This window comes from Prionailurus bengalensis, chromosome B3 (genome assembly GCF_016509475.1).
Source record: "Prionailurus bengalensis isolate Pbe53 chromosome B3, Fcat_Pben_1.1_paternal_pri, whole genome shotgun sequence".
Lineage (NCBI taxonomy): Eukaryota > Metazoa > Chordata > Mammalia > Carnivora > Felidae > Prionailurus > Prionailurus bengalensis.
The window spans coordinates 73,859,427-73,929,640 of NC_057355.1; the positions used below are offsets into that span (position 1 = coordinate 73,859,427).

Here is a 70,214-nt window from a genome sequence, read left to right on the forward strand (position 1 = left end):
TTTCATATGACCAGTGTCCTTATAAGAATTATGGGCTGTTGTTTTTTAAGTTTATTTATTTATTTTGAGAGAAAGAACCAGTGAGGGAGAGGAAGAGAGAGAGGGGGACAGAAGATCTAAAGCAGTCTCTGTGCTGACAGCAGAGAGCCTAATGTGGGCTCCAGGGCTCGAACTCACAAGCAGTGGGATCGTGACCCGAGCCAAAGTCAGATGCTTAACTGACTGAGTCACCCAGGCACCCCACTAGTGCCAATTTTTAAGTTAATGAATTCCTAGAGATTTCTCTTTTAAAAGATTTTCTGATTAAGCATAGCAGCATTCTTCATAGGGAGAAATCATCCATACATAATTAAAGGTGACAGAAAATTTACATACAGGTGTGTTTGATATAAAGCCCTGATATAGCAAACAGTGAAATGCAGACTTGAAGTCTCTCCAAACAGTGTATTTTTGCAAAAAACAAGATGTCTTGGCGTTATGGTCCATTCTGCCTGGAATGTCATATCATTTTCTTCATTTCTCTTTCTCTGTTTCTATTAACTAAAGCCAAGATTAAAAATGGTTTCCTCCATGAAGCCATTCCTGGTGCCCTCTTAGTTAGAAATAATCTCTCTCGGGGCACCTGGGTGGCTCAGTCAGTTAAGTGTCTGACTTCGGCCCGGGTCATGATCTCATGGTTTGTGGGTTCAACCCCCGCATTGGGCTCTGTGCTGACAGCTCAGAGCCTGGAGCCTGCTTCAGATCCTGTGTCTCCCTCTCTCTCTGCCCCTCCCTTCCTCATGCTTTGTTTCTCTCTGTCTCTCAAAATTAAATCAACATTAAAAAAAATTTTTTTTAAATAAAAGAAAGAAAGAATCTCTCTTTCCTCAGAACTGCCAAAGCAACTTGTGAATCTCTCAAAAGCACCAAATATCTCAAAGACACCAAAGAATGAGCATCCATGCTGGGTGAAAAAGTAAAATAATTATCCAGGGAATTAAGTTTTTTATATTTTTACTTGAAATTTATGGATAATTGAGGCAAATATATTATTTTGACAGAGCAATGACTTTTTCTATAATTTTTTTCACTTATTAATCAAATGTATTGATGTATAACATGTAAAATGTGCCCATTTAAGTGAATTGTTTGTTTTTTTAAGATTAAAAAAAATTTTAATGTTTATTTATTTTTGAGAGAGAGAGACACACACACAGCATGAGCAGGGGAGGGGCAGAGAGAGAGAGGAAGACACAGAATCCAAAGCAGGCTCCAGGATCTGAGCTGTCAGCACCGAGCCCAACGCAGGGCTCAAACTCATGAACCGCGAGATCATGACCAGAGCTGAAGTCAGATGCTTAAGGACTGAGGCACCCAGGTGCCCCAAGATTTTTATTTTTAAAGATCTCTACACCCAATGTGTGGCTCAAACTTACAACCTCGATTTCAAGAGTACACACTCTACCGTCTGAGCCAGCCACATGCCCCCTAAGTGAATCATTTGTTGAGGGTTGTTGTTGTTGTTGTTGTAGTTATTTATTTTTTGAGAGAGAGAGCACGAGAGCAAGCAGGGAGGGGCAGAGAGAGAGGGAGAGAGAGAATCCCAAGCAAGTTCCACATTGCTAGCACAGACCTCATTGTGGGGCTCAAACCCATGATATGAGACCATGACGTTAGCGTCTGACACTTAACCAACTGAGCCATCCAGGCGCCCCATTTGTTGAGTTTTTAATAAATGTTATTCACCTATATAACCACCAACATAATCAAGATGTGCAGTATTTCTATCATCACAAAATTTTCCCTCTTGCCTCTCTGCAGTCAGTTCCACCCTCACCCACCCAGAGTTCCAGGCAAACACTGATCTGCTCTCTGTCACATTAGATTCATTTTACAGTTCTGGAACTTCAGATAATGAAACTGAATTATGTATTCTTTTGTGTCTGGCTTCTTTCAGTCAGCATGGTGTCTTTGAAATTCACCCATGTTGTTGCGTGTATCAGTAGTCCATTCCTTTTTATTGTTGAGTAGCATTCCATTGTATGAATATAATGGAATTTATCTATTCACACACTGATGAATATTTGACTTGCTTCCAGTTTGGTGTTATTGTGAATAAAACTGCTGTGAATACTCACGTACAAGTCTTTTTTGTGAACATATATTCTCATTTCTCTTGAAAAAATAACTAGGAGTGGAATTGCTTGGTCATATAGTAAATGTACATTTAATTTTATAGGAGTCTGCCAAGTGATTGTACTATTCTGCATTCCTACCAGCAATTTATGGAAGTTTTACTTGGTTCATATATCCAATCAACACCTGGTATTGTCCATCAATTAATTTCAGGGATTCTAGTAGGTATGTAGTGGTATGTCATTGTGGTTTTATTTTGCATTTTCTTGATGACTAATGATTTTGAGTGTCTCTTTGTGTGATTTTTGGCTATTCTTTCTGGTATCTTCTTTTGTGAAATGTCTGTTCAAAACATTTGCCTGTTTTCATTGGGTTGTTTTGATTTTAATTAAGTCATAAAAAGAGTCATTTACATATCCTAGATACAAATCTTTTGTCATATATTGTGATTATTTTTCAAGTCTATGTTTGCCTTTTAATTTTTCTAATAGTGCCTTCCAAAGGGCAAGCATTTTAAACTTTGATGAAGTCCTATTTATCAAATTTTTCTTTTATGACTAGTGTTTTTGTGTCCTGTCTAGGAAATCTCTGGCTACTCCAAGGTTTTCTTTTGTGCTTTCTTCTAGAAAAATTATAGTTTTAGCTTTGAAGCCTAGGACTCTGACCCATTTTAATTTTTATATACAGTAGAAGGTAAGAGTAGAGGATCAAATTTTTTCTATAGGAATACCTAGCTATTCCATTTGTTGAAAAGAATTTCCTTTTCCTTTTGAATTCCCTTGGAAGTTTTATTGAAATAAATTGATCATGTGTGAACTTATTTCTGGAAATTATTCTGTTCTTTTAATCAAAAGGTCTATTTTTATGCCAGTACCACACTGTCTTGATTACTATTGCTTTATAGTAAGGCTTGAAATCTTGTACTGTAAGTCCTCCAACTTTATTCTTCTTTTTCAAAAAGTATTTTGTCTATTCCAGGTCTTTTACATTTTTCATATAAATGTATTAATTATTTGTCAATTTCTACAACATTCTAGGATTTTGACTGAGATTGCTGTAAATCACTTTAAGAAGAATCAACATCTAAACAATATTGAGTCTTACAATCCATCAACATGGTATATCTCTCCATTTAATTAGGCCCTTTAAATTTTCTCTCAGTAATGTTCTGTAGCTGTCACTATATAAGTCACACACATATTTTGTTAAATGTACTCATAAATGTTTCTTGATTTTGATGGTCTTATAAATGGTATTTTTTATTTCTAGTTGTTCGTTATTAATGTATAAAAATGCAATTGATTTTTGTACATTGACCTTGTATGCAGCAACCTTGCCTAATTCACCTATCAGTTCCAGTAAAATTTTTTTATATATTCCTTAGAACCTTCTTTTTTCCCAGCTTTATTGACATATAATTGACATATAATATTGTGTAAGTTTACAATGTCATAATGTAATATACGTTTACATTGCAAAACAATTACCACAATAAGTTTAGTTAACATCCATCATCTCATACAAAAAAAAAAAGAAAGAAAATGGTTTTTATCTTGTGAGAACTCCTAAGATCTACTCTTTTAACAACTTCCAAATACACCATACATCAGTGTTAACTATAGTCATCATGTTGTATATTACAACCCCAGTACTTATTTATCTTGTAACTGGAAGTTGTACCTTTTGACCATCTTCATCCAATTCCCCTACCTCCCCACCCCTGCCTCTGGTGACCACAAATCTGATCTCTTTTTCTATAAGTTTGTTTTTTGGGGGTTTTGATGTGTTTTTTTAATTCCACATAAAAATGAGATCATACAGTATTTGTCTTTCTCTGTCTGACTTATTTCACTTAGCATAATGCCCTCAAGATCCACCCATGTTGTCACACATGGCAGGATTTCCTTCTTTTTTGTGGTGAATAAGTTTCCATTGTATATTTATACCATAATTTTTTTTAATTTTTTAATGTTTATTTATTATTAAGAGAGAGACAGAGCATGAGCAGGGAGGAGCAGAGAAAGAGAGGGAGACACAGAATCTGAAACAGGCTCCAGGCTTCCAGCTGTCCACACAGAGCCTGACATAGGGACCAAACCCACGGACCCCAAGATCATGACCTGAGCCAAAGTTGGACGCTCAACCGACTGAGCCACCCAGGTGCCCTTATACCACTATTTCTTTATCCATGTATCCTTCCACAGATATCTGGGTTGTTTCCATATCTTGGCTATTATACCTAATGCTACTATGAACACGAAGGTGCAGATATGTCTTTGATGTAGTGTTTCTGTTTCCTTCAGATATATTCCCAAACATGGAAATGCTGGATTCTATGGTAGTTCTTAATTTTTTGAGGAACTTCCACACTATTTTCCATAGTGGTTGTACAAGACTATACAAGGATGCAAATACTGTGACAGATGGTTCATTTGGGGCCACCAAAGTATCAGTTTGGGTTTTTATTTCCCCAAGTGTCCTGTAGTTGTATATTTGTCATCACCTCTAGCTGTATTTTTTAAAGTAACCTTTAAAATCTTATTTACAATAGTACCCAACATATGTGATTGATAGGGCATAACCCCTACTTATTACTAAATCTGGATTGTACTTTTTTCTTTTTGCCTATTTTTACCATTTCTGTACGGTGCATTCATAATCATCCCCAAATAACAGTGACTGAAATAATATCTGGCTACTGTATCTTTCCAAACTATGTTATTCAAAAAGCACTCTTGTAATTTGAAAGAAGTTATAAACGTTCAACTGTAACCAACTTCCACCTTTCTGAGCAGAACTTTTTTTCCTTAGGGAGAGAATTTCACCTCATATAACTTTAGGAATGCTTTCAGCTTTAAGAAGCAAACACCCAAGCAACAGAGATTTAGAGTCTGGACAATAAAGACCTTTAATTATCTTATACAGCAGTCTAGATACAGGTGGTACCAAGCTTGGTACCTGAATGACATCACCAAGTATTCAGGGTTTTTCTCTCTTTCCATACCATCATCTTCAACACGTTAGTTTCTCATCTTTAGATTTGTCCCCTCATGGTCATCAGATGATCCGCACGCAACCCCACTTAAGGAAGGGAAAGGTGAAAGGTAGAGTCCCCTCTTGAAGCTTTGTCTTTTTATCTGGGAGGAAAATATTTCCTTCCTATAAGTTGCCTTCCCTCCATTTTTGTCAGACGCCAGACTATCCTCACATTTTACTTAATCTGCAATTACAATATTATCTAGCAATAAAAGTCGAACATCACTGGGCAGGAAAAATCTACGCCAAGCACAGCCAAGACTGTCTCGAAGCTATTTTTTAACTCTACAAATCAGAGGTGAATCGCGGATTTACGAGACGGAGGAAAAGAGCCCAAGCCCCAAAGTTTGCAGTCACTACCAGACCGCCTCTCCCGGGGCTCTTAATTTAAATCTTTCAAAGTCCTGAAAACACTGCACGATCTTGTTAAAAGGACCCTTAGCGTCTTCGTACCCACTTCAAATATGGCCGCCAGGTTTCAGTCCCATTTGCCACCTGATCGTGGCAATAGCTCTGGCTTCAAGCCCATTTCCAAAAGGGCCTCTTCCCGCGAGGCTAAAGGTCTGAGTGCGCAGGCGCGAGCGCAAGGCTTCTTCCCGGTAAAATGGCGATGGGATTGATGTGCGGACGCCGGGAGCTTCTTCGCCTATTACGGCCACAGCGTCAGGTAAGGATGCCCCAGGGCTGAGCGCCCGAATGCTACCCTGTCCCTGTGGCCCGAGCCCGAGACAGCTTGTGCCAGGGACAGCATGACCTGCCCACCAGGACCTGTCTCTCTTGACCTCGGCTCGCCTGAGGACGCGGGAGGGTTACGGCCCCGGCCGTGCGGCCTCAGCGGCCGCGTATAGTTAACTATTCACGGGTCCCGTTGTCACCCCTGCCACGGAAACCTTAGCCTCGACCTCTGTGCTCCCGGGTGGGTCTGTGGTAACTGAGAGCCAGGACTGAACAAGTTGCATGCCTTCGGGCCAGCCATCTGCGCGCGGAGAGTTGCAGTGCCCTCACCTGTGGTGGCGGGCTGCCTGCTTCGTGGCAAATGAGCATGATGAACGACATCTGCTCCGGTAAGAGGGCCCCATCCTCCTTTTACCCTCTCAGTTCCACAGCGTCGCAGGGCCCTCACATTGGCCCCGAAAACCGCTGACCGCGGGGCACCTCTTCCCAGCCAGCCGGTGCTGCGAGCGCCCGCACTATGTCCTTCTTGCGGCCCCTGGCCCACGGGGCCTCAGTACCTCTGTGATCTTGTTCTCAGAAGCCCAGGTAAGAGGCGATTAGTCCCTGCGACGTTAGGAGTGGGGTTTGTTGGTTGATTTGTTTCTATCTTAACTACATGGAGAGGGAATGTGGCAAAGAGTTCTTGGCCACACTCCACACAGCTCCCCAAAATGGTAGTATCTCTGCCTGGGATAGATTTTCAAGTCAGTGGGGAAATGACTGACAGTACAGCAGGAGAGATTTAAGTGCTATACAAGGCATTGTTTGCCATAATGGTGGCAAGCTACTGATGGTTTAGATGTGATTCCAGGTGTGCGTGTGTATTAGAAAAGTTATAACTTGCAAATCAAGGACTTCATGGCTATTAATATTTCTGATGGTGAGACCAAGTAAATATTTTGGTCTTAAAAACTAAATTGTTTTAAGTAAAAATTTTGATAGTTTCAGTATCTGCAAAATCATGCCAGTGATGCTCAAATGACTGAAGTTTGGAAAACACTGATAGAAGAAATAACTTCCTAATAGGAAGAGAAGTCATGAAATCTTACTCTAAGTAACTTATCTTCCTGCCTAGAGGAGAAAGTAAAATGTCCTTTTTAAGCTTTGAATTCCGTGTACACTGTAGACTAACCTGGGAGAATGAGAAATAGAAAGTCAATAGAACAACCTGATTTGATATTAGTTATTATTTTAGGGGACCTGTGATTTCTTATGTCCCCCCTACTGAGTATTACACATGGCTTCCTTTTGCACAGGTTCAGGCCCCTCCTGTCATTCCTGCAACTCCCCCACCCACAGCTATAACGGAGGTGGCTTCTGGAGAGACTGCAGATGTAATCCAAACTGCTGCAGAACAGAGCTTCGCTGAACTGGGGCTGGGGTCATACACCCCAGTGGGACTAATTCAGAACTTACTGGAATTTATGCATGTTAACCTGGGCCTACCTTGGTGGGGGGCCATTGCTGCATGTAAGGGGAATACATCCTGGTCAAGGGTAGAGAAAATGGGAACTTAGAAGTAGAACTTTAAAGATAGCAGTTCTATACGTGGATGGGAGGGATTACAGCTGACCCTTGAATAACCTGGGGGTTAGGGGTGCCAGCCCCACTCAACAGTTGAAAATCCATGTATAACTTTTCACTTCTCAAAACTTAACTGCTAAAAGCCAACTGTTAGAAGCCTTACTGATAGCATAAACAACTAATACATATTTTGTGTGTTATATGTATTCTATATTATATTCTTACAATAAAGTAAGGTAGAGAAAATACAGTGCTATAAAAAAAAAAAAAAAAAATCCCTGTATGAGGGGGCGCATGCGGTTCAAACCCCTGTTGTTCAAAGGTCAACTGTAGTTGCAGAAGTTTAGGGGTCAGAAAAGGAGATGACTCAGGTGACGGAGATTCTTGATACTTAGATACACTCTACTTATCTTTCCCTAACAGGTATTATCAAATCACTAGATCATCTGAGATTCAAGAAATGTGGATATTTGAATGTGAGCATGGGGTTAGATTAAGGAGACCTTGTTAACAGTGATGAAGCTGCCCTGGTTTAGGTGAATAGAAGGTCAGGCCAGGCACTTAAAACCCCCCAAAGTGGAAGATGCCCACATTGTTCCTCCTGTAGGCGAAGACTATAAATTCTGTTTCTTCCTACACCGTGCGCCAGAGATCATCCTGTCTCTTGTGTCTTTTTACTGCCCTATTCTGAAAATATAAACATGTTCAAACATACCATGTATTTCTTGAGGAAAAAGTCCCTTCATCCTTTGTTCTTTCTCCTTTCATAGCTGTTATTTTAAAAGACTATCCTGCATGCACTGGACTTCTTTCCACTCTTTGACACTCAACAATCTGACTTATTAATAACACCTCATTTTAACTGTCTGTGACATCAGCTAAGCCCATATTTCTTTTCATATTCAGCCTTTCTGTGTTAGACTTTCTCCCCCAGTTTATTCTATTGGAGTGTAGTTGGTACACAATATTATGTTAGTTTCAGGTGTACAACAGTGATTCAACATTTATACCTTATGAAGTAACCACAATGTCACCATATAAAGTTGTTAACAGTGTTATTAACTATATTCCCTGTGCTGTACATTGCATACCTGTGTCTTCTTTATTTATAACTGGAAGTTTGTACCTTTGTTTTTTATTTATTTAAGCAATACCTGGCTCAGTCGGTATAGCATGCAGCTCTTGATCTCAGGGCTCAAACTCAACAACCCCGAGATCAAGAGTCGCATGCTCTACCAGCTGAGCCAACCTAGCACCCCTGGAAGTTTGTACCATTTAATTAATTAATTTACTTATTTTGAGAGCAAGTAGGGGGCGGGAGGGGGGAACACAAGCAAGCTCCTCGCTGTCAGCACAGAGCCTATTGTGGGGCTCAAACTCAGAAGCCATGAGATCATGACCTGAGGCAAATGCAAGATGCTTAGGGGCACCTGGGTGTCTCAGTCGGTTAAGTATCTGACTTCGGTTCAGGTCATGATCTGCTGGTTCATGGGTTTGAACCCTGCATCAGGCTTTCTGCTATCAGTGAGGAGCCCGCTTTGGATCCTCTGTCCCCCTCTCTTTTGCTTGTCCCCAACTTGTGCTCTGTCTCTCTCAAAATAAATAAACTTAAAAAAAAAAAAAAAAGAGTTGGACACTTAACCGACTGAGCCACCCAGGTGCCCCAAGTTTGTGCCTTTTCATCTCCTATTCTACCCATCTCTGCCAACCCCCTCCCTTTTGACATCCAGATTGTTCTCTATATCTACGGTCTGTTTGGTTTTCTAGATTCCACTTATAAGTGAAATTATACTGTATTTGTCTTTCTCCTTCTGACTATACATAGCATAATACCCTGTAGGTCCATCCATGTCACAAATGGCAAGATCTCATTCTTTTTTATGGCTGCATAATATTCTGCTGTGTGTGTATACACTACACCTTTTTTAGCCATTCACCTATGAATGGACAGTTGCTTCCATATCTTAGCTCTTGTAGATAATGCTGCAATGAACTTAGGGGTGTATATATATTTTCGAAGTACTGTTTTCATTTTCTTTGGGTAAATCCCCAGCAGTGGGATGATTAGATCATATGGTATTTCTATTATTAGTTTTTTAAGGAACTGCCATGCTGTTTTCCACAGTGGCTGTACTATTTTACATTCTCACCAGCAGTGCACAATGAGTTTCTTTTCTCCACATCCTTATCAACACTTACTTCTTTTTTATTCTAGCCATTCTGACAGATGTTGAGGTGATAACTCATTTTGGCTCTGATTTGCATTTCCCTGATGATTAGTGATGTTTAGCATGTTTTCTTTTTTTTTTTTTTTTATGTTTGTATATTTTATTTTTGAGAGGGGGGAGGGGCAGAGAGAGACTCCCAAGCAGGCTCTGCACTATCAGCACAGAGCCCAATACAGGTCTCAAATTTATAAACCCATGAGATCATGACCTGAGCTGAAACCAAGTCAGCCACTTAATCAACTGAGCCACCTAGGCACCCCTCTGTCTCTTTTTTGTTGTTGTTTTTTTAATACTTATTTATTTTTGAGAGGGAGAGAGAAAAAGAGCAAGCAGGGGAAGGGCAGAGAGAGAGAGGGAGACAGAATCCCAAGCAGGCTCTGCGCTGTCAGGGTAGAGCCCGACAAGGGGCTCAAACTCATGAATCTTGATTTCATGACCTGAGCCGAAATCAAGAGTCAGATGCCTAACCCACTGAGCCACTCAGACACCCCTAGCACGTTTTCATTTGTCTGTTGGCCATCTGCATGTGTTTGTAGAAATGCCTATTCAGGGCCTCTACCCATTTTTTAATTGTACTGTTTTTTGGATATTGAGTTGTAGAAGTTCTTTATTTTGGATATTAACCCCTTATTGATTATATCATTTGCGAATATCTTCTCCCATTCAGTAGTTAACCTTTTTGGTTTGTTGATGGTTTCATTCACTGTGCAAAAACTTTTTGTTTTGGTGTAGTTTCAATAGTTTATTTTGCTTTTATTTCTCTTGCCTGGGAAGACATACCCAGAAAAATATTGCTAAAGCTGATGTCCAAAAATTTACTGCCTATATTTTCTTCTAGGAATTTTATGGCTTCTGGTCTCCCATTGAAGTCTTTAATCTAGTTTTGTTTATTTTTGTATATGGTGTCGGAAAGTGATTCCAGTTTCATTCTTTTGCATGTGGCTGTCCAATTTTAACAACACCGTTTATTAAAGAGGCTGTCTCTTCTCCATTGTATATTTTTGCCACCTTTGTCAAAGATTAATTGACCATGTAAATGTAGGTTTATTTCTGGATTCTATTGTGTTCGCATTAGTTTATGTGTCTGTTTTTGTGCCAGTACCTACTGTTTTATAACGTTGTAATAGATCTTGAAATCTGGGATTGTGATACTTTCATTTTTGTTCTTATGATTGTTTTGGCTATTTAAGGTCTTATGTGGTTCCATACAAATTTTAGAATTCTTCTAGTTGTGTGAAAAATGTAATTGGTATTTTATTTGATAGGGATTGCATTGAATCTGTAGATTGCTTTGGGTGTATGGACATTTTAGCAGTTTTCTTCCAATCCATGAGCATGGTGTATCTTTTCAGTTATTTGTGTTGTCTTCAGTTTCTTTCATCAGTCTTCTACAGTTTTCAGACAGGTCTTTCACTTGCTTAGTTAAATTTATCCCTAGATATTTTATTCTTTTTGGTGCAGTTGTAAATGGAGTTGTTTCTTAATTTCTCTTTCTGCTACTTCATAATTAGTCTGTAGAAATGCAAGACATTTTTGTATGTTAATTTTGTATCTTGCAGCTTTATTTTCATTTATTAATTTTCATATATTACTTGTAATCATTTTTTTTAGTGGAGTTCTAAGGTTTTTCTATGTATGTCATTTGAAAATAGTGACAGTTTTACTTCTTCCTTACTGATTTAGATGCCTTTTATTTCTTTTTTTTTATCTGATTGCTGTGGCTAGAATGTCCAGTGCTGTGTTGAATACAAGTGGCAAGAGGGGACATACTTGGCATGTTCCTGATCTTAAAGCAAAAGTTCTTGGGGTGCCTGGGTGGCTCAGTTGGGGAAATATCTGACTCTTGATTTCGGCTCAGATCATAATCTCACATTTTGTGAGTTTGAGCCCTGCGTTGACAGCACAGAGCCTGCTTGGGATGCTCTGTCTCCCTCTCCTGCCCCTCCCCTACTCACTGGCTGTCTTTCATAAATGAGTAAATAAACTTTTTTTTTTTAATGTATTCTTGAATGCGATTCGGTAATATTTTGTTGAGGTTTTTTTGCATCTGCGTTCATCACAGATATCGGCCAGGTAGTTTTTTTTTGGTAGTGTCTTTGGTTTTGGTATCAGGGTAATACTGGCCTTATAGAATGAGTTTGGAACACTTCCCTTCGTCTTCAGTTTTTTGAATAGTTTAAGAAGGATAGGTTAAGAAGGATAAGATTAGCTCTTCTTTAAATGTTTGGTAAAATTCACCTATGAAGTTCTCTGGTCTTGGACTTTTGTTTTTTGGGAGTTTGATTGCCAGTTTCATTACTAGTAATCAGTCTGTTCAGATTTTCTGTTTCTTCCTGATTCAGTATTGGAAGATTGTATGTTTCTAGGAATTTATTTCTTCCAGGTTGTCCCATATAATGTTGGCATGTAATTATTTATAGTAATGTCTTACAATCCTTTGTGTTTCTGTGGTATTATTCTCTTTCTTTTTTTTTTTTTTTTTTTTTTTTTTTTTTTTTAATTTACATCCAAATTAGTATATAGTGCAACAATGATTTCAGGAGTAGATTCCTTAATGCCCCTTACCCATTTAGCCCATTCCCCTCCCTCAACCCCTTCAGTAGCCCCCTGTTTGTTCTTCATATTAAAGAGTCTCTTATGTTTTGTCCCCCTCCCTGTTTTTATATATTATTTTTGCTTCCCTTCCCTTATGTTCATCTGTTTTGTCTCTTAAAGTCCTCATATGAATGGAGTCATATATTTGTCTTTCTCTAATTTCACTCAGCATGATACCCTCTAGTTCCATCCACGTAGTTGCAAATGGCAAGGTTTCATTCTTTTTCATTGCCAAGTAATACTCCAGGGTGTGTGTGTGTGTGTGTGTGTGTGTGTGTGTGTGTGTGTGTATAGTATTATTCTCTTTCATTTCTGATTTTATTTATTTAGATCCTCTTTGTGATGAGTCCGGCTAAAGGTTTATTAATTTGGTTTATCTTTTCAAGGAACCAATTCTTGATTTCACTGATCTTTTTTTTTTTTTTAATTTTTTTTTTTTTAATGTTTTATTTATATTTGAGAAAGAAACAGAGCATGAGTGGGGAAGGGGCAGAGAGAGACGGAGACAGAATCTGAAGCAGGCTTCAGGCTCTGAGCTGTCAGCACAGAGCCCAGTGTGGGGCTTGAACTCATGAACCACGAGATCATGACCTGAGCCGAAGTCAGACGCTTAACCGACTGAGCCACCCAGGCGCCCCTCACTGATCTTTTCTGTCATTTTTATTCAGTCTCCATTTCATTTATTTCTGCTCTGATCTTTATTATTTCCTTCCTTCTACTAATTTTGGTCTCTTTTTTTCTGGTTCACTTAGGTGTAAGGTTAGATCATATGAAATTTTTCTTTTTTCTTGTATCGCTGTAAGTTTCCCTCTTAGAACTACTTTTGCTTCTAAAGATATTTGTTCCAAAGATTTTGAACCATTATGTTTTCATTTTCACTAATCTCAAGGTATTTTTCATATCCTCTTTGATTTCATTGGTTGTTCAGTAGCATGTTTTAGCCCCCACGTGTTTGTGGGGGTTTTGGGGTTTAGTTTCATACTCTTGTGGTCAGAAAAGATGATCTCAATCTTCTTAAAGTTCTTCACACAGAGGGTGTCCCAGCAGGACAGCTGAAGCTAAAGTGGATTTAGGCTGGGGGAGGGAAGGTGTTTTGGGGAGTTCCACACAGGGAGCACCCTGGCAGGATGGGTGGAGGCAAAGCAAGCATGTGCTGGGAGGTCCCAGAGCACTCTGCACCAGGGATGCCCTAGGAAGTCCTCTGAAGCTGAAGTGTTGCAGGTCTGGGATGTTTCAGGCTACTTTGTGCCTATGGCACCTTGGCCAGACAACTGGAATTATAGTAAGCACTAACTAGCATGTGCCACACAAGGGCTGCTTTGGTGGGATGGCTTGGACTGTTATGGGCTAAGATCCTGGGGCTCACTGAAGAGGTAGGCTGGCTAGGGTACTCAGACCTGGCTCCTGTCCATGCGATCAAGGTGGAAGGGGAACATAAATTGTGGCACTCGCAAGCCCCACTGACCTGAAGAGAGTTCCAGCAGCTGCCCTGTCATTTGGCGGAGTTCTACAACTGGAACCTCTTTAAACCACAGCTTTTATTTTTTCTGTAACCTAGTTTATCCAGGGTTGGTATGGGTTAGTGTCCTGGGGCTCGTGCGGCAGCAGGCCAGCTATGGCACCTAGACCCTGCCTCCCATCAGTGCTATCAAGGTGGAAGGACAGTGTAAACTCTGACATTCTCCAGCCCCTCAGTGCTAGAGAGAGTTCCAGCAGCTCTCCACTGTTTGGCAGGGTTCTAAAACCAGTTGCTTTGTAATTTAGTTGCTGATTGATTAATCGATTGTAATTTACCCCCAGTGTAGGGCTCAAACTCACCACCCGAGATCAAGAGTCTCATGCTCTACTGACTGAGCCAGCCAGTTGCTCTTTCATACTGCTGCTTTTTTTGTGTGCCCAGGGTAGAAGAAACTGCTTGTGATCCCTCAATGCAGTCCCTCCCCACTGCGGTTCACAGTGCTGGGGCGTGGAGGTTCCCTTCATTAGTGTGTGTCCATCTCTCTTGCCTTTCTCTATGTGATCTATCTTCCATTGTGCAGAAGCTGTTCAGTCAGCCCTCAGTTCTTCAGGAGGAATTGCTTTGTAAATAGGTGTAGATTTGGTGTGTCCATGTAGGAGGTGAGTTCAGTGTATTCCTACATTGCCACCTTAGACAGGAAGCCCGGTAGTATGGACATTTTAATAGTATTAATTCAGTCCATAAACACAGTATATCTTTCCATTATTTGTATTGCCTTCAGTTTCTATAATCAGTGTCTTATAGTTTTCAGAGTACCATTGTTTCACCTCCTTGGTTAAATTTGTTCCTCAGTATTAATTTTGTATCCTGCAGATTTACTGAATTCATTTATTCTGATCATTTTTTGATAAAGTCTTTAGAGTTTTCTGTATATAGTAATGTGTCATCTGCAAATACTAATGGTTTTGCTTCTTTTCCAGTTTGGATGGCTTTTATTTCTTTTTCTCATCTATTGCTGTGGTAGGACTTCCAGTACAGGTATAACTTACTTTATTGCACTTTGTGGATAATGCATTTTTTACATATTGAAGGTTTGTGGCAACCCTGCATCTTGCAAGTCTTATCAGTGCCATTTTTACAACAGCATTTGCTCATTTCCTGTCTCTGTGTCACATTTTGGTAATTCTCACAATACTTAAAACTTTTTTATTATATTTGTTACAGTGTTTTGTGATGCTACCATTGTAATTGGTTTTTTTTAATTTTTTTTTTAACGTTTATTTATTTTTGAGACAGAGACAGAGCATGAACGGGGGAGGGGCAGAGAGAGAGGGAGACACAGAATCAGAAGCAGGCTCCAGGCTCTGAGCCATCAGCCCAGAGCCCGACGCAGGGTTCAAACTCACGGACCGCGAGATCGTGACCTGAGCTGAAGTCGGACGCTTAACCGACTGAGCCACGCAGGCGCCCCACCATTGTAATTGTTTTGGAGTGTCACAAACTGTACCCATATATGACAGAGAATGTAATCAATAAATGTGTGTGGTCTGACTGTTCTACCAACCAGCCGTTCCCCCATCTCTCTCCCTTTCTTCAGGCCTTCCCAGGGCACAACAATATTGAAATTAGGCCTGAAATTAGGGTTAATAACCCTACCGTGACCTCTCATTGTTCAAGTGAAAGGAATAGTCACATGTCTCACCATAAAAGCTAGAAATGATTAAATTTAGTGAGGAAGGCAAAAGTCATCACACTAACCAACAGATTCTCAACATGGATGAGAAGCCTTATATTGGAAGAAGATGTCATCTAGGACTTTCACAGCTAGAGGGAAGTCAATGTCTATCTTCAAAGGACAGGCAGACTCTTGTTAGGAACTAATACAACTGATGGCTTTAAGTTGAGCTGTCCTTGTTAGTATAGTGGTGAGTATCCCCACCTGTCATGTAGGAGACCTGGTTCGATTTCCCAACCGGGAGGCAAGACACCCTTTGGTGGCTGGGTGGCTCAGTCAGTTAGGCTTCCGACTTGGGCTCAGGTGATGATCTCATGGTTTGAGCCCTGCGTCAGCTCTGTGCTGACAGCTTGGAGGCTGGAGCCTGCTTCAGATTCTGTGTCCTCCCTCTCTCTCTGCCCCTCCCCCACTCACACTCTTTTCTCTTTTTTTTTTATTATGTATATTTTTAAATCTTTTATTTATTTATTTTTTTTTTTTTTAATTTTTTTGTTTCAACGTTTATTTATTTTTGGGACAGAGACAGAGCATGAACGGGGGAGGGGCAGAGAGAGAGGGAGACACAGAATCGGAAACAGGCTCCAGGCTCCGAGCCATCAGCCCAGAGCCCGACGCGGGGCTCGAACTCACGGACCGCGAGATCGTGACCTGGCTGAAGTCGGACGCTTAACCGACTGCGCCACCCAGGCGCCCCTAAATCTTTTATTTATTTTTGAGAGAGAGAGAGTCCAAGCTGGGGAGGAGCAGAGACAGAGACACAGAATCCGAAGCAGGCTCCAAGCTCTGAGCTGTCGGCACAGAGCCTGACGCATGGCTGGAACTCACAGACCATGAGATCATGACCTGAGCCCAAGTCGGATGCTAAACCAACTGAGCCACCCAGGCGCCCCTCTCTCTTTTTCAAAAATAAACATTTAAAAAATTGTTTTAATCCTTTTAAGTTGAAGCCAGTGCTCATTTCCCATTTTGAAAATTGCAAGGCCCTGAAGAATTATGCTAAATCTACCCTGCCTGTGCTCTATAAATAGAACAACAAAGCCTGGGTGACAGCACATCAGTTTACAACATGGACTGAATATTTTAAGCCTACCATTAAGACCTAGTCCTTAGGAAAAAAAGATGCGTTTCAAAATATTGCTCATTGACAATGGACTTGGTCACCTAAGAGCTCTGATGGAGGTATACAAGACTGATGTTATCATGCCTGCTAACGCAACATCCATTCTGCAGCCCATGGATTAAGGAGTAATTTTAAGTCATAATTTTTAAGAAATACATTTTGTAAGGCTAAAGCTTCCATAGATTGTGGTTCCTCTGATAAATCTGGGCAAAGTAAATTGATAACCTTTTGGAAAGGAATCACCATCCTAGATGCCATAAAAAACATTCACGATTCATGAGAAAAGGTCAAAATACCAACATTAATAAAAGTATGATATAAGTTCCAATTCCAATCCTCATGGATGACTTTGAGGGGGTCAAGACTTCAATGGAGGAAGTAACTGCAGATAAGATAGAAATAGCAAAAAAACTAAAAGGGAGCCTCAAGATGTGACTGAATTGCTGCAGTCACATGATAAAACTTGAATAGATAAGGAGTTGCTTCTTATGAAGAGCAAAGAAAGTGGTTTCTTGAGATGGATTTATTCCTGGTGCAGATACTATGAAGACTGTTAAATGATAAAGGATTTGGAATATTACACAGACTTAGGTGATAAAGCAGTAGCAGGGATTGACTCCAATTTTGAAAGTTCTAATGTGGATAAAATGCTATCAAACAGCATTGCGTTCTACAGAGAAATTCATAAAAGGAAGAGTCAGTTGGTGCAGCAGACCTCACTGCCGTCTTTTTAAAGAAATTGCCACGGCCACCTCCAGCTTTCAGCAACCACCTGGTCAGCAGCCATCTATCAGTATCAAGGCAAGACCCTCCAGGAGCCAAAAGATAACTTGCTGAAAGCTCAGATGATAGCATTTTTTAGCAATAAAGTACCTTTTTTTTTTTTTAATGTTTATGTATTTTTTTTTTCAACGTTTATTTATTTTTGGGACAGAGAGAGACAGAGCATGAACGGGGGAGGGGCAGAGAGAGAGGGAGATACAGAATCGGAAGCAGGCTCCAGGCTCTGAGCCATCAGCCCAGAGCCTGACGCGGGGCTCGAACTCACGGACCGCGAGATCGTGACCTGGCTGAAGTCGGACGCTTAACCGACTGCGCCACCCAGGCGCCCCTAATGTTTATGTATTTTTAAGAGCAAGAGAGTGCAAGTGGGAGAGGGGCAGAGAGAAGTGGGGGAAAGAGGATCCAAAGTGGGCTCTGCACTGACAGCAGTGAGCCCGACATGGGGCTCAAACTCACAAACCATGAGCTCATGACCTGAACTGAAGTTGGATGCTTAACCAACTAAGCCACTCAGGTGCCCCAATAAAGTACTTTTAAGGTATGTATATTATTTTTTTAGACATAATACTTTTGCACTTAATAAACTACAGCATAGTATAAACATAACTTTTATATGCACTGAGAAATGAGTAAATGCATTTGACTCTATTGTGATAACCACTTTACTGGTAGTCTAGAACCAAAACTGCAACATCTCCAAGGTGCACCTCATGTTGTTAAAAGCAATGAGAATGGGCATCCTTGTCTTGTTCCTGATCTTAGAGGAAAAGCTTTCGGCTTTTCACTATTCAGTATGTTAGCTGAGGATTTGTCATAGATGACCTTTATCATGTTGAGGTATATTCCCTCTATACCTACTTTTTTGAGACTTTTTTAAAACATTTAAAAAAAATTTTTTTTTAATGTTTATTTGTTTTTGAGACAGCATGAGTGAAAGAGGGGTAGAGAGAGAGAGAGGGAGACAGAATCTGAAGCAGGCTCCAGGCTCTGAGCTGTTAGCACAGAGTCTGACATAAGGCTCAAACTCATGAGCCATGAGATCATGACCTGAGCCAAACAAAGTCGGATGCTTAACCAACTGAGCAACCCAGGTGCCCCAGGAGTTTTTAATCATAAATGGATTTTGAAATTATCATCAAATGCCTATTCTGTATCTTTTGAGATGATTTTTATTCTTTTTGTTAATGTGTGTCAACATCGATGGGTTTGCATATATTTAACCATCCTTGCATTCCTGGAATAAATCTCACTTGATCATAGTGTGTGATCCTTTTAATGTATTGTTGCATTTGGTTTGCTAATATTTTGTTGAGGATTTTTACATATATGTTCATCGAGGATATTGACCTGCAGTTTTCTTTTTTTTTTTTTTTTTTTTTTTTGTGATGTCTTTGGTATCAGGGTAATACTGGCCTTATAGAATGAGTTTGAAAGCTTTTTTCTTCCTCTTCAGTTTTTTGGAATAGTTTGAGAAAGATCGGTATAAACTCTTCTTTAATGTTTGGTAGAATTCACCTGTGAAACTGTCTGATCTGGGGACTTTTGTTTGTTGGTAATTTGATTCACAATTCAATTTCATTACTAGTAATCAGTCTGTCCAGAGTTTCTATTCTTGATTTAGTCTCAGAAGATTGTATGTTTCTTCTGGGTTGTCCCATTTGTTGGCATATATTTTTTATAATAGCGTTATAATCCTTTGTGTTTATGTGGTATGGGTTGTTCTGTTTCATTTCTGATTTTATTTGGGCCCTCTCTTTTTTTTTCCTTGATGAGTCTGGCTAAAGTTTATCAATTTTGTTTTATCTTTTTTTTTCTTTTTTTAATGTATATTTATTTTTAAGAGAGAGGGAGAGTGAGTGCAAGCGAGGGAGGGGCAGAGGGGGAGACACAGAATCTGAATCAGGCTCCAGGCTCAGCTGTCAGCACAGAAACTGGAGTGGGGCTCGAACTCACAAATCACGAGATCATGACCTGAGCCAAAGTTGGGCGTTTAACCAACTGAGCCACCCAGGCGCCCCAATTTTGTTTCTCTTTTTAAAAGACCACCTCTTGGGGCACCTGGGTGGCTCAATCGGTTGAGCATCTGATGTCAGCTCAGGTCATGATGCGCGGTTTGTGAGTTCTAGCCCTGCATCGGGCTCTGTGCTGACAGCTCAGAGCCTGGAGCCTGCTTTGGATCCTGTGTCCCCCTCTCTCTCTGCCCTCCCCCGCTCATGCTTTGTCTCTCAAAAATAAAAATAAAATATAAAAAAAAAAAAAAAAAGACCATCCCTTAGATTTGTTGATCTTCTGTATTGCTTTTTTAATCTATTTCATTTGTTTCTGCTGTAATCTTTATTATTTCCTTCCCTCTACTAATTCTGGGCTTTGTTCTTTTTTTTTTTTTTTTTAATGTTTATTTATTTTTGAGAGATAAAGACACAGAGCATGAGCAGGAGAGGGACAGAGAGAGATGGGAAACACAGAATCCAAAACAGGCTTCAGGCTCTGAGCTGTCAACACAGAGCCCAACACGGGGCTTGAACTCACAAACTGCAAGACCATGACCTGTGCTGAAGTCAGACACTTAACCAATTGAGCTATGCAGACGCCCATGGGCTTTGTTCTTTTTCTAGTTCATTTAGCTGTAAGGTTAGATTGTTTTAGATTTTTCTTGTTTCCTAAGGTAAGTCTTTACTATCTAAGCTGCCCTTTTTCAACTGCTTTTGCTGCATCTTATAGATTTTGGACTATTGTGTTTCCATCTTCATTTATCTCAAGGTCCTCCTTGACCCACTGGTTGTTTAGTAGCATGTAGTTTAGCCTCCACATGTTTGGCTTTTCCATTTTTCCTCTTGTAATTGATTTTTAGTGTCATACAATTGTTGTTAGAAAAGATGCTTGATATGATTTTAGTTTTCAGTTCATTAAGACTTGGTTTGTGGCTTAACATATATCCTGGAGGATGTCCCATGTGCAGTTGAAAGAATGTGTGTTCTGCTGTCTGGGGACTGTTGTGTTGTTGTTTTAATATTTTTTTAAGGTTTATTATTTATTTTTAGTAATCTCTACACCCAACATGAGGTTCAAACTCAAGATCAAGAGTTAATGCTCTTTTTTTTTTTTGCCATTCTTTTTTTTTTCTTAATTTTTATTTTTTTAATTTACCCCCAAGTTAGTTAGCATATAGTGCAACAGTGATTCCAGGAGTAGATTCCATAATGCCCCTTACCCATTTAGCCCATCCACCCTCCCATAACCCCTCCAGTAACCCTGTCTGTTCTCCATGTTTAAGAGTCTCATGTTTTTGTCCCCCCCCCCATTTTTATTTTTGCTTCCTTTCCCTTATGTTCATCTGTTTTGTATCTTAAAGTCCTCATGAGTGAAGTCATATATTTGTCTTTCTCTAATTTCGCTTAGCATAATACCCTCTCGTTCCATCCACGTAGTTGCAAATGGCAAGATTTCATTCTTTTTGATTGCCAATACTCCATTGTGTGTGTATGTATGTGTGTGTGTGTGTGTGTGTGTGTGTGCGCATGCACGCACACACACACAACCACATCTTCTTTATCCATTCCTTCATCAATGGACATTTGCGCCCTTTCCATACGTTGGCTGTTGTTGAAAGTGCTGCTATAAACATTGGGATGCATGTGCCCCTTCGAAACAATACACCTGTATCCCTTGGATAAATACCTAGTAGTGCAATTGCTGGGTCGTAGGGTAGTTCTATTTTTAATTTTTTGTGGCTGTTTTCCAGAGTGGCTGCACCAGCTTGCATTCCCAAGGAGTCACATGCTTTTCTGATTGAGCCAGCCAGGTACCCCTGTATTCTGCTGTTTTGGAATGGAATGCTTTGTATATATCTATTAAGTCTCTGGTCTTATGTGTTGTTTAAAGCAACTGTTTCCTTATGGATTTTCTGTCTGGACAGTCTATCCATTGATGTAAAAGGGATGTTAAAGTCCCCTACCTTTATTGTATAAGTGTCAATTTCTTCCTTTTTGTCTGTTAACATTTCCGTTACATATTTAGCTGCCCCTGTGTTGGGTGCATAAATATTTCCAAGTGTTATATTCTCTTTGGATTGATCCTTTTATCATTATGTAATGCCCTTTTTTGTCACTCGGTTTTGTCTGATACAAGTATTGCTACCCCAATTTTCTTTTCATTTCCATGGAATATCTTTTTCTCAGTCTGTCTTAGGAATCACATGTGAGTCTCTTACAGGCAGCATATAGACGAGTCTTGTTTTTTTAATCCATTCAGCCACCTGTGTCTTGATTGGAACATGTAGTTCATTTACCCTCAAGGTAATTACTGGAAGATATACTTTTTATCATTTTTTTAAGTAATCTCTACACCCAATGTGGGGCTCAAATTCACAGCCCCCTAAAAATCAGGAGTCACGTGCTCTACCAACTGAGCCTGCCAGGTGCCCTTACTTCTTACCATTTTTTTTGATTTCTGCTTGTTTTTGTAGTTCTTCTCTGTTCCTATCTTTCTCTTCCCTTGTAATTTGGTGACTTTCCTTAGTGTCATGTTTGTATACCTTTCTCTTTATTTTTGTGTGTATATTATAGGTATTTGCTGTGTGGTTACCATGAGGTTCATATGTAACATTGTATGTATATAACAGTCTATTTTAAGTTGATGGTTGCTTTAAGTTCAAGTGCATTCTAAAAGCACTACATTTTTAGTCCCCCTTCTCACATTTTGTAGGTTTTGGTTTTTGTGTTTGGGTTTTTTGGAGTTTATTTTGATGTCTGTTTTGTTTTGTTTTGAAGCTTTAAAAGCTTTTATTCAGAAAGCCTATGAAATAATTATATGATACTTTGAATGGGTAGGTGGTACAAAAAATGACTTGTAAATTCCTACATTGTTTTTGACATATCTTAGAATTTAACATTTTGTGTATCTCTTGACTAATTATTGTAGGTCTAGGTGATTTTATTTTGTCTTTTAACCTTCATACTAAAGTCTGTAGTCAGTTATCTGCTCCCTTTATTATATGTTTACCTTTGCCAGTGAGACTTTTTTCATAATTTTCTTATTTCTAATTATAGCCTTTTCTGTTTTGAGAATTCTGTTTAATATTTCTTATAAGGCTAGTTGGTGTTGATGAATTCTTTAGCTTTTGCTTCTCTGGGAAACTCCTTATCTCTCCCTCAATCTGAATGATAACTTTGCTGGGTAGGCTATTCTCAGTTGTAAGTTTTTCCTTTTGGCACTTTGAATATATTGTGCTCCTTCTGGCTTGTAAAGTTTTTGCTGAAAAATCAACTAATAGTCTTATGGGGGCTCTTTTTTTTTTTTTTTTTAATTTTTTTTTTTCAACATTTATTTTTGGGACAGAGAGAGACAAAGCATGAACGGGGGAGGGGCAGAGAGAGAGGGAGACACAGAATCGGAAACAGGCTCCAGGCTCTGAGCCATCAGCCCAGAGCCTGACGCGGGGCTCGAACTCACGGGCCGCGAGATCGTGACCTGGCTGAAGTCGGACGCTTAACCGACTGCGCCACCCAGGCGCCCCCTATGGGGGCTCTTTTGTATGTAGTTGTTTTCCTCTTGCTGCTTTTAAGGTTCTTTAACTGTTGGAATTTTTATTAATTAGTCTTAGTGTGCATCTTTTTGGGTTCATCTTTTTTTGGGATTGTCTCTGCTTTCTGGAGTTGGATGTCTGTTTCCTTTAACAGGTTAGGGAATTTTTCACCCATTATCTCTTCAAACAGGTTTTCTGTCCCTTTCTCTCTTTCTTCTGAGATCCCTATGATGCCAATGTTAGTACAGTTGATATCCCTGAGGTTCCTTAAATCATCCTCAGTATTTTTCTTTTTTCTTTTTGCTGTTCCCATTGGGTGATTTCCACTATCTTCTAGATATCCGATTCATTCTTCTGCATCACCTAATCTGCTATTGATTCCCTCTAATGTACTTTTTATTTTAGTTATTGTATTCAGCTCTCATTGGCCCCTATTTTATAGTTTCTGTTGAAATTCTGTTCATCCCTTCTTCTTTGGAGTTCAGTGAGTATGTTTATGACTTAGACCCTTGTATCTGGTAGATTGCTTATCTCTTCTTTGTTTAGTTTTTTTTCTGAGGTTTTGTCTTGTTCTTTTGTTTAGAACATACTTTTCTGGCTCTTCGTTTTGCCTGAACTCTCTGTGTTTATATTAGTTAGATCACTTCTGTCTCCTGGTTGTGAAGGAATGAGTTTTTGCAGAAGGTGTCCTGTGAGGTCCAGTAGTGCAAACTCCCCGGTCACCTGAGCCAGGTGCCCTAGAGGTTCCTTGTGTGAGTGGTGTGTACCCTTCTCCTGTGGCTGGGTCTCTGTTGGTGCAGACTCAATGGTTTGCAGAGCTGTCCCCTGACACAGCTGTCTACAAGGCTCAGCCACAGCTTCTTCAGGTGTGCTGGTAAGTAGAGCTGCCCCCCATCCTGTCTGAGAGGCCCAGCTACTACTACTGTTGGGTGGGCTGGTATGAGGGTTTGGCCCCAGCATAGCTGGCTACCAAGCCCAGCTGTTGCAGGTGCTCTAGCAGGCAGGGCAGGGACCTCTTGGTGGGGGTGGCTCTGGTGCAGACTGAGGCCACCTGCTGGGTGGGAGGGGGAGGGCAGGGAGCCACTTAAGAGGGGCTCCTGGCCAGTGCATGAGTTGCGCTGAGCAAGCTGGTGCTAGCACAGTAGATGGAGAATGTCAGAAATGGTGCCCACCAGCTCTTCCATCCCCAGAGAATGTTCTAACAGATCCCTGCCCTGCCAGCACATGCCCTAAAATTAGTCTGTGGATCTCTTCCATGTGTAGCCCATTTTTCTAACTGCTGCCTCTGCACTGAACCTTCAGCAAGTGAGATTGTGCTGTACCCTTTAAAAGCAGAGTCTGGGGGCGCCTGGGTGGCTGAGTCAGTTAAGCGACCGACTTCAGCTCAGGTCATGATCTCACAGTCCGTGGGTTCGAGCCCTGCGTCAGGCTCTGTGCTGACAGCTCAGAGCCTGGAGCCTGCTTCAAATTCTGTGTCTCCCTCTCTCTCTGCCCCTCCCCTGCTCACGCTCGTCTCTGTCTCAAAAATAAATAAACATTAAGGAAAAAAATTTTTGTTAAATAAAAAAAGCAGAGTCTGTTTCCTATTGCACTCCTGCTCTCCAGACATAAGCCTTGCTGGTTATCAAAACCAGATGTTGTACGGGGCTTGTCTTCCCAGTGCAGGTCCCCCAGTCCTGGGAACCTAATATGGGGCTTGGACTCCTCATTTCACAGGGAGAGCCTTTATGGTTATGAAGTCCCTCCCACTCGTGGTTCCGGACTAGACCATGTCTCTGCCTCCTATCCAGCTCAGAATGGCTTTTTCTTTATATCCTTAGTTGTATAAGATCTGTTCTGCTACTCTGAAGTTCTTTCTCAGAGACAGTTATATATGTAGTTACAGATTTTGGTATATCCTTGAGAGAATGTAAGCTCACGATCTTTCCTCCTCCTCCTCCATTTTGACCTCTTGGGACCAAGGTCCTGTATTAGACACTTTAGACCTTGAAATCTATCCCATGGCTTTTGTGATCATCTTTCCTGATTTTCTTCCAGTCTTTCTGACCACATTTTTCCATTTCCATTGCCCTTGCCCAATTCTCGGTCTCCTCCTTCAGGGCTAGTATTCTCGGTTTCATCCTTAGCTTCCCTTCTCTTTCCACTCCACATCAGCCATCATAATGTTGATAAAGCCTAAGCCCATATCCCCCCAACTACCACTACCACCACCCTCTTTTTTCAGCCCAGACCCTCTTGCTTGTTTACAGATAAAGTATTTGTTGGAATTATCAAGAAATAGGAAATATAAGAAAAGAAATAGGAGCTAAAGCAGTAGGCCACCAAATTACTTCCTACCTTAGGGATTTCTAAGATAGTGGTTTTCAAACTTTATTCCTGGGAGCCCCAGAGTTCTATAATGGTGCCTCTGAGGAAAGAAAAAGCCAGAGCTTGAACAGTTCTGTAGCCAGACTACCCCCTCATCCAGAGCAGCTCAATTTTATCTGTTACGTGTATTGGGGCTACACCTAAGAGTTGGGGGTGGGGGGTTCCATTGATAATAGAAGAGTTTGGAAACCACTGATCTAGAGAAGTATCTTCTGTCACCTTCCTTTTGTTCAAGGAAATAAACAGTATTCCTGGCCATTTGCTTACAGAAGTTAATGCTAGACATTGTGATATCAAAGCAGAAGACTAAGCCTTGAAGGAACTAAGTCACCCCTGCCCTTTGTTTTGGGCTCCTCCAGCAAGAGTCGCAGTGTTGAAAAGACTGGAATAAGAAAGAGTCTTTCAGTGAGGACCTAAAGACCTTCAGCCTTCTAGCTGCAGAACTGCTTTAATTTCACTTCAGTCCTAGTGTATGTTTTCCAGGTACAGTCCTTGCCCGATGCCTGGTGTTTCCTCTCATCGTGAAGGGCCAACGAGAAGCAGCCAAGATCCACAACCACTTGCCAGAGATCCAGAAGTTTTCCACTCGAATCAGAGAGGCCAAGTTGGCAGGAGACCATGCTGAGTGTGAGTCAACTGCAGAATGCACGTAGGAGCGGACCACATTTGCACTTTGCTGACATTCTGCTGAGGGAAGGGAATGACCAAAATCGGGAGTTACTAGAGGTGGGCAAGTTGTAAAGATGTACCTGCTCCTTGGGCCTAATGTTTGCAGTGACTAGCAAGGGTCAGGTAGAAATTTCATGGGCCAGATAGTAAGGATAGTGACCTCCACTGATGTAACTGTTAGCCCAACCATTAATTTCCCCTTGTTCACAGTTTACAAGGCCTCCTCGGAAATGACATTTTACCAGAAAAAGCATGATATTAAACTCTTTAGACCTCTTATTCTACCTCTGACTCAGGTAAGCAAAAACATTTTCCTTCTGATTTTATCCCATACCAGTCAGATAGCCTCCTCTGTGTTTCCCATGCCTTAGACCCCGAAAAAGCAGTGGTGGTGATACAGTTTTCAGTAATGGAGTAATGAGAATGTCTCCTTTGCTAAAGGGTCCTGACACTGTTTATCCTTTGTACTAGGCCCCAATCTTCATCTCCTTCTTCATTGCCTTGAGAGAAATGGCCAACCTTCCTGTGCCCAGCCTGCAGACAGGTGGCCTCCTATGGTTCCAGGATCTCACACTGTCTGACCCCACCTACATATTACCACTGGTAGTAACTGCTACAATGTGGGGTGTCCTTGAGGTAAGCCCAGGCTGGCCAAGTGCCAGGTCTGCAAAGTGGGGAGTAGGGGTAAAGTAGTTATGCAGAATGGTCATTCTTTGCCCCTTGGAGAAGTAGAATTGATGGGTTGAAATCTGTACCAGATTCTTTAAAATTGATGTGCATTTGCTCCTTTTTTATTTTTTTGGCAGTTAGGCGCTGAGACTGGTGTACAAAGTTCTGATCTTCAGTGGATGAGAAATATAATCAGAGTGATGCCCCTAGCAGTCTTGCCCGTAACTATCCATTTCCCCACGGTAGGTGATGGCTTAGGAACTGGCTCCAAGCCCTTCCACCTAGCCTTGTCATCTCCCATCGAGCTAGTAACAGGTGACAGTTTCTGAGTATTGTCTCTTTCTTTTCATCCAGGCTGTGTTCATGTATTGGCTCTCCTCCAATGTGTTTTCCCTGGGCCAGGTGTCTTGCCTCCGGATTCCAGCCGTACGGACTATACTTAAAATCCCCCAGCGTGTGGTGCATGACTCTGACAAATTACTTCCACAGGAAGGCTTCTTAAAAAGCTTCAAAAAAGGTAAGGGTGTGCCCTCAGTATAACAGGATTGGGGGAAACTAGTCAAAAAATGGGTAGAGGCCCAACTGCCTTCCTCTTTACACAGGGTGGAAGAACGCTGAACTGGCTCATCAGCTACAAGAGCGCGAACGACGCATGCAGAATCACTTAGAGCTAGCAGCCAGGGGTAAATAGCCCTTTCAGGCTAAATTCTGTGATTTGTTTCTTCCTTTCCTTTGTTCATTGAGATTTGTTTTCTTTTGCCCTAGGTCCCTTACGACAGACCTTCACCCACAACCCTCTGCTACAGCCTGGAAAGAATCAGCCTCCCAGCACCCCAAGTAGCAGCAGTGCCAACCCAAAGTCAAAGCAGCCCTGGCGTGACACACTCAGCTGAATTCCATCTCTGCTTACACTGGTAGGAACTCTCTCTTCAAAGGCTCAGCCTCAGAACAAGATTTGACGCTGAGTCTTTGCCTCAGGCCTTAGAAACTCTGAGGTGTTGTACAGATCTTCATTGTAAAAGTGGATTCCACTACAGACTCTTACCCCTAAGTGTAAAAGAGCCGAGTGATCTTGCCATCCACAGAATTAGTAAACCTCTGTACTCCATGCTGTTTTCTGACACTTATTAAACAGGGAAATGAACTGAAGGATAGATTGATTGGTAATTGCTCCTGCCCATGCTCTTAGGAAGTGCCTCAGTGTTGTCAACTGGCATTATGATCTCAAACTCCTACCTCATACATGGATTTTTCCATCCATTTATTTATCTTGGATCCTATAAAATATTCAAGTAGATGTGCCCAATTTCTTAGTGATCAGTACGAAGGACAGGAGTTGATATCTAACAACCTAAAATTTTGCTAGAGCAACTTGGGTGTGCGCTCTCGCATGGAGACTGGTTTCATCAGCCTCCAACAGCTGACTTGAGAGGCAAGCAGAAGACTGGGACAGTTTTCATTAGGCTAGGAGGAACACTACAAGCAGACACCTATCTAAAATGAAGCCACTCAAAGTTTAGAACATAACGTTTATTGTCTAGCACCTGTGACAGTTTCATGTCTCTATCTCTAAAGGAGACAGGAAGTTTGGAGCATTATTGGCCCTTTTAAAGGAAAGGAGTGGGTAGGCACACCCAGAAGTGAGTGAACATCTTGACACACGGGAATATGCTACTAGTACAACCAAGCCCACACCTGACATGCTCCCCACCACAGTCTGCTATATTGTCTCTTTTTAAAAAAAAATCTGGAACAGTGTGTAGCAAAACAAATAAATTACTTTTCATCTCTCAAAAAGCAAGTTCAAAAATTGGAGGCACCTGTCCAGAAGCCTGGTCTGAGCAGCTTCAACAAAGAAGTGTACTTTCCTTTTCTCTTCCTTGGCTCCAGCCAGCAAGAGACAAGAGGCCCCCGCTTTCCGCATCTTAGAATTCTAGATGGTGTTTAGTTAGACTTGGGATCTCGTTGCTTGGGTATCTCTCTTCCATCTTCCAAATCCATCTCTGCAGCAACTGACATACATAGGACCTGGAGGTACCATGTAGTGGATGCTACAAAGAGAAGTGCGAGTCAAAAGTGAGAAGAGGTCAACTGAGCTCAATTCAAGTGGCACTGAACAGGGCTGGCCTGGAGGACAATACATTTAAGCCTTAGTGTTAACAGGAAGAGCCAATGGCAAAGGTGACTTGGGACGAGATTTGTGGAAAGGCCGTACACAATAGCTAAGCCAACTCGAAGATCTAGAGGCTTGGGGCGGTGGGGAGGGGTGGCTGGATGGCCCAGTTGGTTAAGCATCCAATTTCATGATTTAGGCTCCAGTCTTGATTTCAGAGTTGGGAGTTCAAGCCCCCACGTTGGACTCCACACTGGGTGTGGAGCCTACTTTAAAAAAAGACCCAAAGGCTTACCCACAATCCTTCGGAGGCAGTGAGGTCGCTTGTGTTCTGGCACTCTGATGATGAGGAAGTAAAAGGGCAAGCCCGAGAGAGCAATGCCAATGCCGATGAGGGAGTTGATGGTATCACTGTAAAGCGGTACGGCCACCAGGAAGATGGTGCAGAGGCAGAAGACAATGGGAAAGAAAAGACTGAGCTGAAGGGCACAAGACAAAACAACGGATGTTAGACAACTACAGTAGCAGTTTCTCCCGTGAAGACTACAGCACTGAGCCCTTCCATCCCCTTCATCTCCACCCACTACCACCACCAAATCCTAGGCAGAGGGTTCTGTCTTGAAAGAATCCCCTGGAGCAAAGGTAAGATGGAGGTGAATTACCTTGAGGGGACGAGGCCGATTAGGCTCCTTCCAGCGCAGATAAAGCTGACCGACGATAGAGAGCCCCACGAAGAACCAGTAGCTGAAGCTGTAGTAGTTAATCAGCTGAAAGATGTCCTCCACACACAAGTAGATCAGTGCCATGATACCCTGCAGGCACAAGCAGAAGTCAGCTCCTCCTCACAGCATTTGTCACTCAAGGGGTTTTTTTAATGCCCTTTTTTTTAATCCCTATGCCCAGTGTGGGACTTGAACTCACAACCCCGAGATCAAGAGTTGCATGCTTCACTACCTGTGCCAGCCACATGTCCCCCCCCCCAACCTATACAGTTTCTCTTAACCTAAAGCCCATCTCCACCTTTTGCTACCTAACATAAAAATCCACTTCAGATGCACTTTGTCCAAGAAGTCTTTCCTCATGCACCTTCTGCCCCCATGGAAGATCATTTCTTCCTTTAAACACTACAGTACTTACTAATCTTGGCAGTCATTTCATCTCAATATATTCAGCATGCTTTATGCCTTATCCTAGACCAGAGGAGGTTACCATTTTTTATGGAAGGCAGTTTTTCTGTTAGACTCTAGAGCTTTGAGGAAGCCAGAACAGTTGTGTGTACTGTTAACATTTCCCCCATAGTCTGGCTTTCAGCCCCATTTGAGGTCACTTACATTGAAGAGCAGAGCAGGTACCGGTGTGAACCGCTCAACATGAATCATGCAGATAGCATCCGGGAGATGGCCTTCTCTTGAGCCCACAAAGAAAAGCCTATTTGGGGTAAGATGAAAGAGGCTGAGAAACTTGTGGGACACTGGGTATGGCTGGTTCGCATACCACATAGCCCTTCTTCTGCCATCCCCTCCTTCAAAAGAGTTTGAATAATATGGAATGGAGTTCAGTTATAGAGATTAGTGAGAACTGGAGGCTGCTGATGGAAACAAGAACAAAGGGGTTAATATCATTATCACTTGGGGAGCAGTGACTACACTCCGGGTCCTGTAAGTCCTACTCTTCCCTGCCATAGCTCTTCACGATACCCCCCCCACACACACACCCTGTAAAAGACACCACTCTTACCTAGAAGCAGCCACAATGGAGGCATTGAGGCCACCAAAGCAGGATAATGCAACTGCCAATGGAATTGTCCAATTGAAAATTCCAAAAATCTGGTCTGCAAAAGTCTAAGGGAAAGGAACAGAAAAGTGTCATTAGCAGGACCTAAACAGGATGAAAGGCATGGACAAGCGTGCCCCAGATAGCCCCTACCTTGTTTAACTCTTCATTCACAACCAGGGTGACAGGACTTTGTAAGCCCAGTACGGTAAGCATACTTTTTTTTTTTTTTTTAAGATTTAATTTTAAGTAGGTAGGGGCGCCTGGGTGGCTCAGTCGGTTAAACATCCGACTTCGGCACATGTCATGATCTCACGGTTTGTGAGTTTGAGCCCTGCATTGGGCTCTTTGCTGACAGCCTGGAGCCTGCTTCAGATTCTGTGTCTCCCTCTCTCTGGCCCTCCTCCACTCGTACTCTATCTCAAAAAAAAAAAAAAAAAATTTAAGATTTAATTTTAAGTAATCCCTATACCTCCTATGGGGCTCATAACCCATAACCCTGAGATCATGAGTCACACACTCCGTCAACTGAGCCAGGCGCCCCTAAGCATATTCCTTTCAAGGACCACCCACTTTCCCACAAGTACACCCTCAGCCTTCTGCTAGTGAAAATCCTTTACCACAGCAACAGCATCACTGGCCAGGATGTCCCTCATGTCTAGCACAGTGTAATAAGCCACATTGGTCAAGATGTAGATGATGGTGACAATGGGCATGGAAATGCCAATGGAGAGAGGTAGGTTCCTATGACCAAATAGAATAATGCATGCATTAGTCCCACAGTCACATCCCCATCTCCTTTATTCCTTACGCTCCCACACCAATCCAGGGGTGGTGCCTCCTGTGCATTGCCCCACTGCTTTTGCCTTTGAAGTTACCTACAATCGTGACTTCATTCTTCAGAGTTCAGAGCTTAAAGGGCATCAAGGGAAAAGAATATCACATTTAGAGAAAAGGCTGAGCAGAAAAAGGATTAACAGAACTATGTCACAGAATAATAGCACAGGAAACAGGGGCTTTTTGGTTTTCACATCCAAAGCTTCTTGACGTCAGGATTCCCTCTCAAGATTGTCAACGTTGGGAAATTTGTATTAAAGTGGAGAAATCTAAGAGGAAATTATGGAGGCAAATTGTGAAATCTAACATCTCCAGAGAATAAGACTCTTGTTGGGAAGAACACTATGTATCTACATAAGCAAGCTGGGAACTATGTCCATGCCCTTACTCAACTTGAGAAGCTTATGTGCCATCCTAACCAGTGGCCAAGAGAAAGACACAAGGACAAGGTCCTCTGGACCAATAAAGCAATGACCTTTATAATTTATAAGCATTCTTCACAGTGAGGGGGAGGGGGGATATTCTCAAGTCATTCAGCTTCTGTCCAGTAGGTGGAAGCACCACCCAGGCTCAGTCCTGCTTCTGTTATCTGCTCCCGGAATTGCAACACTGGATGTGTGCCAAGAAAAGTTTATTATTTTGATTTAAAAATTTACAGAAACTCCATTCCCTCATACTCTTAGTTCCAAGAATAATTGAATTTTTGATCCAGGAAGGGCTCTGGAGATCATATAATTCAACCCCCTCAATTTACACATAAGGAAGCAGGCAGAGTTGGCAGGGGACTCCCTCAAGGTCATCAACAAATCAGTGGAAAGACAGGCTCCAGGCTCTTTGACTCCCTGTCCAGTGCTCTTGTCACTGCATGACTACAGACTACTTTAGAATAAAAATGATGAAGCAATAGCATTCAATGCTGACATGATACCACTATGTCAGTATAAATTTGAGAAAGCAAAGGATCAAAAAAGAAATAGGACCATTTGGGGGCATTTGGGACCTAAAGTTATCTATTTGAGGATAAAGGTGGAGGAGTATCAAGGAAAAGCCATATGAAAGCATGGATGAACACACGGTAGAACCTGCTTTAATTAATGTAGGAATGAATGAGCAGACGTGAAAAGGCCTGCTGTTACGGACTAGGTATTTGGGCTTTAGACCTCCCACCTATTAAAGTGGAACCAATAAAATCAGTCTCAGTGGTTGTGGTATGCTGTCGGGCACAACTCAATAAATGATAGCATATCCTTACTGCTGTGGAAAATTGATGGTGAGATACCTACCTCTCAGGATTCTTGATCTCTTCAGTAACATAGTTGAGGGTGTCCCAGCCTGAGTAGGAGAACAGAGCCGAATACAATGCCAGGGCAATGTCCCCCACTGCAAATGATGAACCCTCAAAAGAATTCTCAAAGTGAGTGGAGGCTCCTGGAATCCAGAGAACATGGAAAGACAAAAGGATTAGTGGTTCGCCCTCAACTTTAAGGTGATCCAATAAAGGAATAAAAGAATAGGACAATAATAGCTAGTGAGTGGCTTAGAACACGGTTGGCAGCAAGGGCAGTGGTAAAAGAACAGGGACAGAAGAGAGACCTCTACAATGATGGGCTGGAATGCAGGGAACAAACAGCATGGGGATCTTGACAGGAAGGACCATGGTGGTTTTCTAGGGTAAGAAACCATGACAGAACTGAAGGGCTATAGAACCTAAGTAATGTGGTTCTGCCCTATCCTGTAAGCTACCCGATCCCACCCCTTTTCTATCCCCACAGACAGCTGGTACAGAATGGAGGAAGGATAGGGCTTAGAAGACCCAGGTCAATAGAGTAGTAGACTATGTGTTCCTACCTGGAAACTGGAGAGGAGTGGGTACAAGGGTTTCATTTCTGCCCTTACCCACTTCCACGGGCAGAACAATCACAGCCACAGCATTGGACTTAACAGTCTGCAACAGCTGGCAAGACCAGCTTTGGGGTCATCTCAGTACAAATCTCCACTAACTTACTAGCTAGGGACTCAGGCAAGATACTTAATTCTGCAGCCTCAGTTTCCCCCATCTATAAAATGGAACTAGTAGGGGTGCCTGGGTGGCTCAGTCGGTTGAGCGTCCGACTTCAGCTCAGGTCATGATCTCCCACTCCATGAGTTCAAGCCCCGTGTCAGGCTCTGTGCTGACAGCTTGGAGCCTGCTTCAGATTCTGTGTCTCCCTCTCTTTATCTGCCTCTGCTCATGCTCTGTCTCTGTCTCAAAAATAAATAAAAACATTAAAAATAAAATAAATAAAAAATAAATAAAATGGAACTAGTAGTACCTAGCAAATGAGAATGCACAAAAGGCACTTAAAGAAGTGTGGCTCAAAGAACTGCACAAAACTTAGTCACTATTATGTCTTACCCTGGCCGAGTCTAACAATGCCTGCAATGATGACGGCGATCAATGCCAAGACTTTAGCATAGGTGAAGATATCTTGTACCAGTGTTCCCCACTTGACATAGGCACAGTTAATGAAGGTTAAGAGACCTGAAAAAATAATAACAATATTGATTGGGGACTGTCCCTACCACCCAGAGAGCCTTAGACTTTCAAGCAATATTTCCAGTAGCAGTCATCAAAACAGAGCCTTTGGCCAAAGAAGTGTTTGGGTTCTGACCTGCTGTGTATTCAACACCTCTGCCCAGAATGTCCTCACCATTAGCATTCAAAGGCACCTGCTGAGCATCTGTGTAGGCAGCACCACACACACCCTTAGCACTTACACTAAGAGAGGAAAAACAAAGTAACTGGATTTGCTTACATACAAAAGTGCTCACAGCAGTGGGAGGCAACTGGTAGCTGTACAGGATTAGTGATGTTTTTCCGCTACTGGCTCCGAAAAGTCATGGTCTGTCCCAGCTTTCCACCCCTTTACCTTCTGATACGGGCTCCAGGACTCAGCGCTCTGGTATTGTTAACCTTGGTAGATCCTGTTGTGACTTATCCAATGCCTGGCCCAGCAGGTCAGAACATGTGGCCAGGGATTAGAATGGGGGCCAGACTTCCTGCTGCTGCCTGCCAGCTCAGCCACTTGTTTTTGTACTTGGAAAGATTCTTGGAGCTGAGGTTCCTATAGAGTGGGGACAGCATTTTTCCTGACTGGACATTGCAAAAGAGTGAGCCACACAGGTCATGATCTCACAGTTCATGGGATCAAACCCCACATCGGGCTCTGCTCTACTCTGACAGCACAGAAACCTGCTTGGGATTCTCTCTCTCTCTCTCTCTCTCTCTGTCTCAAACAGGGGCACCTGGGTGGATCTGTCGGGTGAGCATCTGACTCTTGATTTCAGCTTAGGTTATCTGATCCCAAGGTCATGGGATCAAGCCCCATTTCAGACTCTACTGTGCGTGGAGCCTGCTACTTAAGATTCCCTGTCTCTTTCTCCCTCTGCCCCTCTCCCTCACTTGCACTCTCAAAATGTAAATAAACATTCAAAAAAAACCCCACAAACATTCCTCAAGTCCTTCTACCTCGGGGGTAGAGGCAATCCCTTTACCTGGATGAGCTTTGGAAAAGTCCATGGATCACCCCTAGAGAGTTCTTAACCTACAGCTTCCACAATGCTTGAAATTCCTTGTAAATGGTTATGTATGTACACCAAAAATATATGCATTTTTCTAAGAAAAGCATCCTTAGCTTTATGTCAGAATTTCAGAGAAATCTGTTACCCCAAAAAAAGTTTCAGTTTACTACTTCAGAAGATGACATTCAAGAAGGGAAGCCCACACATGCTGTGAAGTTGACCGATAGCCCCAGGATGTGACAGGGAAGAAAGTCAAAAGAAATGATTCTGAAACTCAGCTGAATGTTCTCAATCCCCCACCAGCCTCTTAAGCAGGCAGGCAGGCACTTGCAGCATGCCTTCCCCACCCTGGCAGAGAATCACCTTGCTGCTTCTGCCTTCCCAGCTCAGCAACTGGAGCACCAGGAGGGGCTTAACAGTTCCTTCCAAGAGATCCCAGGGTAAGATCAGAATCAGCCTGCCTTAAACTGCAGAAAGTGAGGTCCAGTGCTGGACTTGCCTGTTTCAGGCTACCGACACGGAAGAAATACTCCCTGTCTCAGCTCTGGTGGTGGCATGTCCCTCAATGTCCCTAATCCTCCTGTTTTCTTGTGTCCTGGCCTCACCACACTGCCCCAGAAGCATCTTCATCCTGAGAAGCAGGAAAGACCAACCTCAAAGAACAGCTCATCTTCTGTCTCTCTCTCCCCCATCCCCCCTCCTTTATACCCCTATTCTCGCTGCCCAAGTTCTTTTCTGCTCTTCAGTAGAAGGGGCATTCTAGTCCTATACAAACACTTGCCTTTCTGCCTAATAAACAAGACAATAAACAACCAAAGCTTATCACAGGGCTGGGCAAAAATACACTGGTAACTCCTCAGTGCTCGGTTAATAATTAAAGACATGCATACTGGCTCCCAAGCACCCTACAAAATGACCAAAGTGCCTTTATCTCACCCTCCACAAATCTCTCAGCTCTGTTGATCCTCCCCAGTTCAATTACCCATCCTTCACTCCCCACTGGGCTTCAGTTTCCAGCCATTCAACAGCCCTCACGCCCCTTCTGTTCACCCTGTGACCCCTACACCTTACCCTCAGGCTCTGCTGCTGCTTCACAAATAACACAGCAGCCAGAGACCAAAAAAGGGCAGAAGTGGGGGAAGGGGAGCACCTGGTCGGCTACCAGTTGGTAGAGCATATGACTCTAGATCTTGGGGTCATGAGTTCGAGTCCCAAGGTGGGTGCAGAGTTTACTTAAAAAAGTAAAAATAAGGGGCGCCTGGGTGGCTCAGTCGGTTAAGTGTCCGACTTCGGCTCAGGTCATGATCTCACGGTCCATGAGTTCGAGCCCCACGTCGGGCACTGTGCTGACAGCTCAGAGCCTGGAGCCTGCTTCAGATTCTGTGTCTCCCTCTCTCTCTGACCCTCCCCCACTCACACTCTGTCTCTGTCTCAAAAATAAATAAACATTAAAAAAATTTTTTTTAATTAAAAAAAAAGTAAAAATGAAATAAAATAAAATATAAAAAGAAAGGCCAGGGACAACAGATGCTACAATATTCACAAGGGAATGGGATCACAGAAACTGATAGTTAGCCCTCAGGGTAACCACAATCACACCACCAACCCGGCTTCAGGGACTAATTCAGGTTCAGAGTCTGTCTGCAGCCTTGTGCCACAGCATCTGTTCTCAGCTCTGTCCAGGCATGTGGGCAGGGAAAAAGACAACTCATCATCCTTTACCACAACAAATTCTGAAATGAAAATACATGGATTGTTTGCATTTTAATCCCTACTGCTTCTCTACTTGAATTCCATATCCATCCATTTGCATCCCTCCTTTTACCCACCAGTTTTTCTCCCTCCCCCCACACCTGAGCCTTCTTTCTCAGCCACCGACCCACCATCTTGCCCTGATCTACTGCGTCCTGAGCACCGGGACGCGGGTTGAGTGAAGAAGGGAATCCTATGGAAGGAAACGGAGCAGGGAACTGCCTGAGGAGAGCTGGCCCTCACCTTCCCCAGAGCCCAGCTTCCTCCAGGGCCTCTTGGCCATGGGAGCAGGAAATGGGTATGGCAGGCAGCACTGCTGACTGGGCTGTTTGTCCTCGCCCACAGCGGATACAGCTGACCGGAGACCCCAAAGCCCAGCCTAGTGCACTGTTCTTAAAGTGGAGCCCAACCTCCTGCTTCAGAGGCAGGAAAAGGAGGGGACCACAGGCTTATAGTAATATGGAGGCAACTGCAAGCCAACCTCAAGGACAGAAATGCCCTACCCTCCTACCTCTAGGTGTAATTCCATCTCCACCCAACACTGGGCCAAGTCCACAAGAAGATGGCTGGAAATCACCTTGGACCCGTGACTCAGGTGCAGCTCCTTTCCTGCTTTGACCTGCTCTGGAGGAAGGAGAAGCCACTCCTATCATCATCTAAAGAGATGCCCCTGAACGGTCTGTCGGTCATCAAACCCAACTGCATGGACTCTCCTGGAGCAGAAGGCTAGTTCTAGCACTAAGGCCCAGCGTCAGCTGTAGAACTAAAAGCCAGGAAAGCACCCACATAGACTGATACAGAACAACAAAGCTTGTAGGCCCAACTCAGATCAGATGCCCAGATTTACTTTAGATGCCCACACTAAACAGTCCCTGAAAAAAGAACATTAAACCCACAATTCTCCCAGCACCGTTAGTTTTAAACACATAGAATGTAACACATGAAACTCTGGCCACTATTCAGTGTATTTTCTGCTTCAAATTCCCAGAGACTATAAAACCTCAATACTTTATTTATTAGACAACTCATTCCATTTTTAAAGAGATCAATAGCTCTTCCCTCCACTAAGCCAAAAACTTCTTCCTCATAACTTCTACCCAGTAGTCCTAGACCTCTCCTCTGGAACTACACAGAATCCAGATAAATGGCCTCATTTACATAATGGCCCTTCCTATCAAACATTAACACCCTGTCCCTTTTGATACTTCCCCCCATTGAAGCTAAAAACCCAGTTTCTTCAACCTCTTGTGTGACAAATGTCACTTCCAGATCACTCACTCACCATCGAGTTCCCTCCTCTCCATTTACTTCACTTTGTCAGTATGCCCCTGGAAACATGAGACCACACAGAACACTCCAGACATTGTTGCAGACTATGGGGTTTCAGTTTGAATTCACTGTCAACTACAACTCCACCTCAAACTAATGAGCTTTTCCCTATCCCCCTTTCAGGGCCTAAAAAAGGGATTTTTTTTTTTTTTTAATCCTAAATAGGAGACCTTAACAATTATTCCCAGGAACTTTCCTCTGTAAATTTTTAGGTATCATTCCCATCTACTAGAAATGGATTTTCCCTCCTAATTTTATTAAGTAGTTCAAATGCCTTCAATTTGTGAAATCTGCAAATTTGATTAGCATACCTTCTGGGTCCTCCCTGAAGTCTTGATGAAAATGTTGACTAGACAGGCAGAGCCCTGTAGTCTATCATTAGAGACCTTCCTGTATGCTGTCATTATTCTACAACATCAACCAAGAATCCACCAAAGTATTCTTTTATCTAGTCCACCTTTTTCTACCTTGTCAACAAGAATATTGTGAGAATTTGCCAAGAACTTCTCTGAAATCTGTATAAACGTGTCTCTGCCCTTGCAATCTAATGACACAATCAAATGATTCAATGAAATTAGAACGCATTTATAGAATTTGTATAGCTATACCACGTAAGAGTCAAAAATTAGAAATAACCTGGGGCTCCTGGCTGGCTCAGTCAGTAGAGTATGCAACTCTTTTTTTTCTTTCTTTCTTTTTTTTTTTTTTTTTTTTTTTGGTAAGATTGTTTTTAATGTTTTTTATTTATTTTGAGAGAGAGCACACATGTGCATTCAAGCAAGTGAGGGAGGGGCAGGGAGAGGGAGAGAGAGAATCCCAAGCAGGATCCATGCTGTCAGCCCAGAGCCTGATGTGGGGCTCAATCTCACAAACTGTGAGATCATGACCTGAGCCAAAATCAAGAGTTGGATGCTTAACCCACTGAGCCACCCAGGTCCTCTTTGCCTTTTTTTTTTTTTTTTTAATATAATTTCTACACCCAATGTGGGGCTCAAACTCACAACCCCAAGATCAAGACTCACATGCTCAGGGGTGCCTGGGTGGCGCAGTCAGTTAAGCATCCAACTCTTGATTTCAGTTCAAGTCATGATCTCACGGTCATGGAATCAACCCCTGAATGGGGCTCTCCATGGATTATGCAGCCTGCTTGGGATTCTCATTCTCTCTCTCTCTCTCTCTCTCTCTGCCCCTCCCTTGCTCACGCTGTTTCTCTCTCTCTCGCGCGCTCTCTCTCCCTGTCTCAACATAAACAAGCATTAAAAAAAATAAAGGAGACAGTCGCATGCCCTACCAGCTTAGCCAGCCAGGTGCCCCTGAGCATGTGACTCTTGATCTCAAGGTTGTGAGTTCAAGCCCCATGTTGGGCATAAGGTTTACTTAAAAACAATAATAATAATAATTGTAAAAAATAATAATTATAAACAATCCAAATGCCAATCAACAGTAGAGTGACTAAGTAAATACTTAGAATACATAGAATATTAAACAATAATATGATCCATCTACAACTATAAAAATATAAACTTCACAAACATATTAAGTGAACAAAGACACAAAAAGAATACATATCCTGGGGTGCCTGGGTGGCTCAGTTGGTTAAGCGTCCATCCAACTTGACTTCGGCTCTGGTTGTGATCTCACAGTTCGTGAGTTTGAGCCCCCTCATCAGGCTCTGTGCTGACGGCATGGAGCCTGCTTCAGATTCTCTGTATCACTCTCTCTCTCTGCTTCTCCACCTCCCCACCCCTCTCTTTCAAAAATAAACACTAAAAAAAAAAAAAAAGAGTGCATATCCTTTATATCCACTTACATTAAATGGCCAAAATGAATCTATGCTACTAAGAATAATAGTAATTTCCCTTCATGTGTGCATGGGGGACAAGGGGAGTGACTGAGAAGAACACAAGAGGAGTTCAGAGGGCTGGTTTTTTGATGTGGATGGTGGTTACATATGTGAAAATGTGTGAAAAGTCATCAAGCTGTACACTTACGACATGTGCACCATTCCTTTTATATTACACTTGAATAAAAAAATTAAAGTTGAGAGGCACCTGGGTGGCTCAGTCGGTTGGGCGGCCGACTTCGGCTCGGGTCATGATCTCGCGGTCCGTGAGTTCGAGCCCTGCGTCGGGCTCTGTGCTGACAGCTCAGAGCCTGGAGCCTGTTTCAGATTCTGTGTCTGCCTCTCTCTGACCCTCCCCCATTCATGCTCTGTCTCTCCCTGTCTCAAAAATAAATAAAACGTTAAAAAAAATTAAAAAATTAAAGTTGAACTGGGGCACCTGGGGGGCTCAATCAGTTAGCAGCCGACTCTTGGTTTCGGCTCAGGTCATGATCTCACAATTCATGAGTTCAAGCCCTGCATCGAGCCGTGTGCTGATAGTGTGGAGCCTGCTTGGGATTCTCTCTCTCCCTCTCTCTCTCTGCCCTTCTCCCCCACCCCCATCAAAAATAAATGAACTTTAAAAACAAAGCAACAGTATGCTTTATTACTATCTCCTCAATTCTCTTGGTCTTGCTTTTTTGTTAGCCTAGATCTGTTTTTTACTGAACCTTTTCTAGGTTAGCAATCGTTCTGCTACATACAGTTAGAAGGAAAACAGGACTGGGCCTTCTCCTTTCTCTCTACCATCTGTTATTGCAGAACTAACTGCCCTTGCTGTTTTCACTCTGTATGTTGCTTCTAGAGCTTTTTATCATCCGCAGTGTCTTCTTCAGATCTTAGTTGATGCTGGGCACCAACCTTCGGATGCTTTTCTTACAGCTCTGGGCCACTCCTGCATTTAATCTTTGTTATGCCACCTCTCCCCATCTCTTATGTATCTTGTTTCTAAAAATCTCAGCTTATCAAAAAGCAGTATGTTTAATCACATTGGTTTGTTCACATGATTCTCCTCTTCCTAAATAAGAGAATTTTTTTAATTTTATTTTAGAAAGAGAGAGAGCTCAAGCAGGGAGGAAAGGCAGAGAGAGAGGGAGAGGGAGAATCTGAAGCAGGCTCCAAACTCAGCATGGAGCCTAATGCAGGGCTCGATCCCACCATGCTGGGATCATGACCTGAGCTGAAATCAAGAGTTGGATACTCAACTGACTGAACCACCCAGGCGTGCCCTAAATAAGATAATTCTGATAAAATAGGTGAAAATTTCATTTTGGAGAAGCTTCTGGTCTTTTTTTTTTTTTTCAATCCCTATCTATTAGAGTATAAATTCTTTTCCCTGAACTTTTCCATCATCTCTTTGCCAAACTTTAGAGTGTATTTCTGAGGAAATGCACCATTTCTTTTTCTGAGAGGTACAAACTCTGAGTAGGTATAGTCACTTTCACACTAGGACTCCACATTTGCCCTGGTTATGTTAAATTAATAATAACGATAAAACAACAACAACAACATCCTTATGGAGATTCACAATGACACCTTTACAAGTTAAATGGTATGATGTCTTCGATTGGCTTGAAATAATCTAGTGGGGTGAAGAGGGTGGTTGGAGTATAGATAAAACAATGGTGATTAATCATTCATGCTGCTGCTTGAACCCTGGGAGTTCATCATATTATTTGCTCTAGTTTTGGATGTTTGACGTGTTTTATGATAAACCTTTTAAAAAAAAAATTTATAGAGGTACGGCTTCTAATGGAATAAAACGGATTTTAGCGAAAAGCAAATGTTTATTAGCCTTATTTAACATTTATGAGTCCAAAAGCATCATTCCCAACCTTCTATCCTATTTCTCCAAATGCACTACTCAGCAACTTTCCACTTTTATCCTTCTACATGATTCCTCACAGCCTCTAAAATACCCAGATTTAGGGGTACCTGGGCGGCTCAGTAGGTTAAGTGTCCGACTCTTGATTTTGGCTCAGGTCATGACCTCATGGTTCATGAGATTGAACCCCGAGTTGGGCTCCACACTGAGCATGGAGCCTACTTGGGATTCTCTCTTCCTCTCTCTCTCTGCCCCGCCCCCACCAACTTGCACACATGCACTCTCGCTCTCAAAATAAAGAAACATTTTTTTAAATACCCAGATTTGTACCTTCATCTGTGCATTTTTCTCCTTTCCTTTACAATTTCAGGTTAAAGCCACACTAAACACATCTCTCCCAATCTCCATGAAATCTGCTCTATCCCTTACCAGAGTTTATCCTCCTGGCATCTTAGCATTTACAGTCAGGTACTCTGCTCTAGGTTCTCTTTCCTCTTGCACATGCACAGCCTTCAATTAACAGAGATGAAAATGCCACCTGCCACTCAGTTCACTATCTTGACGTTCAGAGTCACCAGTGACACACCTCAGGTATCCTCTGACTGGTAACATCATTCATCCCACGGGATGGCAAAAGGATAGCCATCTGTGGGTTCAAGTGATTCAAGCAAGCTCTTTGTGGTAGGTTGCTCCAGAAAAACCGCATGTCTCTGCATTAGGCTGGTCTACCTGCAGTCAGAGTCACACCCCCTGGGGAGCAGCCGAGACTCTTCACTGGTTTGCTCAGGCCTGCTAATACCCAGATGTTTCCAGAATACTTTACCACTGCCCTTTCCTCACAAGGACCAGATGTAAGGTTTCTGAAAAAACCTCAGTTGTGTTACCTAAACCCAGAAAGTTCAAGTCTCTCCTCTATTTACCTGCTGTATTTCTGTGTGTTGTCAGGGATACTCTCTATACCTTAAATATCATGTTTTCAGGGCACCTGGGTGGCTCAGTGTGTTAAGCGTCCAACTCTTGATTTTGGCTCAAGTCATGATCTCACGGTTCGTGAGATCAAGCCCCGAGTCTGCTTGGGATTCTCCCTCCCCACCTCTCTCTCTGCCTCTCAATATGCATACTCCCTCTCTTTCTCTGTCCAAACAAATAAGCTTAAAGATAAATAAATAAATTTTCTTCCTGGCTTCCTTGACGTTTGTTTCTTCCACCCTTCCTAGGTGCTGTAATAGGTCTCAGACAGCAGATGGTCCTCAGGTTCTTTTACCTTTCAGGGTACAGGACCATTTTGATTACTCAGACATCATGGGTAAGAACAGCAGGCAAGACAACACACGGAGCATAAACCCTACGGATCACTGGATCAGAGTCTTCCTACTATGCCCCCTGGAACCCAGGCAGCGTTTTGGTCACCGCGGCTCTGCACCACTCTGAGGGAGCAAGCAGGAGGTCTGTACCAGGAGGTCCTCATATTAAACCACACTATCTGCTCTCTTCTCAAAGCCAGCTAGTCCTTATCGGTCCGATCCTTACTGGTTTATTCAGCTAGGTACAGTTTGGGTCCTCAGAAACGGGACCCCAAGCTTGAGCGAGCATCAGAATCACCTGAGGCATGTTACCTAGGGTTTCAGGGCTCCAGAAGTTCTGGATGCAGGAAGTCTAAGACGGGGTTTCCCAGAGGAGTCATGATCTGCCTGCTCTGGGTGTGCTGCCTTAGGTAATCACTAGACGAAATAATCACCTACAGAACAGCCTTGATCAGAACAAGCCCAAACCCTTCCCTTAACTCGGTGCTCCTTTATCCTGGCTGCACACTGGCATCGCTTTACAAGCTTTAACAAAGTCAGCGCTCGGGCCCCACCTAGGCCAATGAAGTCAGAAACGCTGGGGTGGAGCCCAGGCACCAGCGTGTTTTTGAGGCTTCCCAGGCAATTCTAAGGGACAGTGACAACTGAGAACCTTTCTGCCCAAGGCCTCTATCAGTTCTCAGCAGCAACTTTTCTACTTCCCCAGTTCTCATTCTCCAAGCCAATTCCCATTCTTCTAACCAGTGGCTCAGATTTATTTGGTTGGGGAAACAAAGTGGGAGAGGAAGGGGCCATTAGCATTTTTCTAAAGCCCAAGGTGATTCCAATGTACAGCCAGGGTGGGGGCCCACTCTCCCCGGCTCCTTCCCAAGCCTACTTTAGCCTGTCCCCTCAGCCTCTCCTGAGTCAGAGAGAAAGAACAGAAGAAAGAGAAGACCAAGGGTGAACCCCTGAAGAGCCTTGAGGATCCAACCAATACAGAGCTCTACCCTCTGCCTGCAGAGGAAGGTTTGTGCCGAAGTTCATGTCGGCCCTACCCCAGAAAGAATCCAAGGCTCTGACTCCAGCCTATGCAGTGTGTGAATGTGGGACGTGAAGTGGAAGCTTCCTCACCTCCAACCTAAAGTGGCTCTTGAGAAAACTCCTCTGAGCAAGTACCTAGCTGCCAAGTAGAAAGTGTGAAGGGCAGAAATCAGTTGCGGGCCCAGCATCTGCCTATTCCGCTTCATTAGCCACAAGTACGTGAAGTCAGTGGTCGGGTATCAGAAGAAGCTGCACAAGGACACATGGCCCAAGCTCTCAGACAAACACGCAGAGATCCAAAGTCCTCTACAGCCCACAAGCGGCTCCAGGAGACCCGGGGTGAGCTCTCTGCCCTCCCTCGTGCCTAGCCCACAGTGGGCCCAGCCCTCACCCAACCCTGAGAGCCAAAGGCACACAATGCCCTTCTCCGCCAAGCCAAATCTAGAGCCACATCTCCTGTTCGTGCATCCAGCTGCCATTTATTGAAGCACCTACTACGTGCAAGTCACTAGGGCCAAGCATCGGGGACACACCTGATCCCCGAAGACCAGCGGTCTGTTCCCAGAGGGGCCTGAGTATGTGCTGCTGGCTGACTGGCACAGTGTGGGCAGACCTCCTGTGAAGACACAGGAAGTAAGAGCTCCTGTTCATGAAAGGCAAAAACAAAACAAAAACAAAAAAAAACTAGACCAAAGATCGTAGATCACAGGGCAGGCAAGCACAGACAGGACAAGGCAGGAGCAGAAGCGTCCAACACGGCTAACAGTGGCCGAAGCAGGCTGGCTTTCAAGAAAGAACGGTCAGGTGGGGCTGCACTTGGGGACACCTCGCTCTGACTCTGCCTAGGGAAAAGTTCCCCTGTCTGGCAAAGAGGAAGAAGGGTCTCAGCTCTCCTTTCTTTAAAAATAAACTTTTTCAATGTTTATTTTATTTTTGAGAGAGAGAGACACACACACACAGCATGAGCAGGGGGAGGGTCAGAGAGTGAGGGAGACACAGAATCAGAAGCAGGCTCCAGGCTCCAAGCTGTCAGCACAGAGCCTGATGCAGGGCTCAAACTCACGAACCGCGAGATCATGACCTGACCCAAAGTCAGACACTCAACCGACTGAGCCACCCAGGCGCCCCTCAGCTCTCCTTTCTGATCCCTGGAACACTAAAACCGCTTTTAAGTCATCCAAAGGTGGAATGGAAAGTAAAGTTTTTAGAAATTAATAAGATGCATATGACTGAATAGAATTTGCAGTAGGACACACCATTTGTGACTAACAGTTAAGTGTTAGGTGCCTTGCATTCTCATAGATATCATCTAACTTAATGTGACAGAGTAGGTGAATTATCTTTATCTTTTTTTAAGTTTTATTTATTCAAGGAATCTCTACACCGCAGATGGGAGTCGAACCCACGACCCCAAGATCAAGAGTCACATGCTCTTCTGACTGAACCAGCCAGGCACCCCAGTCTTTATCTCATAATTGAGAAAACTGAGGCCACTCAGGCAGTGTGCAGCTCCAAAACTTGTATACACCGCAGCACGCCATGCTGTCCCTATTGTATGCAAGGATGTGGGACTGTGAGCGAGATGATCTCCCCCTGGGGTGATGGGGCTTCTGGCTGCAGAAAACTGGGGCAGTCCTCTAAGAACTCTGAAAAGCCAGAATAATCAGCTCTAGGAGGGGCCATCTGCACACTTCTCTGGTTAGGAAAAGTAACAATTTATAGTACCCTGGCGGGAGGGACAGCAAGGTGTTTTCAGAACTCCTAATTCATTTATTCCTTTATTCATTCATTCATTCATTCAGCCAGCCAGAGAACAAGTATGTACTGAGCACTGACTGTGCTCCAGGCCTTGTACAGACCCAGTCCTCAGCCTTTACAGAAAAGTGAACATGGACAATTATAAGAACTGGGTGATGGGGCGCCTGGGTGGCTCAGTAGGTTAAGTGTCTGACTCGATTTCGGCTCAGGTCATGATCTCACAGTTCATGGGATTGAGCCCCTCATCGGGCTCCATACTGAGCATGGAGCCAGCTTGGGAATCTCTCTCTCCCTCTCTCTTCTCTGCCCCACCCCTTGCTCACACACTTTTGTGTGAGCTCTCTCTCCCTAAAAGTAAATAAACTTAAAAAACAGAAAAACCCTGAGCCTGGGTGGCTCAGTTGGTTAAACGACTGACTTCAGCTCAGGTCATGATCTCACGGTCTGTGAGTTCAAGCCCCGCGTCGGGCTCTGTGCTGACAGCTCACAGCCTGGAGCCTGCTTTGGATTCTGTGTCTCCCTCTCTCTCTGCTCCTCCCCTGCTTGCTCTCTGTCTCTCAAAACTGAATGAACATTTTAAAAAAAAACTTTTTTTTGAAGAAAATATAGTTTAAAAAAGAATAAAAACTGGGTGCTGTGAAAGTCACTGTGAGGCAACCCATCCAGTCTAGGGCAGCGAAGGGGGTGCAGGTGGGCACCAGGACCACCGTTACCTGGACTGAGCACAGGGAGGCTCATGCTGGGGTTGGGGGATGGGAGGACAAACTCCTGGCAGAGAGGAAAGCACGTGATTACCCAGGCAATAAAATCAGCAATGAGTGAAGTCACCCACGCATAGAAAAAACTTACTTAAGCAATAATCAGTAAATGATTTCAAGGTCTATTCGCAATAGTAGCCTATCTAGCATTGCAGTTCATCAGCAGTTCTAAAGGAAAACTATATCTATAGAGGGACAGTAAGCCACCATGACGGGAGCAGAATTTATTTGCTTTCCTGAAATGGTCACTGTTTGAACAGAACAGGATTAAAGTATGGTAAAAATATAGATCAAGCCTCTAGGAGATAGAGACTCCATTATACAGATGAGGAACCTGAGACTAATAATTTGACCTGATTCCATGCTCTTAACCACCACACATTCCTGCCTCCCAAAGGGATGAGTTCAAGGGAGAGAGATGCTGACCCAAGCACTCTACCCAACCATGGAGAAGACGTGACTGTCGGGTATGGATTCTTCATCCAACTTTTCCAGAAATATACCCCCAAACCAGCCTAAGGAGGACTGAAGTCTTCCCCATAAACCCCTCCCTCAACCTCGGTCCCTCCCTCTAAGAACCACACTTCCTGTCTACAGAATCAGTCTTCTGGAAAGTATATCTACATTCCCTTCCTTTCCCTTGACTAATATCCACTCTACCACTCCACTGAAGAGGGACAGTTTTCCTGACCTGTTATTTGTCAATTCCAAATGGCATTCCATTCCTTATCTTACTTAACAGTTCCTCAACAAAGGCTACTTTTGAGGGTAAACCCATCCCCCTTGGGTGTGCTGCCTCTGCTTTTCCCCACAGTAACCACACTGCAATAGAATAGTTTATTGATGTGTCTCTACCATCAAGTCGGAGCCAAATGAGGACAGACTGAGTAACAGTCACTTCTGGATCCCTAGGCCTCGCCCAGAAGTAGGCATATAGTAGATACTCAGGTTTCACTGGATGAATAAACAATCTCTCTGAAATCTGACTCTACCCTCACTGCCCTGAAATTTCCCTCTCCAGAGTACGGTGACTTCCTGTTGATATATCCAAGCAACCGCCCTCCTTATCTAGCTTGGCCTCTTAGCAGATTGGACACCGTTGGCCACCAACTCCTTCTCAAATTGCTCTCTTTTACTCACCAACTCCCATTTCCCTCTTATCTCTCTGGACGCTTCTTCTCCTTGTTGTGGAGTATTTATCCTTCAGTGTTGGCATTCCTGAGATGCTAACCTCGCCCCTTTCCTCCTCTCTTGCTACATCCGGTCAAGATCATCTCATCTGCTACTGTGATTTCAATGACCACCTCTACACCAAGGATTCACGAAAGTATATCACCAGCCCAACCACCGTAATTTCATATGCATATGAATATACAACCACCTACTGGACGTCAGCAGACACAAATTCAACCTATCCAAAACTGATCAATTTCTCTTAACCTACTGCTCCTTCAGTCTGACTCCCTGTAAGTAACTGGCATCACCATCCACCCAGTTGCCCGAGACAGAAACGTGGTCATCTTATCATCCTCAACCTCCACCCATATCCATCTAATCAGTGTCTAAGTCTTAACCAGTCTCCTCATCTCTCATCCCATGACTCTAATCCAAGCCCCTATCCTCCCTCATTGGGATCATGGCAACAGCTTCCTAAGTGGTCTCCCTGCTTTTAGTTCTGCAAACTGAAGTCAGAGTAATCTTTCTAAAAATCACAAATTCTACAATTTAATCACAAACAACACAAGTCACTCTCTGCTTTACTCTCAGAGGTTTTTTTTTATTACCATAGGAGAAAGCCCACCAAACTCCTTAATATGGTTTGTACAACAGATTGTATTTTCCAAAGATGTCTCAACAACATTTCCCAACGCACATGCTTTTCATACAATGTGACTGTAACACTCTGCCCATCAAGAGATAGGGTCTGTGCCCCTTCTTTTAAGAAGAGATATTCTTCTGTGAATGTTTCTACCTACAGAGTTCAGCAGGAAAGACACCCTGTGACCTCAGAGGCTAGGTCATAAAAGGCACAGCTTCCACTCTGGTTGCTGACATACTCCGTTCTGGAAGCCTTCAGCTGCCAAGTAAACAGTTTGATTGCTCTGGGGCCGCCATTATGTGAGGAGACTCAACATAGTCCCTATGGAGGGACCACTTGGAAAGACACATCTAACACAACACGAAGAGAAAAAGATGCCCAGCTAGCCCCCATCTTATTCAGCATCCCCTCGTTCTAGCTCCTGCCACCATCTGACTACCACCACACAAGACCCTGAGCCAGCACTGCCCCAGTTACCCCTTCCAAAATTCCTGAGCTACAGAAACCATAAAAGAAAACAGCTGTGGGGCACCTGGCTGGCTCAGTCAGAACATGCAACTCTTAATCTCGGGGTCATGAGTTCAAGCCCCACATTGGGTGTAGAGATTACTTTAAAATAAATAAATAGGGGAGCCTGGGTGGTTCAGTCAGTTAAGCGTCTGACTCTTGGTTTCAGCTCAGGTCATGATCTCACAGTTTGTAGGTTTGAGCCCTGCATCGGGCTCCATGCTGACAGCACAGAGCCTGCTTGGGATTCTCTCTCCCTGTCTGACCTTCCCCAGCTGTTTCTCTCTCTCTCAAAATAAATAAATAAACCTAAATAAATAAACAAACAAACAAACATAAATAAATAAATAAATAAATAAAATGACTATTATTCTATGTCACTAGATGATTTATTATAGAACAATAACTACAACTAATAAAGCCCTGAACAAACTATCCTACCATTTCCACCCACCTCTGCAGGCCAGCTGTCAACATTTCCTACCTTAACCTCAGTATTGCAGCCCACCCTGAGCTCCTTTACTGAAAGGAGTCTCAAAAACGTCCTTCTTTCTTGTCTTCAGAGTTTTCATACCTCTTGTTCTTGCTGCCTGAGATGCAACTCCACCCTCTTTTGGTTAATTCCTCATTCAGGTGTCAGCCTAAACTTCCTTACAGAGTTTCTACACTCCTAGGCTAGCCTAGGTCTGCTCCCATGGCTCCCTGTGCCTAAGAAATCACAACACTCATTATAATCCATTGTAACCTTGCGTTAGGTTGCCCACCCTGCCAGCCCCCAGCATGCTCACGCACACGCATTTGCTCACCCACACACTGAGAGCTCCAGGAAGACAATGATCAGTGCTGGGAAAATAAACATTCAACAAGTATTTACGAAGCACTTGCCTATCTCCAGCCCCATCTCTTTACTGAGCTCCAATGGGCACATCCACCTCCTATCCTACAAATTTCAAATTCAACATGATTCCATCCTCCCCATCCCTGTAAACGATGCCACCACCTACCAACTGCCCAAACCAGAAACCTCAGCTTTTCATCCAAGGAATAGTTATCAAGCTCCTCTCTTGGTTTCTTTGCTGGGGATACAGTGGATCCTAAGACAGGCTTAGCCCCTGGGATACAACATTTACAAGCTGGTGGGTGTTTTCCTCATCACCTACCTCTCTCTCTTACACCAGACATCCCAATAAGTATTACTGGTTATACTGATTATACCTCCTAAATTGCTCTCCTATCTATCCTTTCCTGGAGACGTCATCTCCTAAGTAAGCCACAGCCCCGCTGCCACTGCCCTCATTTGGGCTTTTGTCATTTCCTGCCTGGATTGCCACAAGAGCTTCCTAACTTGTGGAATAAAATCTTAACTCCCTAGAACATGAGCGTCGTGTTCTAGCCGCTTGCCTCCTTTTGTCCCCTCACATCCCACAATCGCCCCCGCGCACCCCACACTCCATTCTTTTTCTCACCTTTGTGCTTTACATTGCCTTTCCCTGTGCCTAGAATGTCCTTGCCCCTTCTTCATTCAACATATTTATTGAGTACCTAGCAGATGCCAGGCACTGTTCTAGATGCTGGATATTCAGCCATGAGCAAAACAAAGTGCTTACTTTCATGGTGTTTACACTCTAGAGGGAAAGATAGACAACAGACAAGTAAACAATGTCAGGTGGTGACAGGTGCTATCAAGAAAAACAAAACAGGATGGGAAACTGAGAGTGACCATGAGAGACAGGAGAAGTCTCTGGCAAAGTAACGTCTGTACAAAGACCCGAGTGGACTGAGGGGATGAGCTCTGAGGACATCTGAGGAAAGAGCCTTCTCAGCAGAAGGAATGATAAAGTACAAAACTCCCAAAGCAGGAACAGGCCAGGCAAACTGGAAGAAAAGCAAGAAAGCCGGTGTAGCTCCACAGAGAGAGTGAGGGGGAGAGAGGTCTGAGAGAAGTCAGATGGAGCACGCCTTGTAGGCCACGGCCAGTGGGCGCTTCAGCCACCCCTTGACGCCATTTCATCCTTCAGCGTTGAATACAGACATCTCCTGAGTAGGGCCCACCCCACCCGCTCCCAGCACTTACCCATATGAAGTGTGTAATTGACTACTTCCTGTCTCCTCCACCACACCGTGAGTGTCCTGCTCTACCTTTCAGCTCCGTATTTTATAAAACCCATCACGTTCAGTAAATTTGTCTCCAGTAGTCAAAACTTTCTCCCTTGGCTCTGATTCCATGCCCTGAGAGCAATCCCTGATTCCTCGATGGGTTTCCTAGCGACTATGGCATTAAGAAGCCTTGACAGTGAACCCACACCTTCTGGTCATTAGAAATTATGCTAATGATGTATGCTCATCATTGTACATTCCTAGGCTGCCATCATCATATACACATCAGTCTCTGTTTTAAGTATGACTCAGTTGATGGGACAGTGACCGACTCTAGGTCATGATGACCCAAGGAGGGCGCTGCTCATGGAAAGGCCAAATAACCAGCCTAGCAGAAGCTCCAGATGCCCCTCTACTCATCCCTCAGCTCATCTTCCCTATTTCAGATGGAAACCCCATCACCGCCCCCCTGTCCAAGCTTGAATTCTTAGCATCACCTCTGAGAACTGCCCCCCACCACCACACACACCCATCCAGAAGTCCTAGAAACCCTGCCTTATTACTACTTTTCTATACACCCCCTCATCTCTGGTCCAAAGGCTTTGCTCACCAGCCTTCAAGTGGACTCAGGTGTCCACTCCCTAAACCGCTGTGCCTACCTTCTGATTCTCACACTTGCCAAAAACACGCCACCTGGCCACCAGTGTTCTTCTTCCAAGCAAATCTAATTTCACTTCCCCACTTGCAATCAACAACTTCCCACTTTCCAGATAAAGTCTAACCTGTGTGGGCAATGTATAAACCAGTCTTGGAGCTGGCCTTGGGCTACGTTTCCAGTCTCTGCCTTCTCACCCTCTCCCACCCTGCATTCCAGCCATACCAACCACCTGGAATTCTCTGAACATTCCATGCCTGTCTGCACCTCCACATCTTGTCACACAGCAGTTCCCTCAGTGAGAAGTGTCCTAGGAGACAGCTCCATATCTTTCCAAAATTCAGTTCAGACATCATGGTCTCTGTGACATCCTCCTATAAGCCCTCTTCCCCAAATGAAGAAAATTGTCCTGCTTTCTCCTACAGTGTCTCTATCACCACATTTCCTACATTGCATGACAATTATTGGTTAACCTATCTGTCTCTCTCCTTGACTAGGAGTTCTTGGATGGCAAAGTCCAGACTTTATTCTTCTTTGCTTCCCAGCATTCATTGGAATATCTAGCGCAGAGAATGCTCTAAATGTTCCGTGAATGAATGAAAGTTCTGTATTAAATCCCTATTCTCGCTAAGTTCAAAGATTCAGCCTCAGTCCTCACTTTGCGCATACATTGTTGGCATACATTTGACAACTTTGGTGGAGTGACAAGGGCACCAGACCTGTGCCTGAGGGAGGGCTCAGTAGTGGCAAGACATTGGGCAAGTGCAGGGATGGTTTACTTCCAGGCCACTCTGCAGATGAAGTGAGGCTGTGAAAACCATAAATCATGACTCAAGTGTAACATATTAATGATTATTGTGTTTAAAATTTCTTTCTTGGCTGCTTCTAGGCCTTTTGCTCTACCTTTCTCCTGAATGGCTATGGCTAGATAAACAAGATATTAAGATAAACAAGATATTACTGCATAGGTAGTGTATGGACAGAATGTTCATGTATTGGGTGCTCGTTAGACAATGGTTGAAGGAAGAAACTCATGAATCGTATGTCCCTAAATTCTTAATTACAATCTTGGTTGCCCTTTTGAACCTTCTTCCAGATCTCTAGGTCCCTCTGAAGTAATTAAAGACAGAACAAAGTCCTGGAAGCAGCCAAAAGAGAATAATTTCAAACATAATAATCACCAATACATTACACCTGAGTCATGATTTATGGTTTCCACCAAATCTCACTTCATCCACACAGTAGCCCAGAAGTAAAACAGTTACTGCACCCTGCCTAGGGTCACGCAGGCTCAAACACAGATCTGGTGTATCTGTCACTCCATCAGAATTATGTTATATATATGCCATAAATCCATGCACAGAACTGTATCTTTTGATTAACTGGGGAGCTCTGCAGACAAATCATAACTGTGGCTACTCTGCCCATATCCTTACAAGGGTGTACCTGCATGTGTATGTGCACCCAACTGTAGGGTCTGAGGACATCTCTGTCCCCAATTAGACACAGCAAATTAAAAAGGGGTGACTGACGCCTGGGCGGCTCAGTCAGTTGAGCGTCCGACTTCAGCTCGGGTCACGATCTCAAGGTTCATGGGTTCGGGCCCCACATCGGGTTCTGTGCTGACAGCTCAGAGCCTGCAGCCTGTTTCAGAATCTGTGTCTCCCTCTCTCTCTGCCCTTCCCTCACTCACGCTCTGTCTCTGTCTCAAAAATAAATAAACATTTTTTAAAAAGGGGTGGCTGATGGAGGTAGGCACAATGCCAGAGTCAAGGAACAACAGCTGTCAGACATGACACAGATGGAACTCATAAAGAATGAAACTGCTGAACTAAAGTCAGGCCAGCACCCTGGAAGCTCCTGAAGAAGTCAACACTCGTCCCCGCCCCAGCGGCCTGAGGCCTCATAGTCATATAAGAATTGAGATGTGTAATGGTGACTCTGAGTCACCAAAAGAAATGTCAAGTTATGAAGGCAGGCAGACATATCATTGGTTTTAAAGAGATTTCAACAGAGATGGTTAAAATTATTGGATTCTAGTACTTCAAGTGATGCAGCCATCTTGGAAATTTTGCTTGGAATAATCCCTACACCACACAAGATACATAACAGTATGCCCACACTGGAGAGCGCCTCAAGACTGACAGATCCTAAAATTAGTTTCCCCAGTAAGTCAACTGTAAATGACGCAAGAGACATTACAGATCACATCTGAGACCTCAAGGGAAAGCCTCTTTCTTGTAACAAGAGACAGTGCCCTCCTCCCCTCCCTGATTGTTGCCATGCCTGACAAACATCCCCATACACGAAGAGGAGTCCAAGCCACAAGCACGGACGCACAAAGCACAAAGGGGCCCCATGGAGACACCCAGGACTCCGCACAACAGTCAAAGGGGGGAGGCTGGAGAGGAAGCTGAGAAATAAGATGGGACAGTGGAGAAACCTCGAGAAAAGAGGACACAAAGCCGACTGGAGAGGATTGATTCAGGGAGCAACTACACCTGGTACAAAATGCCCACACTCCGCAGCCACCACTGCTGGGGAAGGTGCCCCTTAAAATGACAGAATTTCAAAGCTTCTCCACATTAGGGGTGTGGGAAGGGTCTCCAAGATTTCAGGTGACGAGGGCATTTTTCCAAAACAGAGGCCCCTGGGGGATGGGGCTATAGCCGATCAGCTTCTCAGGACCTCCAAAGTGGCTTTGCTGAATGTATAGGTTTAAATACATTATTTATGAGACAGAGCAAAAGTCAGGGTAGATTGAAATGACGGTTTTAAGAATCTGGCCCACAGAAAAACTCGTATAAACAATAAGATATTCATTGGCGCATTACCTGTGTGACTAACAAATTAGAACCCGCTTAAATGGCCACTAAGAGTACTGATTTGTTAAATAAACAATACATCCTTGACATTAACATGGAATAACATAAATAATTTTTTTTTTAAATAGATCCCTAAGTAGAAAATGTCACTGGTAAATTCTGGGAATAAAGCACAAACTGAATTATATGTGTACCATGATCCCATATTTTAAAAACAAAACAACTACCTCTCTCAAAATAAACTTTACAAAAAATAAAAACAGAAGAAAACTACATTTTTTTTTAACTACACTTCTTAAAGGAACAAGAAAAAGTCAGGAAGGGCATATGAACTGCTAGTGGGGCTACCGTGGGAAAGTGGGGAAGAGGTGAAGTGTTCTCTTTATTGTTGCTTGTTTTTACACGTTGCTACCATTTGAATTTTCACACGAAACCCACACTAATTTAAAGACAACAAGAGGGGGCGCCTGGCTGGCTCAGTCGGCAGAGCATACAACTCTTTTTTTTTTCTAACGTTTACTCATTTTTGAGAGATGGAGAGAGACAGAGCATGAGCAGGGGAGGGGCAGAGAGAGAGGGAGACACAGAATCCGAAACAGGCTCCAGCCTCCGAGGTGTCAGCACAGGGCCCGACGCAGGGCTCGAACCCCCAAGCCCCGAGATCCTGACCTGAGCCCAAGCACTTAACCGACTGAGCCACCGACTTGCCCCAGAGCATACAACTCTTGATCTAGGAGTTGTAAATTCAAGCCCCACGTTGGGTGTAGAGATTACTTAAAAATAGAATCTTTTTTTTTTAATAATAAAATGAAAACAAGAGTGTATGTTGGATGCATTCGCTTCCAGATCCTTTCTCACTGGCTTACTGGACTTACATCCCAGCCTCTGCCCTGGCGCTCCAGCCCACACCTCCTGCCCTGGCCCCACTTACAGATACAGGCAGCAGCCAGCAGGCGCCCAGCCGCATAGGGGGCAAAGCAGCTCGGGAAGATGGGCTGCACCATGTAGTTGGCAAAGGTGATGGCAATAATGGCCTGGCTGGTGGGCTCAATGATGAGGAGCGAGGTCCACAGTCGGATGAAGGCAAGGAATCCCCCGAAGGCCTCGAGGATGTAGGCATAGCTGGCTCCAGATTTCTTAATGGTGGTGCCCAATTCTGCATAACAAAGGGCCCCAAAGACGGAGAAGAGGCCCCCAACAGCCCAGATGACCAGGGAGAGGCCAAAAGAGGCACTGTACATGAGCACGCCCTTGGGGGAGACAAAGATGCCCGAGCCGATCATGTTCCCCACAATCAGGCACACGCCATTAAGCAGCGAGATCTCCTTCTTCAGCTTTACCTGCTCAGACCCTGAGCTGGCTTCATCGCCCGAAGGGGAGGCATCCCCCTCTTGCTGGGAGGCCACTTCATATTTAATGCCGTCAGCCATGGTGGAAGGAGAAGAAAGCCGTCACCAGCTTCTTGGCATCGCCCTCTAAGGAAGAAAGATGAAGATATAACTCAGGTGGCTGGCAATTACCTAAAACTCTTGCCTATGGTGGTCAACAGGGACAATATCCGGCCCACCATCTCAGAGAGCTCACTCTGGCCTCCCATCTCCCATTAACCTCTTCTTCTCCAGCTGGCTCCTTGAAACAACCCCAAGTGGAATTTTTAAGAGAAGGCACTCATTCTCTAGAGAGAAAGCAGCATTTCTCCTCATTAGGAGGGTGCTGCCCCCCAGATTTCCAAAATAGAACATTAAATCCTGGTTCTATCGGACTCTGCTGGGATACAAGGCAATTTGGCAGTCCCCAGGTATAACCTTCCTGATTTGAGCCTGTGTTTTTTTCAGCCTTGCCCCAAAAAAGCCTGTCTCCCTTCCAATTCCAGTCTCACCTGTTACCTGTGCTGAGCTGCAACATTAGGAACCAACCTTGCAAGCAGCCTCTCTGTGGGTTCCCCTCACAAACTTCTCTCCTCCCCAAGGACACTGACTCTGGCAAACCTAAAGGCTTCATGGACCTCTTGCCGGAAACTTACAACCATCCCCTTGCTCAGGGAGCATCTCTTAACCACCCTGAGGTGAAGTCTGCAGTCCTAGCAGAGCCCAAGCAGCCCCACTCCTCTCTGAAAGAAGACAGATTATTGTCCTCTTTTCCTTCCCGGACATCTCTCTCTCGCAGCCCCTAGTGTTCCAGCCTCCTGCTGTCCAATCCCCCACGTCAGCATAGGTGCATCACCCAAAAAGGTATGAATGGGAAAAGGGTGATACAACCTAGGGATGATGGGAGGCAGCTGATGATAGCTCCCCCGCCCAGGAATTGCAGCTGGAGAGCTGAGACCCAAAGACCCAAAGCTGAGGCAAGTAGCTAAAGCGGCAGCAGGTGCCCGAGAGCACTGCAGAGTGGGAGACAGCGGAGAGGAAGAGAGGGGAGGCTGGCGGACCAAGTGGAGAGGTGCTAGGGCCTGGGGCACTGGGGAGAGGAAGTGATTGGACAGTGCAAAGCAGCACAGGGGGTGGGCGAGGGGAGGAGGTTGCTGAGGGGAGGGCGGGAAGCACACTCACTCCCTGAACCTGGGTTCCAGCAGATTCCCGCTGTGGCAGTCCTGGGGAGCCACAGCCTCCAGGCACTATGGCCTGACCACTCCTCCTTTTCAGCCGGCAGTCAGAGGAAAGGCCAGGCAAATGCTTATGGATTTAAATCAAATGGAGAGGTCAAGACGGGAGGAGGGAATGAGGGAGGGGGAGAGGAGTGTTAAGCAACTGTCTGGGTCTAAGGTTCACTGGCCTTTCACATCTGCAAAAGGGGCAGCCTGGAGCTCTTGGCTCAGCACTTTCTGTGATAAGAAGGCGCTCTCTCAGGAATCTCCTTTGTCAGCGCTGCTCCAGGACTGAGGGCCCAGAAGAAATGACAGTCCACTGGGTGCAGTTTCTTTAGCCCCAGGGAAGTTGGCCCTGAGGAAATTAGCTGAGGACGGGGCGGTGGCCTGAGAAGGAATGCACAAGCCTCTGTCCTCCAGGCCCCACCCTAGCCCCACTCCCCCCTCGCCCCAAACAAGAAAGGCAAGGCGGGGAGATTGCACAGGGTGCCACAAAGGCTTGTTGCCCGTGCTGACATTAGAGGAAGTGTAAGTGCAGTCCCCATGCCTCGTGATGGGCCTCGTAAGAGAAGAACTCTGCACACTTCCCCTCAGAGCAAAGGATGGCTGCCCCCAAATTTGAGCCACGACCTCAAAGCTGAGCCTCAATCTACTTCCAAGGCAACAAGGTCAAGAAATGAAGCTCTGGGGTGCATTCGGTTAAGCGTCTGACTCTTGATTTCAGCTCAGGTCATGATCTCATGTTCATGGATTCGAGCCCTGCATCTGGCTCTATGCTGACAGCAGTGCAGAGCCTGCTTTGGATTCTCTCTTTCTGCCGCTCCCCTGCTTGCTCATTCTCTCTCTCTCTCTCTCTCTCTCTCTCTCTCTCTCTCTCTGCAAATAAGTAAACTTTAAAAAAATTAAAAAGAAAATGAGACTCAAACCTCTGGCTGCATCCCCTCCCCATTCATGTGCCCTCTCATCCTTAAAAAAATAATAATAATTCCTATAAACAACTTCTCCACATACAAGTTTAGTCCAATTTCCTAAAAATATGGGGAACTGAGATTTCATTGAGCTATCTTGCATAGACAGGCCAAGAGCAAAGAAGTTGAGCATTGTTTTGGGAAATCACATATTCTAGCTTCATAGTCCATCTACTTCGGTCTGGTATTCTGGTTCTCTTTTACCAACAGAAATACATCCTATCCATCCTGAAATCTGCCGGTCCCTTCCCACACCCTTTCTAACCCTCTTTGGTTAACCTAAGAAGGAAGATCTAAAAATCCCCAGGGTGTGGGGGAGGGTGGCTTATCTCTACCCTACATCTTTGCATTCTGGTGAGCTCGACCTTCCCAGAGATCAAGCTTCTCCTAAGCCATCCTCACAAATACCTAAAATCCCTCCAGAGGAGAGAGTCCTTTTCTTCCAGCAGCCCCCTCAACACTCATGTTAATGATAGCTGTCACCTATGGAACACTTATCAGGTGCCAGACATACTGCTAAGCACTCCAATGCTTGATCTCATCCAAGCTTGCCTGCAGCCCCAAGAGGCACTAAGTCACATGTCGGGGTGCCAAACCAGTGAAGGAGGCAGGTGGGCTCGCCAGCAGAGCCCATGCTCTATGCTATCTCCCCTACCTCCCACCAGTTCCAACCGGCCTTCCCCTCAGACAGGAAAAGGCTTCTGATGGTTCCCTAATGAATTACCTGGGGGAGGGTGTGATTAGATTAAACGGAAAGCCTCTGCCATCCTTCAGCCTGATGCCTAGGCTACCTCCTTCCCAGCCTGCTCCTCCCCTTTCTCACCCCTTTGCAGGGATGAGGGGCGACTACAAGTCTTCTTGGCGGCGATGCTATTGCTAGGATGGCCACTGCCTGGCACATAAAAACACATCATGCCGCCTGCCCTTTTAAGACCAAATTTCCTGGCACCAAGGGGTGGGCATATGTCCTAATGGAACATAAAGGAAAGGGATGAAGGAGAGATGAGGAAGGTGGGACAAAGGAAGGGGAAACTGTGGCGGAAAGTAGCGAAGCAGTGTGCAGGGTTTAGTCCCGGGCTGGGGGTATGTGAAAAGCGAAGTCCTTTATCTTGGAATCTTGAGACAGATACCCAGAGGAGGGGGGTGAAACCCACACTCCAGCAGGACAGCACACCCTAGCGGTCTCACTAGGAAGTGCCGCCAGTGGAATCTTCCCTATCTTACTCCTTAGTCTGTGCAAACTGGACAGGGGAGAATGCCCTTCAGAGAAAAGATGCCCCCTCTTAACCACTGCTTAGCATCGCAGCCGTGGGCAGGAAGGCACCGTCTTTGGCAGCTCACATTCCTCCCTGAGAGCCTGGCTCTCGGGTAATGCTTCCACCGTTCAGGAGCCTGGGACCAGCAGGACCTCTCCCAAAGGGCTCTCCCACGCCAGGCTTTACAGGGGAAACTTGTACAGTCTGGCACCCCAAGAGATACCGGCCTTCCTGATACACAGCACCCTGTCTTCTTCCTGCCTGAGGTGCATTCATCCCTGAGTACCCAGTGGAGGTTACAGGACAACACTCATAGCCTATGGGTGAAGATTCAGATTCAGGGTTTCAGGGAAAGTGGGCACAGGGCCCACAGCATGCCATGCCTAGCACAGCAGCCAGTGGAGTCCTGGACCCAAACCCTACCTGTGAATGACAAAGCCAAAGCATACTTCTTCCAGGAACGAGAACACAGTTCAGGGTCTTGGCTGTTCTGTCAAGCTCAAGAGCTAAATGAAGAAGACACTTTCTCCGCTAGAGACCCCATGTCCTGCCTTCCTAGCTCCAACTGGTCTGTGTTTCCCCCTCTAACAACAGAAAGAGAAAACACATACACTGTGGTGCAGCCAGATCCCCCCATCACCCCAAGCTGGAAGCTCAGCTCCTCCCTCCCCAGTGCTCCATTTGTTTTTCTATATTCCAGTGAGGCTACGATAGTCCCTTTAAAAAAAAAAAAAAAGTGAAACAAGAAAGAAATTGTTTACTCCTGCGGCCAGGGCTCCCATTAGCGTAGGGCTGAAGTCTCTGGGCAGAAAGAGGGCTCTGCCTAGAGAGGGCCGGGGCCAGGGCCAGGGTCGGGAGACAACGGGCTCTTGGGTCTCCGGTTGGCCAATTTGCAGGACGCTCACTCCATCCTCCTCCGGCACTTCCCCTCTGGCCCATAGTCCCTCCTCTCCCACCTCTTACCTGTCCCGTGACCTTTGGGCAGGTGCGAGGAGGAGGGGCTACCCGCAAGCAGGGGGTGGGGGCGGGGGAGGGGAAGGTGCTAGGAAGGGAAGCCAGCTAAGGCTGGAGCTGCAGCAGCTGCTGACTCCGAGGAGCTGAAAAGGCAGAGGGTGACGGGGACCGAAATGGAAAACAGGAAAACACATGTGTGACTCTGGCCGGCAGCGGGGAGGGGCCAGGGGACGGGCTGGAGCTGGGACTGCCCGGTCAGACCCAGAGGACTTCGACGCCTGCTGGCCTCTAGGCACCTTCTCTACTCAATCTCAGCTCCTCCTCTTCCCCACTTCAGCCCCTGAACTTCCTCGTTGCCCTATGTTTACTGAGCACTTAAATTCTCCCAGTGACTGGCAGTCCCCTCCTGGTGCCCTTAACCATTCCCCTGTTCCTGATTCCATGTCCTAGTCATCTCCCGCTCATATATGACCTATCCTTGGTCCTGCAGAGGGCATAGGATCCGTTATTAGGGCACCAGAACTCAGCCCCTATGTAAGGCAAGACATGCCAAGCAAGACTACTTGTGGGGGTACAGCCAAATGCCCAACTGCAAACGCATCCACTCACAGTTCAGGTCCCCAGTTGGTTCAATGGGTGCACGTGTTGCCGGGTAAGAGCCAGCCCCGGCACCCTGAGCAAGCCAGTGAGTTGGCACCCCTTCAGACCCGGCTCATTTAAATATCTGTTGAATGTTTTACTTAGCAGGGGTGGAGGAATACCAATTTTGTTGGGATAAAAACGGTAAGCCTCATTCTTTCCATTCAGAATTAGAGCTTATTATATGAATTCATCACATGCAGCTCTCTGAAGCAGTTTCTCGGTGGGCATATTAAACCATTTAAACTGTAGACAATAGCATAACGCTCTCTCAGGGAAGGGCACTTCACACTGGAGGGCACATTTGCAGAATTCCAGCTGTGACTGCTGCCTTTAGACAACGCTGGCTGGCCGGTCTTGGGGGCCACACCCTGCAACTTCTGCCTGTACCTGCACGTTGCAAAATTATTCTGAAGACAAACAGTCCAGGTAAGCAGTCGTCAAGGATTCTGTCAGTGTATGGGAGCCAATTTACGGTTCACCAAGAGACCCAGACAGAAATCAGAGTTCATTGGCACCAAATGTCAGAATTACCCCAAGGATAATTTAGTGCCCTTTTCTACCCAGGCCGCTGCCCAGCTGGCCTGCCCCTTAATTCCAGTCTGGGGTCAGGCCCAAGTTGCAAATGAGGGAAGTCCTAGGAAGACAGCCCTAGCGCTGCCCCTGATGGCACTGGCCCGTGCACTGTCACTCCACTCAAGCCACAGCGGCCTCCTTGCTGTTGCCACACAACAGACATGCTCCCCTCTCGGAGCTTTCGCAATTGCTGTTCCCTCTGCCTGCGACATTCAGCCCTCCCCCCCCACACCCCACCCCGTGATATCGGTCATCCCTTCGCTCACTCCATTCAGGTCCATGCTTAGACACCATACTACCAGAGGCCTTCCCTGAGGAGTCTGTGATGGAGCAACTTCCTCCCTCTGTCGGTCTTCACCCCTTCACCATGCTGGACTTTCTTCAAGGGCACGACCACCCCCAGAGTTCGTCTGTTTGTGGGCGCCTCCCTCACTAGAAGCAAGCACCACCGGGGCGTTCTTCACCCTGTATCCCCAGGGCAGAGCACATGTCGAGAATAATTGCTGGAAGAATACAGGAATGAATAAACAATGCTGTTCCTCCTAGACTGATTTCCCAGCAGCCTGGGCTCTGGGAACGTCCTTGAACTTGCCCTTCTGACCCACTTATATGCGTCTGTTGCTCTGGCTCCTAAACCAAGCAAGTCGTATCTGGAAGTATTTATTGCTTTTGACAGTAATGGGTTGAAGGAGTGGGAGGGTACCATTTTGTTTTACTGGGAGGCCTAGAATGGTTCGGATTGAACTTGTTTCATTAATGGGAAAACAAAAGGCCCCGCATCTAACGCGCTTTCCCGGATCCGAAAAGCTCTCGGCCGCTTGGTCCCACGTCCAGGCTCAGGTGACCGGTCTGCGCGCTGCGAGAGCAAGATGCGACGGCCGCTCAGCGACGACTAGGCAGAGAGAGGCGAGGCTCAGGTTCAGGAGAACGCAGGCGAGTTCAAGAGTGGAACCGCAAACCCCGTAGGGGACGCCCTCCCGCAGTTCTCCCCTCCCCCATGACCCTGGCCCCACACCCCTCCGCCCCCGCCCAGCCAGCAGGCCGACCTCACCTTTGCCCCTTTCTCCCACACTCCCCAGCCCCCAGCCCCGCCTCGCCTTCCCCTGCCGGCTCCCTTTAGTACCCTCTTTCCCTTGGCCCCTGGGTGTTCCGTATCCGCAGCCCCGAGACCTCTCCTTCCCAAACCCCGACCCAGCCGCCGCCCACCCTCAATGCTCCTCTTAAAAGCTTGGTCGCCCCCGACGTCCAGGTCTGGATACGGAGGCCAAACCGGGGCCTGCCTTGAGGGACCAGCAACCCACCCCAGCCGGCGTCCCCTTCCCTTCCTTCCCCCTGGCCAAGCAGCCCCCGCCCCTCCCCGGGCTTCAGGAAGCGCTGGAGGAGGGGAGCGTGGTGGGTGGAGGGAAGGGCGCCAGGGTCCGAGAGCCGAGGTGGCCTGCAACCCGCTCCCCTGCCCTCTCTTCGCTCAGGCACAGCTGCGCTACCCCTGGGACAGGGAAGTGTCTGCGGATACCCTTGGGTGCGTCCTCCGCCCCAGGGACGCTCAGCTTCCTCTTCCCACCCTCCCAATCCTGCTCGCGCTGGCTGCCCGACGGGGGTCGGGCCAGAGCCCCAAACCCTGGCAACCCCGCCTCCGGCCCCGAGATGCAAAGCTGAAACTCCGGAGGGACTCTGGACTGCAAAGTCCCGTGGGGGAGGAGGAAGGGAGCGGCGCCCGCCGGGAGCCAGGGGAGGGGTCTCTCGGATGGGCGTCTCAACTCCCCGCCCCCTCGGGGAAGCTGTTGCATCAGCTTCGAGATCCCCAGTTAAAGGAAGTGGTCTCCACCAGGAGGGGAAGGTGTCGGGCAGTAGAGCTGCCGCCAGGAGGCAGCACTTAACCAAAAATATCCCATTCTCGGGTGTTGGAGAGGCTGGAGTGCCCAAAGCATCTTTCATCTGAAGTCTTAGTGGCAGTGTGGACCCAACAACAAAGGGTGTTGCTGAGCTGATTCAAGGAAAGGGATCTGGAAACGCTTCACCATGTGTTAAGGCTAAAAGATGACTTGTAAATAATACGATTGTTTGTACACCTTTTGGACAGTCCAACTGTGGCATTTTTAAAGCCAGCATTGCCACTCTGCAGAAATTCACCAAGAGCTACCCACCTTCAAGACCAGTCTGGTGTGGGGCGCCTGGGTGGTTCAATCAGTTAAGCGTCAGACTTCGGCTCCGGTCATGGGCTCACAGTTTGTGATTTCGTGCCCTGCATCAGGCTCTGTGACTTCTTTTTGAAAGACCACTCTGGTGAAATGACACACAGCTGAGAGATTTCCCAGCTGCAAGAAAAAAGAGTAGCCCAAGGTCATAATTTACCCATCTTGAAGCTGGATGATTTAACACAAAATTTAGCCCGAATTGATTTAGCAGCCATGGGGAAAGAAAAGGAATGTGTTACAATAAATTGTGTGTTAAGGAAATAATATGCAAAGCAACATATTGTGTAGGGGTGGCCTTTAGTTGCCACGTTTCTTGCATGGGTTGACAGCGATTGTTGTTGAGTGGTCCTAAAGAGGAAGATAATGAAGGAAGGTAAAATAAGATACTTCCCAAATAGTTTGCTCTTCAAACTTCAGTTTGGTCATAAGCGTGTAAAAAGGAGAACGAGTTACTAAATGAAATGGAATTGGTCACCCTGAGTCAGTTTCACTGATATTTTCTCCAACATCATCATTATTCATCTCGATGATTTAAAAAGCACCTAGCTTCCCAGAGGCACCTGGCTGGCTTAGTCAGTGACTCTTGATCTCGGGGTCCTGAGTTTGAGTCCCATGTTGGGCACAGAGATTACTTAATTCAAAAAAAAAATTGGGGTGCCTGGGTGTCTCAGTCAGTTAAATGTCCGACTTTGGCTCAGGTCATAATCTCGTGGGGTTCATGGGTTAGAGCCCCACATAGGACTCCGTGCTGACAACTCAGAGCCTGCTTGGGATTCTTTCTCTCCTTCTCTCTCTACCCTTCCCTTGCTCAAGCTCACAAACTCTCTCAAAATAAATAATCTAAAAAAAATTTTTAGTTTAATAAAAATAAAAAATAAAAAGCATGTGGGGCACCTGGGTGGCTCAGTTGGTTAAGCATCCGACTTCTTCAGGTCATGATCTTGCAGTTCCTGGGTTCTAGCCTCACGTCGGGCTCTGTGCTGACAGCTCAGAGCCTAGAGCCTGCTTCGGATTCTGCGTCTCCTTCTCTCTCTGTCCCTCCCCCACTTGCACTGTGTGTGCGTCTCTCTCTCTCTCAAAAGTAAATAAACATTAAAAAAAAATTTTTAATAAATAAAATTAAAAGCACCTAATTTCTTAGAATAGTGCATTTGTACAAAAGCTACTGTGTACGGAACACACAGAAGGATATTTGAATAAACATACTGGACAAAAACATGAGTGGGTGGCAAAATATTAAAACCAAAATACAGGCTGTATTCCTTGAGAAGCAAGGAGTTTAAGAAAGACATGAAGCTCAGATTCCTGATGCTTCCCATTGCTCTTAATTCCAGCCTTTGCCAGATGAAATCCAGAGGTTGAAGAACATCTAGTTTGGAATGACAAAGCCACCTTCCTGTGGTTCATGAGTCTAATGAAGTCATTAAGGAGAGCTGTCCAATTGCCAGACCCCTTCCCCTGCCACAGTGTTCTATGAGGTCCCTGAGAAGGCTGCTGATGTTAGCTGTCAGCACTAGTGTTCTTTCTCTCTCTCTCTCTCAAAATCCTAAACCATATTTCCTGCTATTTACAACTCACGGATTGTCCACAGCATACTAACCACGTCAAAAGCTGAACTCGTCTTCCTTCCAAAGACATTTCCCCTCCCACATTTCTCAGTTTTCCCAATTAAACTTCCCATCCTGTCCCCCAAAGTTCTCCAGCTCTGGCTCCTCGATTCCCATAGATATTCAAGTATTGCACGTGTTCATTTCTGCACACAGAATTTATATTGTTCACATTATTTGTTCACCTTCATGTGTGTGCCCTTTTTTATAATTTTGCAAATTCAGAGCACCTGGCTGGCTCAGTCAGTAGAGTGTGTGACTCTTAATGTCAGGGTTGTGAATTTGAGCCCCACGTTGGGGTAGAGATTTTAAAATAAAATCTTTAAGGGCGTCTGGATGGCTCAGTCGGCTAAGCATCTGACTTCAGCTCAGGTCATGATCTCGAGGGTTTTTTTTTTCTGGAGGGGGGGTTGTTGTTGTTTTGTTGGGGGTTTCTTTGTTTTTGTTTTATTTCTAGGTTCTTGACTTTAAGCCCCGCAATCAGCTGCTCACTGAGGTCAGTGCAGAGCCTGCTTTGGATCCTCTGTTCCCCTGTTTTCTCTGCCCACGCCCCACTCAATACGTGTTCTACCTCTTTCTCAAAAATAAATAAACATTTGTAAATAAATAAATAAAATCTTTAAAATAATAATAATAATTTTGCAAACCGATGGTGTCCCCCAAGTGTGTGAGCTACTGAAAGAGAGGAATATTGCTGGTTCAACTATTTTGTATAGTGATGGTGGTAGCCAGCTTGTCATCTTTCCTGTCAATCTTGACTGTTGACACGAAGGTTGTTTTTCCAGCCCCTGGCTTCTACTATTTGATTTGCCAACTGGGAACTATGTAATGGGATTCCAGTGCTGTCTACCTCAGCTGTCTATCTCAGAAACAGCCAAAGGTATACGGAGCCAGGCTTGGGAAAGTGGCATTCAGTCACTATTGCAACTGTCAAACTATAAATCCACAGCCACGTTTTGATTCCATTTCCTGATCTCTGAAAACTACAAGCAATCTGTTCGATTGCTTCCTGGACTGTCTTATCTACTTTACAGATGTATTATGAAAATCATGTGAAATCACTTATATACAAGTGTTTTGATAGGTGAAAATGAAGTGTATGAATGCAAGATGGTAATAGTTCCTTACTGTCTTATTGCCCTTGCCTAGTATTTTGGGATCCATTTGTTGGCTTATAGTCAAGGTTCTTTTGTTCCCATCCTTTTTTTGGTTCAGCCCTAGCTATACCACTCTTATTGTTATTGAAACAGCTGCTTTTACTTCTTAAACCAGGATCCACCCTTCCCCTCTTTCAAAGCACAGCTCAGAGCCACCTCCTGTGGAAAAACTTCCCAGTCTTGCAGAAGGAAATGATAAACTTCCAGATAGGCCATTGCACCACTCCCTCAGTTTCCCCCAGTCAGCACGCATTAAGTATCTAGCCTAGCACACAGTAATGGGCACTTTTGTAGGAGCTTCACCATTTATAAAGCATCTGTACTTACTTCAGTGTTTTAAGATGTGATATATTAAGGGTTTTTTTTTTAATTTTTTTAATGTTTATTTATTTTTGAGAGAGAGACAGAGAGAGAGAGAGACAGAGCAAGAGCAGGGGAGGGGCAGAGAGAGAGAGAGGGAGACACAGAATCCAAAGCAGGCTCCAGGCTCTGAGCTGTCAGCACAGAGCCGACATGGGGCTCGAACTCATGAACCATGAGATCATGACTTGAGTCAAGTTGGACACTGAAGTTGTTTTTTTTTTAAGGTTATTTAATTTTGGGAGGGGGGAGGGGGAGGGAGAGAGGGAATCCCAAGCAGGCTCTACACCATCAGCATGGAGTCCAACTCAGGGCTCATACTCAGGAACCATGAGATCATGAGCTGAGCCAAAACCAAGAGTCACACGCTCAACCAACTGAACCACCCAGGTGCCCCTAAGCTTTTTATGAAAAAATTAAGATAAATGAATTCCCCAAGACAAATAAATTATTCAAAAGAGGGAAGGAGCCACAGATCTGTGTTTTCTATGTACCAATACAGTAGTCCCACCTGATCCACAGGGGATACGTTCCAAGAACCCCAGTGGATACTTATAACCATGGTAGTACCAAACCCTGTATATATTATGGGTTTTTTTCCCATATAGACATATGTATGATAAAGTTTAATTTAAAATCAGGCACAGTAAGAGATTAATAACAATAAAAATCATAACAATATATTGTAATAAAAGTTATGTGAATGTGATCTCTCTCAAAATGTCTTATTGTACCATATTCATCTTTCTTTTGTAGGTGATAAGATAAAGTGAGGTGAAATATGGGCACTGTAACTTAGCGTTAGGCTACTATTGACCTCACAATTTGTCAGGAGCATCTGCTTCTATAGGGCAACTGAAAGTGGATAACTGAAACTGCAGAAAGTGAAACCATGGTTAAGGGGGTACTTCTGTACCTGCCTTGTTGCTGCAAGGATTATATTAGACAATATGTGGTGGTAGCCCTTGTAAAACTGAAATCGGATCTTAGCTCCAAGACCTATTCCCCAAGAAAGCCTTCAGCTTTCTCCAGATCAACTTCCCATTATAGCTACAAATGGGTACTTGCCAACACTCATCTTGGAGGACTTCTGACTTCTGCTGCCTCCATTTTGACCTCAAACTTTTTTTTTTAATTTTTTAATGTTTATTCATTTTTGAGAGGGAGAGAGACAGAGCAGGAGCAGGAAAGGAGCAGAGAAGGAAACACAGAATTCAAAGCAGGCTCCAGGCTCTGAGCTGTCAGCACAGAGCCCAATGTAGACCTCAAATCCACCAGCTGGGAGATCATGACCTAAACTGAAGTCGGATGCTTAACCGACTGAGCCACCCAGGTGCCCCTTTGGTTGGGTTCTTTCCAGCCAGTCTCTTGGCTCAGGTGGAAGACCCTGAGGGCATAGCAACCTCTGAGGAGAATGAAACAACCCAAGCAATAAGCACTGTCCCGAGACACAAAACACCACCCATGATTGACTCTAAGCAAAACACTGATAGATTTGACCTTCACTGCCCCCCTGCAGGTACTCGCCCACCTTTGCCCCTCATTTTCCTTGTATAAACCTGGAAGTATTTTCAGCGCTTTCAGACACTTGACCTCTGTCTTCCTGGTGTTGGTCTCACTGAACTAAATTCCTTTCTGGTTTCACCACTGTCTGTCTGCCTTTGGATTTTTGTCAGTGGCAAGTGGCCAGAACCTGATCTGTTTGGGATCCCCAGAACCAGGTGCTCTTGCATCCCTGTGCAGCTGCTAGAATCTCAACGGTACTGTTACAGTAATGTGGGTGATCATCATTGTCTTCTCTCGCTATACTGGGAACGCTATCAGAATAGTGATGACATCTGTTTTGCAGAATCCCCAGCACTTAGTACAATGCTTGCCACATAAGCTCTTCAATTGTGTTGAATAAATAAGGACGGAGACCCAAATTTTCCGATTCATTCTAGATTTGACACCTAGGCTGAGGAAAAACATGTTACAGTGATGCAGAAGACACAATAAGGGAACTCCTCTAAGATAATGGCATAAATTTCAAAGGACTAGACACCGCTGCGCAGAGATCGCTGGAGCAGCTCAGAACGATTCAGTCTAGGACACGACTTCCACTGAGGATGTAACCAGTACTGACGATTCATACGCAGACCAACCACTGTCGCCTAAATACTAGGGCCGCAGTTTTGTCCCTCTCTTCCGTACAATGGCCCAAGATGGCGGGGCCCGTGATTGAGAACCAGATTCAAGATGGCGGCTTCCGACTTCCCATGCGGCGTAGCGCGTGAAACCGGGGCCACGCCCACTTCCGGCTCCGCGACTTCAGCATGGCTGCTTTAGGTACCCTGCTTTTGAGTAAGTGGGTGTGGAGTCGGTGGGCTCAGGGGCCCGCGGGGGCAGGGCTAGGACCCCTGAGTTGAGTGCACGGCCTCTCTCCCAACTCTGCCCTGTTTTCCCAGCAGGTGTCCGGAAGCTGCACAGTAGCGTGGCGGCTCGGGCGGGCAGTCAGTGGCGACTCCAGTGAGTTACTGGTTTAAGGGGGTCCTGGGGTGCCAGAAGGTGGGCTGAATCCTCACCGGAATGTTTTTCTCCACCCAGGCAGGGCCTGGCTGCTAACCCCTCTGGCTACGGGCCCCTTACGGAGCTCCCAGACTGGTCTTACGCGGGTGAGCGCTGATCTGACAGTTAACTGCCCCTAAGAGAGTTTCGCCGAGATGGAACGTCCCTGGACTGAGGGTGGGAGGGAGAAGAGGGTTAAGGTGGGGATGTGTGTGAGTGAACATGGTATTGAACTTTATATTTGGAGTTGGGGAGAAGCAGCCTGGTTACTTTGTATTTTAAATTATGCCTATAGAAAGTGCAGCTAGACAGGATCTTGTGGGGTGAGAAGATAATTCTAACTTGGGGCGCCCCGGGGGAGGGAGTGACAAGATCTTTACGTTTCTCAGGGGCGACGATTTTTAAAAAGGTAGAAAGACCCACCATTCTACCTGGTGAGTACATTGTTGAGAATTTGGTACCAGATGCAGGGAGAACTCTTTGAAAGGCTGCCTAAATGGACATCTCAGAAGAGAGGGGTAGAAGGCTGAGGACTGAGGATGGCGGGCTCCCTTCAGAAAAATTTCTTCCCTTGAAAAAAAGGAAGGAAGGAAGGAAAAGGAAAGGAAGAAGGAAAAAATAGATATTAGACCTAGAAGGGAGGGATGATAGAAAAGTTGAAGCCATTCCCCATTCCCTATATGGGACTCCAGTTACAGGTGGGAAAACTGAGGCCTCAGAGTTCCTGTGATCAAACAGCTAGGTAATAGCAAAGCTAGGACTAGAACTGAGCGGGAGCCAGGCACCGTTCAACAGCACAGAGACCTGAATACTAATACCCTATTGGATTCTATAGAAGTGTGATCCTGAAGAGGATGGTGAAGGTTTTTCTGTTCGTTATTTACTGTAGGAAGCCTAGCACCTCCCAGAAGTAGTATGGAATATTGGAAAGACTCTGGAATTGAGTCTTAATTCAGGTTTCTTTACTTGCTAACTTGTAGTCTTGGACATGTTACTTAATTGTATCTCTCAGTTT

General features: G+C 44.7%; 3 protein-coding genes across 11 annotated transcripts in view; 2 read left to right on the forward strand and 1 right to left on the reverse strand.

The window, feature by feature from the left end:
• The first annotated feature begins 5,705 nt into the window (after positions 1-5,705).
• On the forward strand, positions 5,706-27,685 carry OXA1L (OXA1L mitochondrial inner membrane protein). The gene is made up of 10 exons (XM_043555753.1): positions 5,706-5,818; positions 6,250-6,411; positions 7,122-7,335; positions 25,684-25,827; positions 26,080-26,165; positions 26,341-26,505; positions 26,676-26,780; positions 26,893-27,055; positions 27,141-27,221; positions 27,304-27,685. The coding sequence occupies exons 1-10, from the start codon at positions 5,756-5,758 to the stop codon at positions 27,429-27,431; spliced, it is 1,311 nt and encodes a 436-aa protein (XP_043411688.1). The 5' UTR covers positions 5,706-5,755; the 3' UTR covers positions 27,432-27,685.
• Positions 27,686-28,053: 368 nt separating this feature from the next.
• SLC7A7 (solute carrier family 7 member 7) lies at positions 28,054-60,317 on the reverse strand. Of its 3 annotated transcripts, none has more exons than XM_043555750.1 (10): positions 60,128-60,317; positions 55,288-55,831; positions 33,657-33,782; positions 32,545-32,689; positions 31,045-31,168; positions 30,389-30,492; positions 29,983-30,079; positions 29,314-29,463; positions 28,947-29,130; positions 28,054-28,589 (listed from the first exon to the last, which is right to left on the reverse strand). In XM_043555750.1, exons 2-10 carry the CDS (start codon positions 55,784-55,786, stop codon positions 28,483-28,485), a joined length of 1,536 nt encoding a protein of 511 aa, XP_043411685.1. In that variant the 5' UTR covers positions 55,787-55,831; positions 60,128-60,317; the 3' UTR covers positions 28,054-28,482. The 3 variants fall into 3 exon arrangements, with proteins under 3 accessions (XP_043411685.1, XP_043411686.1, XP_043411687.1); XM_043555751.1 differs by lacking the exon at positions 60,128-60,317 and adding an exon at positions 56,906-57,285; XM_043555752.1 differs by lacking the exon at positions 60,128-60,317 and adding an exon at positions 56,615-56,882.
• Positions 60,318-68,598: 8,281 nt separating this feature from the next.
• The window catches only part of MRPL52 (mitochondrial ribosomal protein L52), a 3,475-nt gene continuing 1,859 nt past the window's right edge, over positions 68,599-70,214 (forward strand). Inside the window, exons 1-3 of one of the 7 annotated variants that reach the window (XM_043555761.1) lie at positions 68,599-68,995; positions 69,100-69,160; positions 69,239-69,306. In XM_043555761.1, coding sequence (XP_043411696.1) covers positions 68,968-68,995; positions 69,100-69,160; positions 69,239-69,306 — 157 coding nt within the window. In that variant the 5' untranslated portion in view covers positions 68,599-68,967. Of the gene's footprint in view, positions 68,996-69,099; positions 69,161-69,238; positions 69,307-70,214 lie in introns of those variants that run through there. The other 6 variants (XM_043555760.1, XM_043555755.1, XM_043555756.1 and 3 more) reach the window with 6 other exon arrangements.

Excerpts from the sequence above, each read along its gene's own strand:
- OXA1L (XM_043555753.1), top strand. The coding sequence starts at position 5,756 with ATGGCGATGGGATTGATGTGCGGACGCCGGGAGCTTCTTCGCCTATTA. Across the intron at positions 7,336-25,683 it reads GTGGGGGGCCATTGCTGCAT|GTACAGTCCTTGCCCGATGC; the intron begins GTAAGGGGAATA and ends TATGTTTTCCAG. Across the intron at positions 26,506-26,675 it reads CAATGTGGGGTGTCCTTGAG|TTAGGCGCTGAGACTGGTGT; the intron begins GTAAGCCCAGGC and ends TTTTTTTGGCAG.
- SLC7A7 (XM_043555750.1), bottom strand. The coding sequence starts at position 55,786 with ATGGCTGACGGCATTAAATATGAAGTGGCCTCCCAGCAAGAGGGGGAT. Across the intron at positions 31,169-32,544 it reads GAGATCAAGAATCCTGAGAG|GAACCTACCTCTCTCCATTG; the intron begins GTAGGTATCTCA and ends ATTTGGTCATAG. Across the intron at positions 28,590-28,946 it reads CTGCCTCCGAAGGATTGTGG|CATCCACTACATGGTACCTC; the intron begins GTAAGCCTTTGG and ends TTCTCTTTGTAG.